The 66788-nt window shown below is 34.9% G+C and overlaps 1 protein-coding gene across 1 annotated transcript; it reads left to right on the top strand.

Annotated features, from left to right (window-relative positions):
- The first annotated feature begins 6058 nt into the window (after positions 1–6058).
- LOC127855853 (E3 ubiquitin-protein ligase SH3RF3-like) lies at positions 6059–33959 on the top strand. Its single transcript, XM_052391736.1, has 15 exons — positions 6059–6121; positions 13064–13251; positions 14698–14951; positions 15597–15711; positions 17386–17478; positions 18676–18771; positions 19222–19268; positions 19654–20036; positions 20413–20569; positions 22486–22653; positions 23355–23575; positions 24880–25130; positions 26262–26386; positions 28107–28244; positions 30319–33959. Exons 2-15 carry the CDS (start codon positions 13087–13089, stop codon positions 30485–30487), a joined length of 2382 nt encoding a protein of 793 aa, XP_052247696.1. The 5' UTR covers positions 6059–6121; positions 13064–13086; the 3' UTR covers positions 30488–33959.
- The last annotated feature ends 32829 nt before the right edge of the window (positions 33960–66788 follow it).

Here is a 66788-nt window from a genome sequence, read left to right as displayed (position 1 = left end):
AAACATGTCCGCGTCTTTGTAACACTGTTTTACTGCGTGTTCAGCATGAAACATTTTTATCTCTAATGAAAAGGCTTAATAGATAGAACAGTTTTACACTCAATCTCGACATCAATACAGTTTGTGCGTGCACCTTTTATTTTCAGAGGCAACAGCGTTTATACTTAAAGGCTATGTTCTCATATTTAGTACTGACTTCCATATTCCTGTCAACATCTTAACATGTAAAAGTATAAAGAACAGTGGAAGCGTGGCCTCACTTTAATTCATTGCATCTCAACCCGCGAGGTATCACGGGTCAGTTTGCGGTTAGTGTGCGGTTTATTTACAGGTCATAGCTGCGTCTTCGAATACGCTTATGTGCTGACCTGAAATCTTCACGGAGTAAAGGGCAACTTCCTTACTAAGTTCATGTAGCTCGAGACCATAATTCAATAAAACGTATGAAAAACATTATTACCGTTCTTGTCGTTACATTATGCATGAAGACTAACTGTCCAGCGCCGTTTGAAACCTTTGTTTACATACATTTCAACTAACTGACATTTTAAACATACGAGTAATTTCATTGGTCCAATGCGGAGGTGTGTCTTTACAAATGGAGATTTCATTCATAAAAACTGCATAATCATTGTCAACTGGGTCGTGCGAGTTGTGTATCGTGTTATTTCTAAAAAGTTGGCCCAGCACTTGTAAAAATATTGCAAGAAATATACATTTCCAGAAAGGAAATTCATTTCTGCGTTGAATAAGACCAAGATCGTGAAAATCGCTGCACCATTAATGAAGATATGGCTGTTCAAAGCGATGCACCCCGTTTTGGGGTGATTTTGAGTTGCATACCTTGTTATATATATATTTGATAGTGATTTTTTTTCAGAAAAAGTAATTTTTCGTTATAATATGATTATTTATCATTCAAAATGATGTTTTCACTAATTAATATCATAGCCACACGCTAACCACATGTGGTATGAAACTTCTCTGATTGAACGAAAGTCCGAATGTATGTTGAGAAAGTAACTAATTATTGATGTTATATTAAATTTGTTTAAGTGATTGTGGCAAACTACCGATTGAAAAGGCATTTTTTATTTCAACAAATGAAACTGTTTAAGCAGACGCCATGCTGATTTAATGTAAACATAATACTCCAGAATTTGATTTGTTAGCGTGGTCAGCTGATAGATAGTAGACTTCCGAGTTTCTGCGAATATTGCCGATCTCCTGGTGAAATGGGCTATGCAGGTTACAATATTCTAAATATTTTTGGAGTGCAATGCTATACTCTCTAAAAACATGAACATCATTTATAAGAAGACACAATTCTCTGTAGGGGCACTTGCCATGACTTTATTTTAGAATGTTTCTTTGTGCATGTGGCAGGAAAAACATTGATGTTTAACAGAAATTCACTCTTTTGCTTGAAGGTTGGAGACTACATGAGACTTTGACAGATGGCGGGAAACCCTCATCCACTGGTACGAAGCCGGTAAACAGATGGCTGTAAAACAGTGACCGCTGATTCGTGTCGAGTTCTTTCTTGCAAAACGCATGACCTATCTTTTTTATTGTTTAAATCAACTCGGCTTGGAGTGCTCTTTAAGAAAAGGTGTGGGTATGAGGGTGTCTATGCGCAAAAGTTTGACTTTATTATGTGTTAAAGTTATTGCTTTCACATTGAATTTGTGTAGTAAATCTTTTGGTATATTGTGACCTACAGGCGCTCATTTTTTCCTTCCGTCACCACTCGGTCAGCAGCTGGAGCGTGCGCGTCGCGACCGAGGCGAGAGTCGCCCGCAGAAGATTTTCTCGCCTGTATTTCCTTATAGAGGGGAACTTCTGCGGGTGGCTCTGCTAATCCAGCTGAGTCCGTCACTCTCGAGCCGGACGTCTTCTACACTGCTGGTTTTGCTGTCTTCTCCAAGATGCAGCGGACTTGTCACCCGCTGTTTATCGTCGAGAGTTCGCCGGCCCGGACCTGCCAGAGGTCCCGTCTGAAGAGGGCCGGGGACGGCGGGACAGCGAGACCACCAGTTTGGGGGCCATACGGGACGGACCTGGGTCTGTGCACTGCGCGGGAGGAAACCCAAGAACATCGAGGGGGTGGCTTTAGAGAGGGACCCCGAGACAGCGGTACTCAGTAAGCTCAACGCACTGGGAAAACTGTCTCGGGGATGAAGACGACGGCCGGTGACCACAAGTGAGCCATAATGGCGGAGCTGTGTGCTGCAGCGGTGCTGCGTTCAGACATGAATTTATCTTGAGATTGTCTATCTACCAGTGCACATTAAGGTCTCATTGGCCACCGTGCACTGGTCTTTTTGGATCTAAATTATATCTTTGGCGAATACACGGGAAGCCGGGGTAAATTTGACCTGCTTTGGCAATAAATTAAACTTTCTCCCGTCACTCTCGAGCCGGACGTCTTCTACACTGCTGGTTTTGCTGTCTTCTCCAAGATGCAGCGGACTTGTCACCCGCTGTTTATCGTCGAGAGTTCGCCGGCCCGGACCTGCCAGAGGTCCCGTCTGAAGAGGGCCGGGGACGGCGGGACAGCGAGACCACCAGTTTGGGGGACATACGGGACGGACCTGGGTCTGTGCACTGCGCGGGAGGAAACCCAAGAACATCGAGGGGGTGGCTTTAGAGAGGGACCCCGAGACAGCGGTACTCAGTAAGCTCAACGCACTGGGAAAACTGTCTCGGGGATGAAGACGACGGCCGGTGACCACAAGTGAGCCATAATGGCGGAGCTGTGTGCTGCAGCGGTGCTGCGTTCAGACATGAATTTATCTTGAGATTGTCTATCTACCAGTGCACATTAAGGTCTCATTGGCCACCGTGCACTGGTCTTTTTGGATCTAAATTATATCTTTGGCGAATACACGGGAAGCCGGGGTAAATTTGACCTGCTTTGGCAATAAATTAAACTTTCTCCCCTGATAGGTCACAGGGGCAGGTCGGGTTACAAAGACCTCGTGAAGAGGCCAGTAGGACCTGTAAATAAACGATGATACACACACACACCTTCCATCACCAGACTGCGGAATCAACTCCAAGCACAGCCGACACAAAGTGACTTCGCTGAGGGTTTTAATGTGACCTCATCACATTGTGTACACAGAGCAACGCGTTTTAACCGGTTGAAAGACGACCCGAACCTCACGCTTAGCTTTTAGATTATAACATATACTAATGTAATGCACGTCTTAAATTATTAGGGTACATATTTTTCGACTTGCCACTCAATTTTGTTATATATGCCGATAGAAAAAATGTACTCACATAACTTGATATGTAGAGGAAATATTTAAAATATGCAATTCAAGCTTTCGAAGTTGATACAAATCAAGAAAATGGCTATTGTTATTTTCCGGTCGGTTCTGTTAAAGAAATTATAAATATTCAATTAATAACACACTATAAATCGCATTTCTAACGAAACACTTATACATTTCGTCGTTGCTCAATTATATTTCAAGAAATTTCGTCAAAGCCTGGAATGTGAACGTAATCAAGCTTTATAATATTCTAAGTATTAAATTCGAACACGATTCGTAGGAATAATTCGTTGGTTAATGAGAACTATCAATCTAAAATAACTCGAAATGTATCTGTTCGACACGATGGCCCCACATGTTATGCTTTTGTCTCAAATCTTCACTAAGGTCGAAAATTTCCGGACAAACATATGCAGCTTGGTGCTTAAGTTCACATAACCGTTAATTTAATAAAGTTCCATACCTCAATAAGCAATACTTGCAGAGTTACGCACGACACATGTTAACAAGGTATGTGAAAAGGGTCTTGAACGCCAGTTATTTCGATAACATCCGGACCAAAATACAAATCTGTGCATGTGCATATGCTGGTATTTTTTTCTATTGGGTCATAACTTTGTATATGTCGAAAAGATCTGACAACCAAAATACAGAGGTGCACTAGTACACGCTGGTCACTATGTTTGTGAAGTGTCAGCCCTGTAGCAGAAATACTTTTTGATCAATTCTCGACACAATTTAAAACGTGTCTTTTTGTATAAAGACAAGGGCATTTCACTATGCCCGATCCCACTGAAATTGGGGCCATACAATTAAAAAATGACGCAATTTCAAAATATTTACTTTCAGTGGAAATCATTAAGTGCATCTCATCATGATGACTTGTGCAAGTAAACGCATCAATGATCCATAAAGCGTGATGAATGCCTCTTGAATGTTTATCCTTGCCCGTATCCCATTACAGGTCGTGTTCTAAATGCATATTTAATTCTTCATATAAGTGTTAACTTATACTTGGATCATGATCGGTTGATAATGATGACAGAGCAAACGTTTGCTATAAGTCGGGGAGGGAGAGATTTATCAAACGGAATATTTGGGGATTCTCTAAAGCTGTAAATGTTGTCACTATTTTTAAAATTTATCAATAACATTGCAAATAAATGTGTGTTTTTTTTCGATTGGTTCACCGAAATGGGTTGGTTAAGAAAGATGACATTGATTGTATAACGACACCCAAAAATATTGTGTACAAACAATACATATATAATTGACTTTGATGGAGATCTGCGTGCAAGGGTTTGCCAATTACAATTTCACAACACGTATTTGTTTGTAGGCAATGTTTTAGTTCACATGAGAACAAAGTAATTCTAAATATTTTGTAATTCTATGTCCGACGACCGTCGTCATGTGTCGTGCGTCGTATATATATGATGTAAACGTTTTGCTATTTACTACTCTTGAGACCACATTTTTATTCGATCTTGTTGAAAATTGGCCAAAATTTTCATCTTAACAATATCTTGATCGACTTCGAATCTGGATCATGAGCCTTCTTAAACTAGGTGCCCAGGTCAAATCTTAAAAAAACACACACACTCTTATAGCCACTTTATGTCTCAATCATGAAGAATCTTGGGCATCATTTTATATTGACAATATCAATGCTATTTTTGACTATGGGTCAGGTCGATTAAAGGTGGTAAAAAGCTTGATTGATAAGTCAGGTAGTAGACAAAAGGTGTACCTTGAAGTCGGAGGAGCGCATAAGGTTGCCATCGTGATCCTTTTTCTCTGTGTTCACCACCTGTCTGCATAATCTCTTTGCTTTTGCTCAGTATACAAGTTGTAAAGTTATGAAAGTATCGCTTTGGGAAATAGTTGAAAATGTTAACACATAATTCCGTCATGGTATCCAACTTTATTCCAATAAACCTAAATCAATATTTCGCCGTTCTTGGTTTGCTTTTTAAAAAATCCGTAGAAATGACGGAGCATGTACCATACTGGCTTCAGCAATACTTGGCAGTGTCTCAATCATACACGCATCGTTAAAACCCTCGAAACGGCGACGTGACACTTGAACACGACCGTCAGTTTGCGGCATTTTTTTGCGCAATTCTTCGGATTATTCGGATCTATTGAACATATTGCTAAATGATGGGTTCGGATTAAGCATTTTGTAAATAAGGATATTGGCGATGTCCATAAATATGAAGGGTTCGTTATACTGAGATACAATTCAAATACACACTCTTCAACATCACATTAGATCTATTACAGTTTTTCAGTTATGCATCTTTTAAATGTTTTATGCTATTTGTAAAACAAAATAACACGTTTAAGTTGTTAAATTTTGGTGAATTAAAGCAATGCGTATGCGATAAGCCAAAGACCTATAAAATACTATTTTATAGGTCGTTGGATAAGCGTTTTGATTTTCTTTTACAAAGGACTTGCCCTTATAAAGAGTTTGTCTAAAATGAAGGTAAGTTAATTTTTGTCAATTTCTAGAACAGCACCCTTGCTTAAACAACAAAGCCGTTCATTTTCTGTAATCGTTGCACAGTGAAAATAATAACGAGATGAAGTAACTTGTGTAAAATACATTACTTTTGAATAAGAAAGGCTCAACTTGAATTGTAGTGAATAATACCTGTATTTACAGATTTTTTTTTATTGTGGACATTAGAGAGGTCAATATACACTCCATGGTTTTTGTCGGTGTGTTGAGATTTCAAGTAGTTTATACCGATCTCTTTGTGCCATTTGGTGTGTACATTTTACTAGATGGACGAATGAAAACAGGAAGTGATGATTTTCTCAAAACGGAGGTCTACCTTTTAAAATGTTAACCGTTTTCTTAGCAGTCACAATAATAAAAAATCGTTGTAATTTTTTCAATCTCATTTGATGAAGGTTTATTGCAAAATGCTTTAATGTGCGTGTCCGTTCGAATGTTGTACATTTCGGACAGTTTCATTTTCGGATATTGTTGTTAAAGTTGGTTTTTAGGGTTTGGATTGTAGATTAAGTTCATGATTATCATTAAAATGTGCGATGTCGGTCAGAGAAGTTTGCAGTCTATTTGTATATAAGGATATTCAATGTTTTGGAAGCAGATCTTGAAAGGCAGTTCTTGGCAAATATTGACCATACAAGTGAATTGATAATTAATTTAAATTGTAATTTTAAGATCATCTTTGAAATATGTATACTGACAATCATTATTTTCCTATAGTAAACAATTTCATTACATATCAATGTATCTATTAGCTCATTTGAGCACAAACTCACAAATAGCTTAACCAATTAATGAATGTATAGACCAATTCATTGTTATTGTTTTGATTCCGAATTTTCGCGCATGCGCGATGCGCTGGTAGGCAAAAGCACTGGGTACAGTTACGATAAACATTATGTCGTATAGATAATGGCACGTGTTTAGTCAATATATCGAAAACATTAACAACAACATCATAACACCTAAATACTATTAAAGATATTGCATTTTTAATGTCAATATTGTTTAATTAATACATGTATTCTTATCTATAAAAAAATATATACTCGTTAGTCATTAGCATCAAGGTAAATGTGGTCTGAAGACTAAACACCGACAATATCACAAAACAAAGCTATGCATTAGCCGTGTTATTTCTTGCAGAAGGATTTCAAAAATTACAAAAAATAATAATGCACCCCATTATATTATTATAATTATCAATTATATGAGTATGAAAGTGTGATAAAAAAATATGAGTGAAAGAACAGGGGTGCATTAAAATCTGACACTGTACAACAAAACCCTATTAAAAGCGAAGTGCATGACAGTATTTAAATGTTCATTTTCTTTTAAATTGGATGATTTGTTTTTCGGGTGAATAACACTATAGATGAATCGTAACATACAACTGAAAAACACAACTTCACATGATGCAAATTAACATGTATATTGAAATTTCTTAACTAGTGTATATGAGTGACAAATATCTTACATTTTATAATATATATCTATATTGCTTTTTATTTTTCGTAAATATTATTTACCCCGGTAGTCATACGTAATTTTGTTTTCATGATGTCGTTTGTGCATGGCCGTAACATTCAATCTTCAAACGGAATGACGTAGTGTTAATGAATCGGTACCCGCTAAATACGTTTAATGATTATATGTACATTTACCAATTATTAAATACGGTTTTTTTAAATTACCGGTAAACAGGCTAGTATCTTCACAGCGTACATTTTCTAATTATATATACTGGACAAATTACTTTAAATTTTTTTACGATATGTAGCATATCTAATTGAACAGTTGAACTTTAGCGGTATATTACTCAACCCCAAACAACTGCTCAATACTACTAGAAAGAGAAGACATGGTGGTACCATCAATTGTGATTAATAACCAAACTTTCATATACCACCTGTGGTCAGGGACCTATTGTTTGTATAGGTCCCTGCTGTAGTTTATGACACTTTGCTGTTAGTTAAGTAGGGACAATATCTGATCAAAACGAGATAATCGGCTTGTGCCGAACAAAGGGGGCAATTAAACACCGGAATACAAAGGCTAACACGATTTTAAGATTGATGCAAACAATCAAATCAAACCAATTAAATTAAATTAATTTATTTAATGTGTCAAAGTGTTTGTTTTCCTAGACAGACAGACAAGACTTTTTTTAGTAATTTCCTTTTTTATTTCTATCGTCAACATAATATATTTTGTAAGTAGTATATATATTGTCTTTTTTCCCGATATAAGTTATGGTACATAGCATCTATAAAGACTATGGATGGTGTGAAAAATATGTTATAAACAGTTTCAATTTCGATATATATTTTATTATATTATATTTTATATATATACAAGGGAAAAAGTGTATACATGTTGCTTTAAGCTAGGTGAAACTATGTCACAAAGTATATTTACTTATTTTTATGGTAGGTGTACCCATTGAGCATAAAAAGCGCACAACGAATATACAATATATGTAATTTATTTTGTGTAGTCGCGATTTATTCTCTTGTTAAATTATATTATTAAAAGGACACAAGAAAATCAATTTATGGTGTTGTTTTTTTCCTGTTTGCATTTAAAAATAAAATATTTTGCCAATAATACTACCGAGTTTATAATGTGTGCATTGATGTAATCAGCTATAGTCAGATTACAGTATGATATAATTGCAAAATTTAGTTCAATGTTTTGGAAGACTTTTTTTAGTTGACTTGCACAATGTACCTCGTCAACATCACAGTCATGTGGTTGATATTGATACGCGCCAGAAAACACATTTTAACAAACACGAGTATGAATAAATCAAATGTATATTGGGGTACATAAGATGTACAACTGGTAAATTACGTTATACGATTTAACAAATTTGATCTGATACTCAAAGATTCCTTAACACATAAACAAAGTGTTATTAGTTCAGACCCTGTTCTTTAGTTGCAGCAATTGTTCATACTTAATAACAGATGGATTATGGATTATCATAGTGGTAAGTTAATATATGCTGTGTGCATGGAATCGATCTATTTGTTGTTTGTTTTCATTCTTATTTGTTTTAGTACAGTACAACAACTTTTGGGATGTTTAAATCTAAACTCTAAAAATGATCGTATACATATCAAAATATATTAAATAATGTATTTAATATAGATATAGAGCGTGACAATAAATATCATGCTCGATATCTCCCCTTTGATCGTGTCTTTCTTTTGCCTACCAGAGTGGCGCGGATAAAAACATGCAGGTGCGCGTGACGTCACGCGTGAATTGGTCTATTAGTTCACCTGAGCACAAATCTAGAAAGTGCATTAAAAAGATGAATGTTTTTATTACTAAGATTGAGCACAAACTGAAAAATTGTTTAAGATAAGCTAAAATCATGTCATATGGTATTTGTAATGCAAATTCACTTGTTGTATGATTCACACTCTAGAGGCCATATTTTTCAATCAATCGTAATAGACATAGACATGTTTATTGGGTACAGTACAGTCCAAGCGTTTTCCCCAAAAAACGCACTCCCTCCACGGGGCATTTGTCTGCTAGAGAGTGATTCCGCAGCGGGGAATGCGAGGTGTACTCGCTGAAACGCTCGGCGTTCCGCCAAAGTAGCTAATACCAGCGGCGTTTATTACTTAAGCATATTTGGTAAATGCAGACAATTTCCGTTCTTATCAGGACACTGCCGCGCGACAACGCGGTAGCACTTTGCTACTGAGCATGCCAAAAAATAAAAACATTGTAATTAAAAATTGTTTAAATACTGTGGCTAATAAAAATAAAGATATTGTATAAAAAATTAATATATGTTTTTATTCACAGGTATGTCTACAATATGAATGAATATACGACACCTAAAGCGTTTTGACGAATTAATATTTAATAAATAACACATATAACACAAAAATAAATGTTCCGTTAAATTTCCAAATGAGAATAATAGTTTTTAATCCGAAACACGCTTCCGATTTTTAATGTTAACACGACGTTTACAAATGCTTCCAATATGCATTCATCATGTATATTTCCCATCAAAAGCGTGCGAAAATTATGCTGCAATGTACAAGTTCAAGGTTTATGCGTGGAAAGCGTGCTTATATTGCTTTTTGATACAAACTTTGTAGCGCAGAGAACACTGAATTCTGTTGATTTGGGTTAAAAGTTTCTTTGGTATTTTTTAACACAATTATATCGCGAATAATTTGAGATTTCCTCCAAATTAATTTCATTTCAAACACGCCGTATCTTTATTGTTATGGTGTTTTAGTAGAGTAATTATTGAAACAGTTATTGTACTGTATACTGATTAAAGGGAACATCTGGACGGAACTGGATTAAGTGTTTTGCGTTATGAAAACACGCAAAGCTTGTCTACTTACCTATTTTGTAGACTGCTGGCTGAGGTGTTTTGACCAAAGGGATTAACATGTGTGAATGTCACTCTGCTGATTTGGTCCATAATTGACCACTCGTCAGCTGTCAATCAAACTCACGAAATAATCAATAAGATTTTGTTTATTCCGGCCACATGGTCCGACAAACAAAGACTGTCGGAGTAATGGATAAAGCGTTTTATGAAAACACAACTTAGTGGGCAGAGCGATCTCGTATTTGGCGACTGGTCAATGATAATTACCGTTAATTCATTGTTTGGAATGTCATTATTTTATATACATTTTGTACTTGTAATGAATGTATTTGAAAATCAGGAAGTCAAACAAAGTTAAATTGATCGTTATCTCGTTAAACACGGAGTTTTCTCCGCGTTGCCCAACGCAGAGGGCTGCCACTTCGGCTTATTAATTTGCCGATCCAGGTTTTTTTTCCCACTTTTTGGGAAGATAGCACATGGCTTTGGAATTGGGAATTTTATATCGTCATTTTCATGAAATTGGGAAAATAAATTCATTAACCTTTTTATTCCAAACGAAGTCCACTGATTAGGGAAATACTAAATTTGATATAACTTTTTATAATCATTCAAATTAAAAGAACAAAATCATATAATACTTTGTTAGATGTAATTGAATTAAAATTGAGATAAAATACGCATTAGACTCTTCTTTCTAAAAAAAAAAAAAAATTTTTTTTTGTGGAAATTGGGAAGTTTTGCCACATTTTGGGAAAAAAGTATAATTTTTGGGATTGAAAACAGCCGAATTTTGGCTATAAAATCGGGCCAAAAAAAACCCTGCAATCGTTGACCTCTGCTGCACCAATAGTGCAAACTCTGTGTATCGCGGGACGTTCTTAATCTCCCTCCGCAGGCGTGTCCGCGGAGTAGTGAGGGAAATTGGGGAAAATGCATGGACTGTACTGTAATATAGGCCACTGGCCCAAAATACAGCATTTACATGAAAAATATGTCAAACAGAATGGAACTTAGTGACCTGGTCAGATTTCAAACATTTATCTAGGCAAAATTGATGCTAAGTTCTAATATGGGTGATGTGCATCCAAAAATTGGTTTCCATGTTGAAGCTTAAGCTTGTTATCATTGAGTTTTAGCTTTCCATCTAGAGGCATGTATCCAAAATGAAAATTTAATAATTGAAATAATCAATGTATTCTAAACTTAAAATAATTTCAATAATTGTCCAATAAATATAACATCCGTCTATAAATATATGGGCATCCTATTTACCCCAAAGTTATGCTGGTCGGCTGCAAAAACTAAATTAGCCGCTCAGGGGCGAAAAGCATTATTTGCCATTAAAGAATACCAAATTCCGTTCAGATATTTCTGATGTACAGAGTTCTATAAATTATTTGATGCCATGGTAACACCCATACTCACATTCGGATCAGAAATCTGGGGATTCACATATAGTGATTCAATAGAGCGTGCACAGCTTGAAGCTTGCAAGTACTTTCTGAGCATAAAAACTATGGTCAATAACTGTGTAGCTTAAGGAGAATGTGGTCGTTTACCAATGTACGTCATTTATCACTCAAAATGTATAAAATACTGGTGTAAACTTCTCCAGATGCCTGATAGAAGATATCCAAAAAACTGTTATAAAATGTTAAAGTCATTAGATGATATCGGAAGGCGAAATTGGGCTATGGATTTAAAGGAGCTTCTTTTCAAATATGGGTTCGACTTTATTTGGCTCTCACAGGATGTTGGTGATATTGATTTATTCATGCTCCGTTTTAAACAACGCCTTACTGATTGTGCAACTCAAACCTGGCATGAAAATATAAATGACGCTTCAAGATGCGATACTTACAGAAAATTTAAAAGTTTATTAAACACAGAACGATATTTAGATATAACAATGCCATTTCATTGAAGACAAGCATTAGCGAGATTTCGTTGTTGAAGCCATAGGTTTCAAATAGAGTTAGGTAGAAAATTAGGAATACCAAGAAATCTTAGAATATGTGCACATTGTCAATTAGAAAATGAATCTGTAAAAACAGAGGATGAATATCATGTATTTTTTGAATGCTCTAACTATGCTGACATTAGGCAAATCTATTTGTATAATTGGTATCATGGCAGGCAAACTGTTTCAAATTTCTTTGATCTGTTAAGAAATGAAAATGAGTTTGTTATTAAAGAAATAGCCTTGTTTACCATTTAATACGTTCTTCATATGGAACGTAATACTTGTAGTTGAACTATGTTTGTTCGTATTTTTTGTTTTGTTTTCTCCATTCAATGATATTGTATATATATATATATTATATATATATATATATATATATATATAGGTAGGGACAACTCTCTGTATTATCTGTATTTATATATTTTGCAAACATGATGTATTATGGGCCGGAGGCCTTTGTTTACTATAAACTTACTTACTTACTTACTTACTTACTTAATCATTGAACACAATATTGAAGTGCTTTGCATTGTTAATATCTGCTTATTTTAAGTACATTAGAATTTTATTGACATGTCACTTGTAAAGTGGAAACAGGATGAGGTTTTACAAGAAATGTGAAGTACATAGTGTGCTGTACTCCAGTTTTATAGTATCTAGATTTATCCAAATTGCAAACAAAACACGCAATGGACGTGTGCAAAGATACATCAATGGACATCTTTGGTATATAGACTACAAAGCATATTTATGTTAGTCTTTAAACGTTTGGAATAATTGTTAGGATCATAAATACGTGGATTGGTGGACAAATGAATTGAACGAAAATAATTGTCACCAAAATAATCATGATTTATTTTGCAGTATTGCAGACAGCGCTTTGGCAGTAAGCTTGATGTAGATGTGTGTTATTGCAGATTGTGTGTAGGCAGTTAGCTCAATGGATCAGCAGCAGCTGAGCGAGCTGCTAGAGTGCTCCGTGTGTCTGGAACAGCTTGACGACACCAGTAAGGTGTTACCATGCCAACACACCTTCTGCAAGCGCTGCCTGGAGAATATCTTCAACACAAAACATGAGCTAAGATGTCCAGAATGCAGGTTTCTGGTACGTTTTAATGTCCTATTTTTGCCTACACTGTAATTGACATTAGAAGTTTGACCAGTTTGAAGATTCAATATACAGTGTTTTTGTTAAATAAAATTTTGGGCATTGTGCTGGGTCCCTTTGGATAGGGAAAATTCGTAGCATTTTAGCTAAGAGTGGGAAATGTTTGTTGTTGTTGTTTTGCTTAAAATGTTTCAACATTGACAATAAAAGTGTTTTTATGCCCCCGGATCGAATGATCAGGGGTATATTGTTTTGGCCTGTCTGTCTGTCATTGTATGTGTCATTCATTGTATGTGTCTGTCATTGTACGTGTCACAAAACTTTAACCTTGGTCATAACTTTTGCCATATTGATGATAGCAACTTGATATTTGGTAGGCATGTGTATCTCATGGAGGCTCCATGCTACACATTGAAAGGTCAAGATCAAGGTCATCTTTTAAGGTCAAAGGTAAAAAAAGAAATCAAAGCGGAGCATTAGGGGGCATTGTGTTTCTGACAAACCCATCTCTTGTTATTATTATATTTACTAAGGTTGAACTTGTATAGCTGGATGGGAGATGAACAAAATATTCTGTTGAATTAAAAATTAATTACAGGGCTCAACAGTAACCGAAAAACTTACTTGCCCTGAACATTAAGCTACTTGCCCAAACATGAAATATCACATCAACTGTAAACCTCATATTTTTTAATAAACCAAAATGATACACTACAAAACCTTTTTTATTTTTGAACATTTAACAAAATGATTAGAGCAATTAAAGTCTAAATTAAATGCTCTCTGTTCTTTTTTGCACTTTTCCGGGCGGACAACTAGGTTATAAAATAACTTGCCCAGACCCAACTTTAACTTGCCAGGTGCAATAGGACAACTGTTAATGTTGAGCCCTGAATTATAAAAAAATTACACTGTACAAATATAAGATGGGATGAATGTCTGCAATTGAACGTGAGCTTAATGTGAACCCCTCAAATTTAAGTGATTCCCAATAGTGGAACATTTGTATAATTGAACACATACTAGGCCATCAATTGATGATTGGCACTTTTTTGTAAAATTTATTGAAGTTTGTTTTGTTTACAAAAAAGAGGTTATCTGTATGTATATCTTGAGCCCCAGCTTCAATTTGAGCCGTGCTGTGGGAAAACTGGGCTTAATGCATGTATGATAAGTGTTGTCCCAGATGAGAATGTGCAGTTCGTATTGGCTAATCATGGACGATACTTTCCCCTTAGACTGGATTGTCATTTAGAGGAGACTAACTTGAAGCAAAAAATTCCATAATGTCAGAAAGTGTTGTCCTTGATAAGCCTATGCAAACTGTACAGGCTTTTCTGGCACGACACTTTACATTGATGAGACACTTAACATTTATGCATTAAGCCCCATTTTGCCAGAGTTTGGCTGATTTTAATTAAGTGTAGATTAATTAATAATCAGGTGGAGATGAGAGTTGAGGACTTGCCGTGCAATATCCTCCTAATACGACTGCTGGAAGGCTTGAAGACCCAGGCCAGGGGGACCAGTAGCCTAGTCCAGGAGCGGCGTAGAGACCCAGTAGGCTCGCCGGCCAAGGCCGATAACTCTGTCGAAGCTGTAACTGCCTTTGCACGGCAACAACAGCAAAGGCAGGCGGTAGCTGGCACTCGACCCTGTGCAAAAGCCTTGTATAACTATGATGCAAAAGAAGCGAGGTTAGTTTTTGTTTAGTTTTTACTCTTGGACACGTGTCTGAACGATGTTTGATTGACATGAATATTTTATGAGAATTTGTTATGGCTTTTTAGATTCTCATCAAATAAATTGTATTCCTGGAACATTTTGTTATGTCTTAACCTGCCGGAAATGAGTCTTAATTCTAGCATCTTACTTTCTTGCATATATAGTTTGGACTGGTTGAGTCAATACAGTTTCATCTTCAAGATTCAAATGTTGAGTGCCCAACTGTTTTATCTGCATAACGTTTCAATATCAAGTTGCATCGCTGATACTTCGATGTGCACTATGATCTAACATCTGTGGAGCCTCGCTCTGGGACAACTGGGCTTAATGCATAGTCATAAAGTGTCATCCCCAATTAGCATGTGCAGTCAGCATAGGCATATCAGGGACAACACTTTCGGCTTTTATACAATTTTCCATTTAAAGAAGTCTCTTATATAAAAAATCCAGTATATATGGAAAGTGTTGTCCCTGATTAGCCTGTGTTCACTGCATAGGCTAAACTGGACATTTTCCAAGAACAAGACTCATAATGATAGAAAGAGATGCAGAAGATGTATTCAAAGGCCTTTTATTGCTTAACCTTGACTTTTATTCGCTTAAATCTTAATTTGTAGTGATCTGACGTTCATGAAGGGCGATATTGTATACTTGCGTAAGCAAGTGGATGAGAATTGGTACCACGGGGAATTCAACAGTCAGCATGGATATTTCCCTGTTAGCTATGTCCAGGTACACATATATGTTGCATTCTGGGAAAACTGGGCTTAATGCATGTGCGTCAAGTGTGTCCCAAGTTGGCCTGTGCAGTTCGCAAAGGCTAATCAGGGATGACACTTTCTGCTTTTTATTTTTTTAAAGTTTGATTGAGCCTCTAGAGACATAACTATTTGTTTTTCTAAACCTAAGCTTGAAACCATCTGTTGGGTTTAATAAGTCCGTCATTGTGTTTAAATGAGGCTTGCTGTTGGATAACAAGGCTTAATGCATGTGAGTAAAGTGACGTCCCAGATGAGCCTGTCCACAGCCACAGTTTGCTTAGGCTAATCAAGGACAACACTTTCTGCCTTTAAATGTATTTTTGTGCAAAGGGTGTTTGTTCCAGTTTAGGCAGAATGTGTTGTCCCTTATAAACTCGTGCAGACTGCACAAGCTACCGGTAAACTGAGACGACACTTTACCCACATGCATTAAGACACTGCACAAGCTACCGGTAAACTGAGACGACACTTTACCCACATGCATTAAGACACTGCACAAGCTACCGGTAAACTGAGACGACACTTTACCCACATGCATTAAGACACTGCACAAGCTACCGGTAAACTGAGACGACACTTTACCCACATGCATTAAGACCTGTTTTCCAAGAAAGAGGCTTAAAATGTTTCATTAAGAGTTTGTTAAGGTAATTTGCATCTTTTGAGAATGATTTGATTTCCTTTCTTTACTTTTCTACAAATTTCTGTCTTTATTCAATTACAAAATATTATGAGTTAGTAATTTAAAATGATGAAACAAAGGCAATATCATTTCTATTTTACACAAAGTTCGTAGATAAGTTTTAAAAAAGCAAAATTTTAGAGGCAGTAATGCAGTTGTTGGTTGATTTTGAGTGCTAAATATTCACTTTTTAAATCCACTTGTCAAACAAAAATTAATTTATCCTGACCTTAAAATGTAAACAACTATTCTATATAAGTTTTCAGTTATTTACAACATATAGAGTGATATTGTTGCAGAAGTTTTATTTCACAAATTTCAACTGCTGGACTAAAAGTGTGCAATTATGTTGTCACTCAATCTTTCTATATAGGAACTAACCCCGAGAGTGTTGTGAAATGAACTTAATTATTTATCTTCCTTTTTTAACAGTGCACAATAACAACATGATAATTTTGAAGGAAATTCAATTTTTAACTAACTTTTGGGAATGTGAATTACAATTACAGGTAAACAGGAGAAGACCTTATCTTTTTTCACTACATGTAGTCCTGTTGGACTAGCGGAATATTTGTTCAGTTGATGAGACCTATGATTTGGTGATCCTTGACTACTGTTATTGTTGCTTTAGGGTTGCTTAATTGTTTAAAAAGGGAGACTACCTGTTTTCTGTTTTTATCAATATTTGTTAACCCTTACCCAAAAAGCAAAGTGAAAATGGCTATGTGCAAACAGCATAAAACCAGAACAGCCTATGAGTACATGTAACTCGCAGTCTGTTAAGGTTTTATGCTGTTTGCTGCTAATCAGTATCTAAGAGTTGGAAATGAAGCCTTTACAACCTGAATTTAGTAAGAAAGGTATTTAATTAAATTTAACTTTCTATGGGACTACAAATGCGTCAAAATACGTATGTAAGTGGTAAAAGGTTAAGAGAGTTCATGTGAGTTTGTCTTCTTCCAGGTGATCACTCCACTACCCAGCACCATACCACAGTGTAAAGGACTGTTTGACTTCAACTCGGACAAGGATGACGACTGCCTCTCATTTAAGAAGGTCTGCAGACATTAGACGAGTGTCATATCATACTTCTTTGATTGTAATGTGTTTGCTTTCCAGTGTATCAATAACTTGTTTTGTAATTATCATCAAATACTTTGTTTCATTTAGTGCTTGTCTAAGGTATATAGGTAAATATCAGTGATTATAAAATTATAATTCACTGTTTAAAGCAGTGAAATATAACTGTGAAATAACACTGTTTTACTGCAAAATGACGTTGTTTCTAATGTCATGACATCATTATTCTAACATAATTCTTTCGTTCAATTTTTTCAAATAGACAATACATGGAGGAAAATCATTAGTTAAAACGAAAGACTTGTTGGTTTTCCGTTGATTATCAATTTTTTAGCTCGGCTGTTTTCGGAGAGAACCCAAGGTATTGTCATAGTCAGCTCGTCCGCCGTGCTAAAACCTTAACATGGGCTCTAAAATCAAAGTGCTTCCACCTACAACTTCGAAACTTAATATGTAGATGCACCTTGATGAGTTCTACATGCCACACCTATTTTTGGACCACTAGGTCAAAGGTCAAGGTCACTGTGACCTCTAAAAAAAATATTCTGACAAGCTTTTATTTATTCAAAACTGCACCTGCAGCCGAGCATTGACACCCGTTATGCGGTGCTCTTGTTTTCACTACTGATATTAACAAATAATTCTTTAGTTATTTTTTTTTAAATAGACTACATGGAGGAAAAATCATAAGTTAAAACGAACTACTGATATTAACAAATAAATATTCTTACTTGTGGCTTTGCGGGTAGTGAGAATACTAATTTCTTTGATCACTCAAGAATTAAAAGTGAACATCTACTGAAACAAACAAATATCCTCTATTATACCTATTGAGTTTTGTAAAACTTTTTTAAAATGTATTATTATTAATTTAATTTATATTAATTAATAATATAGTTAATAAATATTATTATTAAGTATTGATTTTCATTTATTTCAATTCTGTTAATACAAATTTAGTGCTGTGTAAGAGAATTTTTAGATATCGATGCTTTTATGGTATTTGTCCTTTAAAAGAAGTCTCTTCTTAGCAACAATCCAGTTTTGGGGAGAAGTCACGTGTTGTCCCTGATAGGCCTGTGCTGACTGAACAGGCTAATCTGGGATGACACTTAAAGCAAATGCATTAAGCCCAGTTTTCCCAGAGCGAGGCTCAATCAAGGCTTATTCCAGGATGAGATCGTGACAGTCTTAAGGAAAGTGGATGAGAACTGGTTGGAGGGAAAGAAAGGAGACAAGATTGGAATCTTCCCAGTTTCCTTTGTGGAGGTAAGAAATAATGGATGATGCAGGCACTCTTTAGAGGTTACACAACTTGTGATTTGAATTGGGGTTTCATTGCTTTTAATACTCACCACTGTTTTAATTCTTTATTTGCTAGGTAATTATAGCATTGTTGGTAATATCCAGCTTTCTATACATTCTGAGTACTGTTATATTGAAATATTTACTTGAAGTTTTATGTATGTAATGTTGAAGTTGGCATTGATATCAATCAGTACTTCAAACTTATTTGAGATGCACTCTTGGAAAATGGAGATTAATGTATTTGCGTAAAGTGTCAACCCAGATAAGCATGTGCAGTCAGTTATTTGAAGACTAGCAGCAAGTATGACCTCACATGTTCAGCTTTATCATTATTGCAATCATGGATGCATGTTTTGTCATAACTAAAGTAATACCTCAACAGTCTTCTGTAGTAACAATGCTTTTTTTCAGTTGAATGATCCTGCTAAAGTGCTCTTGCGACTGACTGATAAAAATGGGTGAGAATGTGATAACACAAATTATTTTCTTACTAATTTCTGTTAATATTCAAAACCAAATGTTTTAACTTTAAAATGGTTGTTAATATCAATAAGATGCAAGCTGTAGGAAGTAAACACATTTTCCAATTCAGCTGCGTTTTGAAAAATGGGCTTAATGTATGTGCGTAAAGTGTTATCCTAGACTAGCCTGTGCAGTTCACACAGGCTAATCAGGGAAAACACTATTCACTTTTACTTTTTTTTATTTTAAGAAAGTCTTCTAAGCAAAAATCAAGTCTCAGAGCGACATTGTTTTCGCTGATTAGCATGTGCGGACATCACGCACATGCATTAAGCCCAATTTACTCAGATTAAAGCTATATGTTTTCCACATCCTATTTAGTACGGATCCCACCAGCAGTAGCAGTGTTCCACCAATTACCCCTGTGCACCCTAGCCCCACCGCCCGCGCCCTCCAGTCAGCCGCTGTGCGACCTTCCTCGCGCCCGGGCTCCAAGGAGGGCTCGCCCGTCCATGTCATGTCAGTGTCGGCACTCAAGCGCCACTCTCTCACCAACATGTCCCAGAACTCTCCACCGCTGCATTCCCAGGCCTTGCAGCGTCGTTCTTTAGATGGCAGCACCACAGACGGTGACCTTGTTGCTGTGGGAGGTCAGGCTGTTGATGTGGTTACGAGATCATCCCTGGTGACCTCCATCCCTCCTTTACTTTCCTCATCTCCATTTTCTTCCATGAATGCTCAGGACACCAGGAAGCTTACCAGTGGTGAGTGTTTTCAGGACACCAGGAAACTTACCAGTGGTGAGTGTTTTGTATTACTGAATATGATCTGTGTTCTGGGAAAACAGGGCTTAATGCATTTGCTTAAAGCTAATCAGAGACAACACTTTCTGTGTTTATGATACTTGTTATTTTAGGATGTCTTTTTTGAAAATTTCTATTTAAGACTAAAGTGTTGTCCCTGATTAGCCTGTGTAGACTGAACAGTCTTATCAAAGACAACACTTATTCCACATGCATTAAGCCCAATTTTCCCAGAGCAAGGCTCAAATTAAGCAGGTTAAAAATGTTTATCCAGTATTTTCTGTGCTTTGTTAAGTTTTGCTCTAGAACATGCAGTTCCCTGGTTCCCTGTTTTCAGAAGGCAGCCAGCAGGGAGACAATGGATCCCCACAGGAGACATCCTTCCCTGTCCCCACCACTGCCAGACCGGTCCCCGAGCCTGCTGTACCGACGCCATATGGGCCCAAACAGGTTCCAGAGGATCCATTAGGTGTTGGGGTTTCCACTGTACAAATGTAGGCATCATTTAAAGTACTTTCATCAAAGGCTCCTGAATAAGATTTTCAGATCCTTATCAAATACACCTTGCTTTTATCTTCCTATTTTTTTAATAATCACTATAGGACCGGTATTCCTTAAGCATTGTTTGCAGTTATGCAACTTTGGTCATGAAAAATTGTTTGGTGCAGCTGTATTTGCAATACATGTTTACAGACTAAGTTCAGTGTATGTAGACAACTTTGGTTTACAGTTCTTAGTTCATGTAGGTTGCTTTTGGGTAAAATTGCTTGGTTCATTTTAGCATCTAGTGTTTTCAGTACTCAGTTCTTGAATGCTACTTTTGTTTACAGTAGTATGTTCATCTTACATCTATAAAGCTCTGTTCACATGCTATATGTGACGGCTATGAATCTCTGTTAACATTCCACATATGACAGCTGTAAAACTTTGTTCAACGACTAAATGTGTCAACTATAAATCTCATTTTACGTCGTATGTGTTACTGCTATAAAGCTCTGTTCACATACTACATATTACACCTCTGAAGCTCTGTTCACATACTACATGTTAAAACTATAAAGCTCTGTTCACATCCTACATTTAACAGTTATAAAGCTCTGTTCACATACTACATTTTCAAACTATAAAGCTCTGTTCACATCCTACATTTAACAGTTATAAAGCTCTGTTCACATACTACATGTTAAAACTATAAAGCTCTGTTCACATCCTACATTTAACAGCTATAAAGCTCTGTTCACATACTACATGTTCAAACTATAAAGCTCTGTTCACATCCTACATTTAACAGTTATAAAGCTCTGTTCACATACTACATGTTAAAACTATAAAGCTCTGTTCACATCCTACTTTTAACAGTTATAAAGCTCTGTTCACCTACTCAATGTTAAAACTAGTAAGCTCTGTTCACATACTACATTTAACAGTTATAAAGCTCTGTTCACATACTACATGTTAAAACTATAAAGCTCTGTTCACATCCTACATTTAACAGTTATAAAGCTCTGTTCACATACTACATGTTAAAACTATAAAGCTCTGTTCACATCCTACATTTAACAGTTATAAAGCTCTGTTCACATACTACATATTAAAACTATAAAGCTCTGTTCACATCCTACATTTAACAGCTATAAAGGTCTGTTCACATACTAAATGTTAAAACTATAAAGCTCTGTTAACATACTACATTTAACAGTTATAAAGCTCTGTTCACATACTACATGTAAAAACTATAAAGCTCTGTTCACATCCTAAATTTAACAGTTATAAAGCTCTGTTCACATACTACATGTTAAAACTATAAAGCTCTGTTCACATCCTACATTTAACAGTTATAAAGCTCTGTTCACATACTACATGTTAAAACTATAAAGCTCTGTTCACATACTACATTTAACAGTTATAAAGCTCTGTTCACACACTACATGTTACAACTATACAGCTCTGTTTGCATAATACATGTTACAGCTATAAAGGTCTGTTCACACCCTATGTGTTACAGATATAAAGCTCTGTCCATATCCTACTTTTTTCAGCTATAAAGCCCAGTTAGCATTCTACTCGTTACAGCTATAAAGCTCTGTGCACATCCTACATGTGACAGTTTTTCTATGTTCACATGCTACATGTTGCAGTTATAAAGCTCTGTTAACATCATACTGGTGAAAGCTATAAAGCTATCTTCACATCATACTGGTGACAGCTATAAAGCTCTGTTCACATCATACTGGTGACAGCTATAAAGCTATGTTCACATCCTACATGTAACAGTAATAAAGCTATGTTCACATCCAACATGTTACAGCTATAAAGTTATTTTCACATGCTACATGTTACAGTTATAAAGCTATGTTCACATGCAGCATGTTTCAGTTATTAAGCTCTATTCACATCCTACATGTTCCAGCTATAAAGCTCTGTTCAACTACAAACCAGAGAAGGTTGATGAGCTAGAGCTTATAAAGGGAGACTACTACTCCGTGTCGGACAAATGTCTCGACGGCTGGTTCAAGGGAGTGGCAATAAAGACCTCCATCGCAGGAGTCTTCCCAGGAAACTATGTGCAGGCAGTCAAGTGAGTGACATAATCTGATGTTATTTGAGCAACGTTATGGGAAAACTGGGCTTAATGCATGCGCTTAATGTGTCATCCCAGTTTAGCCTTTGCAGTCTGCACTTTCCGCGTTGATGAAATTTCTTTATACAGGTGTCTTCTCAACAAAAATCCTATGTACCGGTAGTCGGAAAGTGCCATACCTGAATAGCCTGTGCTCACTGCACAGGCTCATCAGAGACAAAACTTTATGCACATGCATAAAGCACCATTTTCCCAGAGTAAGGATCATTTAATAAACAAATAAGTTATTTAGAAGCCTGCAGATATCTTGTATCCACAAACAGCTGATGTTTCAGTGATTTTGTTCATTCTTTATAAAATATCTGTAATAGGTACTTTCCAAATTGTGGTAAACACTACAAAATTCCCAATCGCCATCTGAAAAATTCCCAGAAAAGGGGATGTAGTTGCGGAAAATTGCCATGAAATATATTGTCACACAAAAAATACGAACAAACATTTTGTACCTTGTTAAATCTATGTTCGCATACCACATCTAGCCATGACATTTTGGCTGTTGCTTTAAGGAACACTGATTTGTTATGGGTTAACTTTATTTTATGAAATATTTTACGAAATATTCGTTGATTTTTAGTGTTAATGTGGCTTTAATTTTCTAATAACACTCAATGCACTTCTGTCCCTCTGTCCCTGCCCAGGACCCATGTGTTGCCAGGGAAGCCCCAGCCCCAGGGGGCCAGTGCCCCTCTAAATCCCACGATCAGTCCGCCCCGTCCCGAGACCAGCAGCTCAGAGGCCATTGGTCGATCTCGGGCGCGGTTGGAGGTGGGTGAGCGGAGGTCAAGCAGCGCTGACCGCGGTGACCGACATGCCAACCCTCCGCCTGTGGTACCAAGGATTGCCCTGCCAACAGCTATAAGTAAGTGGATCAATATACAGGGGTGTGATTTTTCCGCGGATCCACGGATTTCCGCGGATCGGGTTTTCCGGGGTCATTTACGCGATTCGTGTAAATTTGAAAAAAAATAGGTGAAAATACGACCGAATCCAAGGGTGTATTTCATAAGCAGCCTAGGAAACCTATCTGCATATTACACTGGTATTCTGTCTTAGCATTTTTTATAACAAGCGATGTTATTGGCTGTCATATCCCAATCTTCCAATTAAAATCGGTCTTTTAAAATGTGTTTCATTTTCTTTTCGATTGCAAATGGCGCCTTTGTGAAGCGTTAATGAAAACGAATGAATGAATCTCACAAAATCTCGGAGATTTAACAATTATTGAAAAACAAATTTAAATGGGAAAGGGAAGAAACAACAGTGGATATAAATCATAAAGCGATACCACTTTCTGAATGGGTACGGAAGATCGACTGTCTTGATAAGGCTGAAGTCATATTCTATTAATGTGAAAAAATCTTGAACTACGTAAACTGTGGTAAATTGTCATTAGTTGTACACTGTTACATTGTTGACCTTATGTAGAATTAAAAGGCATTGAGCTTAAACGAAAGATTGCCATCATCGTTCACAGGTATTGGAACACTCATTGATTTTGATCACAATTAATACTGGTGACTTTGCATAACATGTTAAGTGATTTTAAAAAGATTTTCATAAACAAGTCTTATTGATAAGTTTAAGATGGTGTTTATTTAAATGTCTGTTTTAAGGTTTTGTCATTGCGTTATGCACGCGATTCGGGTAGTCAAAATTAGTCTACAGAATTTTCCTCCCCTCAGACTTTACCTCAATCACACCCCTGATATAGGAATGATCAAACTCCAGAAACATTATATAGGAATAATGAAGCTTCAGAAAAATTATAATAGAACAATTCTTCTTGTCATTTGCTTGATTTTTTTTCAAGCTAGTGACCAATTGCCTATTCTATGACTTGGCCTGATTCCTGAAAACTTTAATCACTATATAAGGTAACAGTATTAACTTCACACTCAAATAACAAATAATTTTTAAAGTCAAATATTAGTATGAAATATTGTCAAATTATTTAAGCAAACAAACAATTAACAGATATATTTAAGAGTTAACAATAAAGCCACATAGATAACTCGATCCAAAAAAAAAGCGCTGTTGGCTTAACTGGAGTTTTAAGTTTTTAACAACCAGGCCCAGTATTATGATACTCATAAAACTATTTTCCAGTAATGGTATATCACCAATCATTTTAATTAAACACCAACAAACCTCTGTTATTTTCAGGCAAACCGTCATCCAATTCGAGCCCCAGCAGTCCTGTGCTGGCCACAGGACCCAAGACCACGCGCTACGTGCGTGCCTCCAAACCAACAAGTCCCAACGTGGCCGGCGCCAAGACAGAACCCTCCACCCCCAACCCTGCCAGCAGCCCCGTGTGGAAACACGCCATGTCAGCCTGTGCCACCATCACGCCGCCCAATGTTGTTGTAGGCGCCACTGGTGGGTCTGGGCCGGGTGTGAAGGAGAAAGAGAAGGTTAGTTGTTCTCATATTTGTAAGGTTTTGATAATTTTGTTGATTTAGTTGTAGTAATGAAGAATGTCTGTTAAATGACTTAGTTGTAGTAATGAAGAATGTCTGTTAAATGACTTAGTTGTAGTAATCAAGAATGTCTGTTAATGACTTAGTTGTAGTAATCAAGAATGTCTGTTAAATGACTTAGTTGTAGTAATCAAGAATGTCTGTTAAATGACTTAGTTGTAGTAATCAAGAATGTCTGTTAAATGACTTAGTTGTAGTAATCAAGAATGTCTGTTAAATGACTTAGTTGTAGTAATCAAGAATGTCTGTTAAATGAATTAGTTGTAGTAATCAAGAATGTCTGTTAAATGACTTAGTTGTAGTAATCAAGAATGTCTGTTAAATGACTTAGTTGTAGTAATCAAGAATGTCTGTTAAATGACTTAGTTGTAGTAATCAAGAATGTCTGTTAAATGACTTAGTTGTAGTAATCAAGAATGTCTGTTAAATGACTTAGTTGTAGTAATCAAGAATGTCTGTCTGTTAAATGACTTAGTTGTAGTAATCAAGAATGTCTGTTAAATGACTTAGTTGTAGTAATCAAGAATGTCTGTTAAATGACTTAGTTGTAGTAATCAAGAATGTCTGTTAAATCAATTAAGGATCAATATTAGCAGTGTTATTGGCAAATGGGGCTTAATATATGTACGTAAAGTATCGTCCCAGATAAGCCTGTGAAGACTGCACAGGCTAATATGGGATGACATTTTTTCTCACAACGCAGCTGATATTTATTTATGATGACAATATCTATATGCATTTCTAATAAAGTGGACATTATTCCCCTCACTTTATTATTAAAAAAATAGAATATATTTTCCAAATTAATATTTAATGTAAGAATCGAGCTCTGGGAAGACATGACTCAAAGCATGTGTTTAATGTCAGCACAGGGTAAACAGGGATGACAAAAGGAAGCATCTTCAAATTGATTTTAACATCAAGGCGGAGAGTGCCATCCCTGATTAGCCTGTGGGGACTGCATAGGCTAATCTGGGACAACACTTATCACATGCATTGAGCCCCATTTTCCCAGAGCCATTTTGTTTTCATCTTAATATTCAATATTTGTGATCGCTTACCCAGAAGAAGGATAAGGAGAAGATGGGCCTGATCAAGCGGCTGGCGTCTGGGGGCAAGGCCAAGAAACCCAAGTCTGTGGACCTGGGCAGCTCACATCCCCTGGGGGACACCTCCATCAACCACAGCAGGTGGGTGAGGTCAAGGTTGTGCAAGGAGCATTGTCCAGACACTGCCAAAGTCCTAAAACCATTTGGAAATTATTTTTGGACCTTGTTCAGTTTTACTGGCTTTGTTCAAGGGTTTGCTGATTTTTGCCAAGATTTCATTTCACCTAGGAAATCATTATCAAAGCAGTTGTGTGTTATTTTATATGAAGTCCTTAACAATTTATTTTCATTAAAGAAAATATTTTAAGTAGTAACATCGGAAAAGTAAAACCTTTAATATATATTAGATGGTTATTTAACATTTGGTAGTGCAGCTTCATTACATGAAAAGTGTACAATTTACTTATGAATGTGTAAAAGTTTGGTATATCATCTTGCACAATTCACTTATAAGAAATGAATTTATAACACATATAATATTGGTGATTTCATATTTTTATTTGACATTGTTAATCCACATCTTATATGCATGAAAATTCAGGGTCTGGGAAAATGGACCTTAATGCATTTGCGTAAAGACCCTTTGCAAAGACTTTTTTGTAAACAAGAGACTTCCGAATGAAAAACTCCAGAAAAGCAGAACATGTAATTCCTGATTAGCCTATGCAGATTGCAAAGGCTTATCTTATCAGACACTTTTTGCTTTGAGCCTGAGCAGTTGGCACAGGCTTATCAGGGAGACATTAAACACTATTATCGAAAATTATATTTCAAGGTCTTTCAAGGTCTTCCTAAACAAAAATCCTGTGTAGGCAGAAAGTGTGTTCCCCTGAATAGCCTGTGTTGAACGAGCAGGCTAATCTGGGACAACACATTTTGTACATGAATTAAGCCCAGTTTTCCCAAGAAACCAGCTCATATTTAGATGCTTTTTCAACTGACAGCAGTTGCAGGCTTGGAATGTTTCACTGCATGTTTCACACTACCATGCTCACACTGGTTGCTTACTTCCGAGGTCAGGGTCATTCCCTTAGCGACCTCACGTCTGTTGCCCCTGTCAATGCACACAGAAAGAAATTGTTATTCTTAATCTTATGAACAGGGTTTTTTTTGGCCCGATTTTATAGCCGAAATTGGGCTATGTTCCCAATCCCAAAAAGTATACTTTTTTGCCAAAATGTGGCAAAAAATTCCCAATTCCCCCCAAAAAAAATTTTTTTTTTTTTTTTTTTTAGAAAGAAGTGTCTTATGCGTATTTTATCTCAATTTTAATTCAATTACATTTAACAAAGTATTTTATGATTTTGTTCTTTTAATTTTAATGATTTTAAAGTGTTATATCAAATTTAGTATTTCCCTAATTAGTGGACTTTTTGTGTGGAAAAAAAAGGCTAATGAATGAATTTTCCCAATTTCATGAAAATGCCGATAAAATTCCCAATTCCAAAGCCATGGGCTATCTTCCCAAAAAGTGGGAAAAAAACCCTGTATGAAAATAAAGATGAGCCTCAGTATGGGAAACAGGGGCTTAATGCATATGCTCAAAGTGTTATCCCTAATTAGTCTGTGCACTCTGCACAAGAAAATCAGGGATTACACTTTCTACTTTTATGGTAATTTTCGTTTAAATGAAGTCTTCTTTTGAGTTGAAAACCTGTTAATGCTGAAAGTTTTCTCCCTGATTTGCTTGTGCAGACTTCACTGGGCATCACTTTTCGCACATTCAATAAGCCCCGCTTTTCCAGTGTTCAGCTCAGATGCTTGTTTCACATCATGTTCACACTGGTTTTCTCCTCCCCAGGTCAGGGTCTTTTCCCAGTGACCTGACCGTGTCTGTTGCTCCTGACAATGCCCACAGAAAGACGGGCTCCTTTGATGCCTTGTCCTCCCCTAACCTGCAGCAGAAACCAGCCCGACCCAAACCACCTGTGCAAGAGAAGTAAGCCTTGTTCATTATGCAGTCCATTTGATGATGTTGCAAACTGTAGAATCATTATTATTCCTCAGGATGAAATTTTGTAATTTTAAATAAAGTTTCTTTTTCTTAGACTACTTATAATCTAAAATCTTTAATGTATGTCTGCATTAGGTTTCGTGTTAAAAAAAAAGACTTTTTTGTGGACACATCAATTTATGGAATTCTGATTTTGGTATAAAAACAAATTGAACAGTTTCAATTAGTCATTTCCTATGCGTTTGTGTTGAAATATTGATTGGTTCACCCACCAAATCAAAGAAAATTAATGCCCCACAAGCACTAATGATTCTACAGTACTGGAATGCTTATGAAGGGATCCTTCTACTCATCTTCTTAACCAAATGCGGCATAAAATTAAATGACTCAAACCACTTGTTTGGAGTTATGTGCCCTTCAACTTTGGCAAATTTTGAAAAATGACATTATTGTACATGTTTATTTTTATCCCCCGCCATAGGGGGAGGGATATTGATTTGGCGTTGTCCGTCCATCCGTCTTTTCGTCCTTCCGTGTTTCCATCCGTCCGCCACTTTTGTGTCCGGAGCCATATCTTGAAAGTGCTGCGGCAGATTTCATTTAAACTTGGTATGAGTATATATATGGATAAGAGGATGATGCACACCAAATGGCATTGTACACCATTGGATAATAACAGAGTTATGGCCCTTTGTATCTTAAAAAAATGCTTTTTGTGTGATTCCGGAGCCATATCTTGGAAGTGCTTTGACGGATTTCATTGAAACTTGGTATGAGTATATATATGGATAAGAGGATGATGCACGTTGGCGTTGTCCATCAGTCCAAAAAACTTTTGTGTTCAGAAGTATATTGGCGGGGGATATCAATTCAACGAATTTACTTGTTTGTCATGAATTTATCTCGCATTTTTCTGTGTATCAACATGACACGTAATATATATGTTGTTTGTACTATGTAAAAGTGCAAAACATTTAGTTTTGTGAATGGTGCAATAGTCTTTGCAGAGTTAGGTTCCTTGAAGTAAGACAAATTGTGATACTTTATTGTATATGTGTACTTTGTATTTCAAAGTAGTCTATAATTTTTCTGTGTATCACAACAACCTTTATCTTGTTTATTCTATTTAGAATTGCAATATATTATTTTTTTCTGTATGTCAGCTTCAATAAGTGTTGTAGTGATATTAGAACTTAGAACATTAAACATTTATTATCTTAGTTCATTAATGAGATAAAATTGTATACGAGCCTCCATCTTGGATAACGAGGTTTAAAACAAGAGAATAAAAGTCGTCCCAGATAAGCCTGTGCAGTCTGCACAGGCTAATCAGGGACGACACTTTCCACCTAGACTAGAGTTTTGTTTTGATAAAAGTGATAAAAGGAAAAATTCCATAAAAGCGGAAAGAATCGTCCATGATTAGCCTGTATATACTTCACAGGCTAACCAGGGACGACACTTTTTGAACATGCATTAAACATGTTTTCACAGAGCAATGCTCATATTAATTGACATACAATAAGTATTAATAGGCTACATCAATGTTGTAGGTACATAGGCATCAAGATTTCCCGGTTTAATGAAGTTTAATGCATGTGCGTTAAGTCTTCCCAGATAAGCCTGTGCAGACCACACAGGATAAGCTAGGATGACACTTTTTGCATTGACAGGATTTTTGATTAGATAAAAGAGATTTAAGGAAACACTCCATAAAAGCGGAAAGTAATGTCCCTTATAAGCATGCGCGGACTGCACAGGCTTATCTGGGAAATACTTTACTCACATGCATTAAACCCTGTTTTCTGAAACATCAATTGTGTAGGTACAGATGCTCTGAAACATCAATTGTGTAGGTACAGATGCTCTGAAACATCAATTGTGTACGTAAAGATGCTCTGAAACATCAATTGTGTAGGTACAGATGCTCTGAAACTTACCAGGTTTAATGAGGTTTATTGCATGTGCGTCAAGTGTTGTCCCTGATTAGCTTGTGCATACCCCACAGGCTAATCAAGAACGACACTTTCCGCCTAAGCTGGTTTTTGCGTTTTTGTAGGTACAGATGCACGGAGACCTATCCGGCCCAGACTGAGCTCGAACTCGACCTCAAGGTGGGTGACATCATCTTCGTGAGTAAGAAACGTGATGATGGATGGTACAAGGGCACTTTGCAGCGCACAGGAAAGACGGGCCTCTTCCCAGGCAGCTTTGTTGTTAAACATTGATAGGTTATAGAGGGCTGACAAGGGATACTAGGACATTCATAACCAGGATTGACCTCTTTCCAGAGAGCTTTGTTGTCAAAAATGGATACGTTTGGTAGAGACAGAGAAGGGAATGTGAACGGCCATTGTGTTCTGTGTGTTAAGACTTTGTGCATTGTAGTGGTTAGTTTTGACTTTATAATAGTAACCCAACGTGATTGTTAAAGATATTACTTCTGTAGATATTTTTAAGCATCAAGCTTTTATTTTAGAAAGAGAGCTTTTTACACTTAAGTTTCATGTATACATGTTAACAGGCCTCTTTCCAATAACCTTTGTGGTCAATCATGGATACGTTGTAGGGGGCTGACAATGGACGATGGATAGTATGACATTCATAGCCGTGTTAACATATGACCCACGCTCCGGGAAAACGGGACTTAATGTATGTGCGTTAAGTGTCGTCCAAGATTAAGCTTGTGTGTTACTATTTTTGTAGACTATTTTAAGCATCATGTTTTGAGTCCAGAAAAAGTAATGTTTCAGAGAAAATTAACAGAAAACGTGAGGCTATAAATCCATGAAATTAATAAGGTCTTTATCTCATGGGTTAATAGCCTGTTGTTTTCTGTTAATGGTTTGCCTTTCAAGATGACCTTATAAAATCCCTGCATACATAATACGTGCCTCTTTATGGGAAAACTGGGCTTAATGCATGTGCAAAAAATGCAGTCCACATAGGCTTATCAGGGACATCAGTTTCTGCTTTTATGGATTTTTTTGTTTAATTAAAGTCTTCATGACAAAAATCCAGCTTTGGCGGAAAGTTTTGTCTCAAATTATTCTGTGCGGACTGCACATGCTATTCTTGGACAAAACTTGGCGCACAATTTAGCCCAATTTCCTCAGAACCAGGTTCGTATTGTGTGCCTTGAGAGCCAGAAGACATTATAAGCCTTCTTTTCACTGATACTGATAGGGCCTTCTGGCTTTAAGGGGTTAAGATTTGTCCTTAATCAGTACAGTGTCTTAGAGCACACACAAATTATGTTTACTGCGGCATAATACTTATGTTCTGTATGCTTGTATTTAGTCCCTATTGAATGTAGATTTTTTTTGGCGTGTTTATAGTTTTGTCCCATTTTCAAATGCAATTGTTCAAATTATATCATATTTTTAACAAATATAGAGCCTTGTTTTGGGAAAACGGGGCTTAATGCATTTGTGTAAAGTGTCATCCCAGATGAGCTTGTGCAGACTTTACGCACATGCCTCATGCCCAGTTTTTCCTAATATGCAACTCAACATACTTTTGTTTGTGAGAAACATTATTTGCTTAGTGTGGAACTGTGGTAACTGCTTTACATTTAAATACATGTATTTCAAACTCTACTTTGAACAAAATTACAATAACTGGGTTATGTTTGCATACATATTTCAGTGAAATGTCCCAATACAAAAATCTTTTAATAATGGTCACCTCTAAAAAAGGTGAAGAACAGGTGTATGTTTGGCAGTGTTAGGGCCAGCGGCATTGTGCACTACATCTGATCTTGTTTGAGCAGAATTGCTTTTATCTCACTTGAGATATGCCCATCCAGACACATATGACTTCAGGAGTTTTAAATAAACCATTTGTTTATGTTGAAAAAGAATGCAATAGTTCTTAGTTAAAACAGAAATCTCATTCTGAATAGTATAGTATGTAAGTTAAAGCTGCCTGTAAATGTATCAAGTCTTGCTTTGTCATTCATAACCATACCAATTTGTTTCGACAGTTTTTTGTAGAGTGGGCCAATGCAAAAATACCTCAGATCATTCATGAATGTTGTTTTGTATATAAAGTTGCATTCAGGACCACAAGTTGCTATTGTGTTGCCAAAATGTCCAGTCTTACCCAGCAAAACCATGTTCAATTCTTCCAATATCACATGACATACTGAGGCAGCTTGCTCTGTGAAAACAGCTAAATACATGTGCACAGGCTAATCAAAGATGACACTATGCACATATATTAAGTCTGGTTTTCCCAGTGCGAGGGTCATTGGTATGGGAAACATTTTCTTATTCACTTAAGCTCCCCCCCCTGATTTGGCTCTGTGTGATCATTTAAATGAAACATAAAATTTCAACAACACAGTAAAGGATTTACAATTTTAATTTATGAGATTTCTAAAAATCAGTATCACAAAAATTAACTGTGGCTACAAATACTACTATTATTATTTTGTTTAATTATAATCAATTTTGATAGAAATTAACTGTGGCTACAAATACTACCACTATTATGTTAGTTATATTATATTAAATTTTGATAGAAATTAACTATGGCCACAAATACAACTAGTATTATGGTTTTTTAGGATAATTTAATTTTGATAACTGAATAAATGTTTTGTATGTATTTAAAAATTAAATAATTTCAGACGTATCATTCTTTTATTATCAAAGAAACAACAATTTGGAGTTCTAATGAATAGGAATTAAACCACCAATGTTTTAGCCTGAGTTGATTTTGCAGCAAACCACTTAAATTACGTGTGAGTTGTGTATTGGGGGATTGATGATGATAATGAGAGATTAATTTAGATTTTAATACAATCTGTCAAATGTTGTTGCAATTGAATGACAACTTTACATGTGTTATACTGTGCAGCGCTAAGGACCATGGTCCTTATTCAAAAAGCTCCTTAGAGCAAATCTTGAGATTCTAAGTTTGTACAATGTTGGAGTCTCTCGCTCTTTTGTGTGGAGGACTTGTCATATTTGCATAATTTAAATAGGTTAATATTGCTCAATTGATTAATATTATATTCTATTGTAAGCAGAAAACATTGCATCTCTTACATCAAATTTATTCTGACATTTTCATGTTAGTGTGACTTAGGTTCAGATTTCTCTAAGAAAAACTTTGTGAATGCAGGCCAAAGACTTGTGTTTGTGTTGTTTATTGGTTATTTTAAAACCAGAATTATGTTCTATTAAATGATGTGTGTTATGCGAAAATAGGTCTTAAGCTATATTTTGATAGTGTAGCCCCAGACCAGCCCCATAACCTGGTAAGGATCGAGCTATTCTCTCCAAAAACTAGACTACGAAATATTGAGTGACTATAGCGAACAGGGCTCCCCAGGCTGCTTACTGCATAAGACCGATTTTTGCATGACACGGCTAAATTCAGTGAGTATCTTGTAAGAATGACACGTACTTAATGTTTGAAATACACTTTAGTCACATTGTACAACCATAGTGTTTTCTTAGCCAATTACACGCATCTTTGTTATTTTATTTTTTGTTCATTATTTGCTCATGATGTGTTCACATTTTTGTACTGTAAGTTTTGTTTCTTGATAAAATTTGATGAACATATACATTTTTAACCATGTGATAACGCTTGATTTGTTGTTACAGGAGAATATGAGAGAGAACTATACCTTTATATATTACATGTTTTGAATACAGAAAATGGTGGAATAAATTAGATAGATATAAATGTGTTTCGTTTCGTATGTACCGGTGATAAAAAGGATAGTGGAACTCCAGAAAAAAATCAGTAGAGAAATTCTAGAGTATGTATCTTTTGTTTCATGAGTCTAGCATACATTTAATTTAAGGCGCCAAATGTTACAATTCTACTTCTTTGGTGTTTCATTACAATTCAATATAAAATTGTAATTAAATTAAAGTATTTTTCTCTTTTATTGCTTTTGAATTCGAAAAAAATGTAATTGGGTTAACGTTTATTTACTTGTTTATTTACTTGTGCGTGTTTTGTGAGTAATTCTGGCTCTATGTGAATCCTCGAATACACTGGTATATTAAGCATTATAGAATCACACAAGGACTGTCCAATTGCCGTTCAATTCTTTCGTAATCTCATCACATCTGGAATGTTGAACAGACCATGTCTCCAATGTCCAACATACTTGACCGATTATAGGGGGCGTAACACAATGACAGTGATGACGCACATAATCAATTAATTGATTACTTGTGTTACCTGTTTATATTACTTAAATCAAGTTTATTGGCGTATTGACGGCTGATTGTGATTTTAATTATCCGCTGAACATGATGAGATTTAGAACAATCCTGCTGCTGATGGTGACGAATTTGATTCTAATGATGCTGGTAGTGGTGTCGCCACTGATCATTATGTACCCGAGTGGTTTTTAACCCTATTTTACTTATGTGTAACCTATTTCTTGTGGTCAGTTCTCTTACTATTGGGAATGGTTTTGTCTGTCTTTGGAGGGAAACTGTCGGACAAAGAAAGAGGTTTTCTTCGTGTAATATTTTGAGTAATACATGGTTAATCAGGGCTTCTACTGGTTAGTATGTTGTATTTGGTTGTATTGAACTGCATTCAATCCATTGTTACTGTTTCAATTGTATTTAAAGAAGCATTTGACATGTTGGTAATGTTGAGTCATATATTTTCGCGGTTGTTGAAATGGTTGCACAATGGATACAATTCTTTCTTTTGATATTTAAATATCTTGAATTGTTTTAACTCATTACTAATAAATGCACTTAATAATGTTTGTGCATGATTAACTTGCAGCAGTCACAGAAAGCGTGGGAAGAAGGAGCAAGGGAGTGAAATCCATTCAGTTCCACAAAATTGTAATTAAACTGTGTGTTGTGTACTATGCAATGTTCTTGTCATGTGATATGTTTGTTGCTTTGTTGCAAAATAATGTTTAAGGTTCAGGTGTCAATGGCCACTAGAACAATACATTTCTTATTTATAGTATAAATAAGTATGATATATATTAAAAATGATATTACCAGTATTATAATGCATCGTACTTAATATGTAATTGTTTATTTTACAGGATGAGACGTTTCGTAGATTAACTACATCCTGATCAACTATTTGTGACTCACGTAATATGTATTTCTAAGAATACATTGAACCTAGAAAAACTGAATAGTATTGAGTTATATTGTCCTGTGTGAGTTAATAACCCCAAAGAAACCCAGAGTTTGACATGTTGATAAGTGTTGTTTCAAAACAATTTTATAACACACATTTATCTTCAGTCACAGTACAACCGTTGACAAATATAATAAACATTGAATGTGCTGATGGAAATAGTTTACCTTATGAAGGGTATATTGAATGTGAAATTCAAATTAAAAATGGCTTACCTAAAGCTGAGAATAGAAATTGTCTGTTACTTGTTGTGCCTGACACCAAGTACTCTAAGAAAACACCAGTTATTCTAGGAACTAATGTTTTACAGGAAATGTTGTCAGATTGCCAGGATAAATATGGCGATCAATTTTTACAGAAAACAAAAATGTACACTCCATGGTACTTAAGTTTAAGAACAATGGTACTGCGAGAAAGAGAATTGAAAAGAAATCCAAGAATTGCTATTGTCAGAAGTGCTTTACCGCACAAAATACTTTTAAAACCAAATCAGTGTATCAACATTAAGGGATATATAGACAAACAAGTTTACCATCCAGATACAACACCCATTGTACAGGAATCAACCCTGAGTAATTTGCCATCATACATAGATGTTACACCAGCCGCTGTGCAATTTAAAAAGAATGGCTATTCAGAAGTGAATATTACTCTTTCAAATTTAACATCTAATACCGTCACTATATCTCCAAGAGCTGTTCTATGTAAACTTCAACCCGTCACTATTGCTGAAGAGGTATTTGAAAATATTGAACAATCTGAGAGACAGAAAGTTTTTGATCAGTTGAAAATAGATGAGCATAACATACTTGATTATGATCAAAAGCAGAAATTAAAAGAATTATTAGAATTACATAAAGACATATTTTCTGTATCTGATACTGACATTGGCCAATGTAATTCTATAAAACACAGGATTGACTTAATCAATGAAACACCTTTCAAACAACGTCATAGGAGAATACCACGTGGTATGATAGAGGAGGTTCGTCAACATATCGTACAACTCTTAGCGAGTGGTGTTATTCGACCTTTTAAATCTCCTTAGACTAGTTATGTTGTACTAGTAAAGAAAAAGACTGGTAAACTGAGATTATGTGTTGACTATAGGATGTTAAACCAAAGGACAGTGAAGGATTTATATGCACTACCTAGAACTGAAGAAAATTTTGACTGTTTAAATGGGGCAAAATATTTTTCAACTATAGACTTAAAATCAGGATATCATCAAGTAGAAGTAGAAGAAGTACATAAAGAAAGAACAGGATTTACAGTAGGTTCTATAGGATTCTTTGAGTTTAATAAAATGCCGTTCGGACGCACGAACGCCCCAGCGACATACCAACGCCTAATGGAAGAATGTTTGCAAGGACTCAATATTCGAATATGTGTCGTTTTCCTTGATGATTTGATCATTTTTAGCGACACGTTTGAACAAAATTTAGAACGACTAAATATGGTTTTAAACAGACTGAAATCTTGCAATTTGAAATTGGCTCCGGAAAAATGCTTCTTCTTTCAACCAAAAGTTACTTTTCTTGGACATGTTGTTAGTAGCAATGGGATCGAAACAGATCCAGCTAAAATTGAAAAAGTTAGAAATTGGCCTGTACCTGAGAATTCAGATGAATTGAGATCATTTATAGCCTTTGCAGGATATTATCGACGCTTTGTCAAAGATTTTAGTAAAATATCAAGACCATTGAATGAACTTTTGCCTCCTACAGTTAACACAAATAGACATAAAAATTCTAAAGAATGGAAATGGACTGAAGTTGAACAAGCTACATTTGAAAAATTAAAAGAAATACTTTGCTCACCACCTGTTCTTGCCTATCCAGACTTTGAGAGATCTTTTGAACTACACACAGATGCTTCTAATAAAGCATTAGGCGCTGTGTTGTATCAGCAGCAAGGCGATCAAAAGCGAGTCATAGCTTACGCCAGTCGTGCTCTTACTAAGTCGGAGCGTAACTATAGCGCATTCAAATTAGAATTTCTAGTGCTGAAGTGGGCTGTACCTGAGAAGTTCTCAGATTATTTAGCCATAAAAACATTTTCTGTTGTTACAGAAAACAATCCTCTGACTTATATATTAACTTCAGCCAAGTTAGATGCAACAGGACAAAGATGGGTTGCAGCATTAGGGTAATACAACTTCAGTATAACATACATACCAGGAACCAATAATGCTGATGCAGATGGGATGAGACGTTACCCATACGAGAAACTACATCAACAAATTGTCATTCAAATAGATGACCAAACAGTCAAAGCTATTTGTAATAGCGACTCAGATACTGTGAGGTCAATAATAGAAACTCTGCCAATGGCTAGTATCCACATTGTTGAGGCAAAAGAAGAATTGGGTCAAGGATTGGCACAAAAGGAGTTGAGAGAAATCCGACAGCAACAAAGGCATGATCCTTTAATTGATAGATGGAGAAAAGCTGTCATTGACCAGAAAATACCAACAAAGTTTAATTCTAAACAAGACTCTATTATGAGGAAACAATTTAAACATTTTAAAATAAAGACAGGCATTCTTTTTAGAAACATTAAAGAAGAAGATAGATTAATTGAACAGCTAGTCATACCTGACTGTTACAAAGAAGAAATATTAAATGGATTGCACAACAATGTAGGTCATCCTGGAAAGGAGAGAACAACCAAATTAATGAAAGAGAGATTTTATTGGCCAGGTGTAGCAGCCGATATAGAACAGTTAATTAATAGTTGCGAACGGTGTTTGAGAAGAAAGAACAATACTAATGAGAGAGCTCCACTAGTTAGCATTAATACCACATATCCACTCGAGTTAGTGTGTTTTGATTATTTGACACTTGAACCAGCTAAAGGAGGCATTGACAATGTACTTGTCATAACAGACCATTACACCAAATATGCTTTAGCCATACCAACTAGAAATCAGACAGCCAAAACAACAGCTGAGGCATTCTGAAACAATTTCATAATACATTATGGGATACCGACACGCCTACATTCAGATCAAGGTGCCAATTTTGAAAGCGAAATCATTAAAGAACTATGTAATTTGACCAATATAAAAAAGAGCCATACAACTCCATACCATCCCCAAGGAAATGCCGGACCAGAGAGATTTAATAGGACACTTTTAGATATGTTAGGAACACTTGAAAAAGAACAGAAAACAGATTGGAAACACTATATTAACTCATTAGTTTATGCATATAATTGCATTCCTCATGACTCAACTGGATTTTCACCACATGAATTGATATTTGGTAGGAAACCAAAACTGCCCATTGATGCTGTGTTTGAGAAGTCAAGAGAGGAATTTGGCAACAAATCTGCATATGAATACATGGAAGATTTAAGATCTAGGATGATAACAACAAAACAAATTGTGGAAAAATATGCAACACAGGCAAAAGATAAACAAAAGAAACAACATGATAAAAAAGCAAAAGCTGTTAGGATGTCAGTTGGTGATCATGTTCTTGTAAGAAAAGTGTCATTTGATGGGAAGCATAAAATTGCTGATAGATTTGAAGAACAAGAATATGTTGTGGTTGAGCAACCACAAACAGATATTCCAGTGTACCGAGTCAAACACTGGGTTCAGGTAGAGAAAAAGTTCTCCACATAAATTTATTGATTCTGAATAAAAGTCAGAATTAAGTTTTTGATAGTGGGGGAACAGAGAATATTGGACTTAAGAAAAGTAGAAATGGGTCAGAAGTGAGTTCTGATAAAGAAGCCAACGATGAGACAGTTGTATGTGACGTCACGGAGGAAGAAGATGAAGATGGACTAGATTTTGTAGCTACTACAAAACAGATTGGGAACGCCCAAAATCCAAGCATAGAACTGAATATAGCAGATGTAGATCTACATACAGAAGAGAGTCAAACCGAAGCACTTGAAGAGAATCCGATAGATTCAGTAGGAATTATTTCTGCTGAGCGGACAGAAGAAACATTTGACGAACCTGAAGATAGAACAAATGATGAAGCAGGTGAAGAAGCAGCTGATATGACTGGTCAAGGAGCCGAGGTACTCCATGACTACAGTATAGAAGCCGCAGAAGAACCCATAGACCATGCCACTGTACGAGACATTCAGCTTACAGACACAGATCAGGATGTTAGAAAAGAAGATGGTACAGAGAAGACACAGAGAAGCCATTCTGTTGCAACTGAAACAACTAGAGAACCTCCAGTCCCAGTACCGAGAAGGTCTACCAGAGACAGACATCCACCAAATAGACTTAGAGATTTGTATCTTAATTGCATGGTTGAAACTTCTCATGATTGTAAAATTGAAGCATTATCTGTATTGTTTAATGCCGGTATTTTAGATCAAATTGATACCAATATAGCTCACCAGATAATTGGAGCTGTTATGAAATGAATTTTATGTATTTTCATAAATAAATAATAAAATATTAAATGTTTTAATAAGTGTTTTATCATTATTGTTTTACATAAGAAGAAAAGTAAAGTAAAACATTTGGAATTGTGCGGTCACAATTTCTGTTGTGGGGGAAGTTAGCAAAGTGAATAACTATATACTTTGTATGAAGTACACAGTATACTACATAGCTGTGTGATGAAGTTTGATAGCATGATATGAATAGTACTACGTAGTTGTAAATAGATGGTAGTGTATATGGTGGATAACATTTTAGTGTAATATTGCATGGACAAACACAGACGTATACTTTATGACGGGACGTTATTTAGGAAAGCGGGGGAGTATGAACCCGAGTGATTTTTAACCCTATTTTACCTATGTGTAACCTATTTCTTGTGGTCAGTTCTCTTACTATTGGAAATGGTTTTGTCAGTCTTTGGAGGGAAACTGTTGGACAAAGAAAGAGGTTTTCTTCGTGTAATATTTTGAGTAATACATGGTTAATCAGGACTTCTACTGGTTAGTATGTTGTATTTGGTTGTATTTAACTGCATTCAATCCATTGTTACTGTTTCAATTGTATTTAAAGAAGGATTTGACATGTTGGTAATGTTGAGTCATATATTTTCGCGGTTGTTGAAATGGTTGCACAATGGATACAATTCTTTATTTTGATATTTTAATATCTTGAATTGTTTTAACTCATTACTAATAAATGCACTTAATAATGTTTGTGCATGATTAACTTGCAGCGGTCACAGAAAGCGTGGGAAGAAGGAGCAAGGGAGTGAAATCCATTCAGTTCCACAAATTGGTAATTAAACTGTGTGTTGTGTACTATGCAATGTTCTTGTCATGTGATATGTTTGTTGCTTTGTTGCAAAATAATGTTTAAGGTTCAGGTGCAATTGTAAAGCCACTAGAACAAGACATATTATAAATGTTATTATTAATTCTAGGATATTTATATTAATAATAATATTATAGAAATTATTATTAATCATATGTCTTAATATGTGTATTTGTATATTTTACAGATTGGAGCCTTGACGTTTGATGCTCTTGAGTTATCTGTGAATCAAATATTCTAATTATATTGAAACGTAAAACTAGACAGTCTTGAGTTATCTTCCTCCTGTGTGTTAGGTAGCGAAATAACCACAAAGTTATAATAATAAAAATGTGTCTATTTGCATTTCATAACACTTTTTCTCCTATGCGTGTTCGTTAACTGTCTCAAGATTAAAAAAAACCCACCTCAACATCTGTTTTACAACGGTTATTAATTGCAAATATTTAGATGCTATGCATCTCATGTCATCCTAAATACACGTTCATACGTATTGTTGAATAGTTGCCCTATATGTTTGACGATCCAATAAAACACTGTCTACACTAGACGGTGTACATCAGAGCTGAATATACTTCTATACGTACATACTTGGAATGTTAGATACCGTATCGTATCAAATACTATTTTAGGCAATTAAAGGTAAGCTGATCTTCCTTTCCTGTTGTCGTATCCTCCACAATTACTCGCAGCTCTGTGTACCCAAACATGAACGTCCCATTGTACTTTTGGTCATCCAGCGGTACGTCTTGCGGTATGCGTATGAAAAGTGTTCCCAGGGGTGGTATTTCAGAAACATCTTAAGTAATTTCTTAAATAATTTCACTTAAGTTCAAAATTACAATGTTTTGTATTTCTTTACTAAATAAAAAAACTCGTGTGTTTTTTTGTATTCCTAAAATAACATTGGAAAAATGATGTTATTTAAATGTATATCTTGATGCCAATCTATTGAAATATGAAATGAAACACTAAATGTATATCTTGATGCCAATCTATTGAAATATGAAATGAAACACTTAAGAAAATCTCCCTATTTAAGGATAAGAATAAAATTTAACTTATGATGCTTCTGGAATACGACTCCAGAAGTTCACATTCTTTGTTTGTAACAAACTTTGGGTCCAGCAACACTGTTCTGTATATAATTAATTATCTGTTCCTTTCCGTAGGGGTAACTAAAAAAATGGGTCACACGATGATTTACATTTATATTTTTATTGACTTGAACAAATTCTTTAAAACAATTGCCCACATACCATCTACCACCTTTATTAATTTTCGTTCGTCCAAAATGTTTCTTTGGGTCAAATAACTCTAGGCACTCAACAATCTCTTGCACGACGGTTACATTACATTCACCTCTGTGTTGGGCTCAGGTAGCAGTACACGGTAGGAAGCAGAAATATGCGAATTGGCCCCGGTCAAAAAGTGAAATATTGGGAAAGGGTAGGTTTCCATGTCAAATTTGAGGGTGATAGGTCTTATTGTATCCCCAAATTGCATTAAATCCTGAGAATATGACCATTTTCAAATGCGAAACCGTGGGGTCATGACCTCTTGTTGTTGTTGTGTTCTTTGTTACTCAGGAAGGAAGCTGCGGTAGGCATATTGTATTTTGGGTTCTTTTTAAGCTGGAATCGCTAGTAGGGTCACGCTGTGAATTATTGCGCGAAAACCACCTGGATACCTGGTATTTATTCATGGTTTGATGGGTTGTGCTATGTTTTGCGTGTAAAAATATCATTCCAAAAGCAGGCTATCATTACGTTTCATTCGTCCCCAGCCACTTTCGTACATGGTAAAAAGTTGATTTTGAAGCCCCTTTTTGCGGCCTTGTCATTCTTTCACTTTTGTCAATAGTATCACCTGTACAGGTTCCATATGCTCTTTTTTTATCTTAAATGTAAGTTTCAGACTACTTGTGTGCAGTGAATGTGTTTTTATGATTGCAGGTTCATTGTTTTCTGAATTGAGCGTGGTGGAGATCAAGAAGGCGTCCGCGGCTCCGAGAGAGTGCGTGTCTACCGTGGTCTGCTACCTCAGAACGGACTATTGTTATGAAAGCGTCTCATTTATGTCATGATCATACCAAGCGTTCATCATTGAGGTTACAGTATACTAAACAATCTCTTGCACGACGGTTACATTGCATTCACGTCGAAGCAATTCCTAACGTCACTCAATAAACATTATGTTCAATTGTTGACATTTGTAAAGTGCGTGAAATGATTCCATCTGCGTAAATGGGCAAAAAATAGTTCCAAAGAGTTGCATTAAAACTCGCAAGGTTTTGCACGATTTATCGTACATTTAAAAGTCATATTTCTTAATTTAATGCATGCGATCTTAAATATCCAATCAAATATACATTGAATGTGTTTGTTCGGTTTTACCTATTTTATAGACAAAATGGCGTGCTGAGCCTTTCGCAGAGTTGTATGTGAGAGCAAGGAACGACAACTCTGCGTGGAGATTGGGCACTCAATGTCATATGTGTAGGGCAGTATACGTGATGCGACTAACGAAGGATTGTGTCCATATATCACAGCTCCTTTTAGAACTGTCAGACCAGCGTCCCCCGGAACAACTAAACGCATTTCAGGAAGTTCACGTCTGATTTTTTCGGGAACGTCTCTTCCATTGTCTGAAACGTCTCTTTTCCATTGTCTGCAAAAAGGCAGTGAAACACCAAATTACGCAACAATTTTTATTTTATTTAGCAAAACAGTTCAACGCTAAATAGTTTGTGCATGATGTTCAAAGGATTTTAGTTAAATTTTAAAGCAAATACGTTTGTTCGTAATATGTCCGGTACTGACGGACTAATACATTTAAAAAAGTATATTTTTTAGTTCTTTTCTTCTAGATGTCTAGCCACGGCGTGAGAAAGTATTTTTTCAAATTGCATTCGTTAGCACACCTCATCCTTTACCACTGAATATTATTATAAAATCGAATTATTGTTCTTGACTATAAATAGTCTATAGTCTTTACTTAAAGTCGAATATGGCCACAGTAAATAACACTGAAAATCGCACCATCGTTCATTACTAAAAGCTGACTATGGCCACAGTATATGACTCCTAAAATAACACCATCGTTCATTACTGAAAGTCAACTATAGCCACAGTAAATGAATCTTAAACAGACAACATATCTCATTACTGCAAGTCGACTATGGCCACAGTAAATGACTCTTAAAATGACACCATCGTTCATTACTGCAATTCGACTATGGCCACAGTAAATGACTCTTAAAATAACACCATCGTTCATTACTAAAAGTCGATTATGGCCACTGTAAATGACTCTCAAAATGACACCATCGTTCATTACTGAAAGTCGACTATGGCCACAGTAAATGAAAAGTCGACTATGGCCACAGTAAATGACTCTTAAAATGACACTCATCGTTCATTACTACTACAAGTCGACTATGGCCACAGTAAATGACTCTTAAACTGACACCATCGTTAATTACTGAAAGTCGACTATGGACACAGTAAATGACTCTTAAAATGACACCATCGTTCATTACTGGAAGTCGACTATGGCCACAGTAAATGACTCTTAAAATGACACCATCGTTCATTACTGCAATTCGACTATGGCCACAGTAAATGACTCTTAAAACGACACCATCGTTCATTACTGCAATTCGACTATGGCCACAGTAAATGACTCTTAAAATGACACTACCGTTCATTACTGGTAGTCGACTATGGCCACAGTAAATGACTCTTAAAATGTCACCACTGCTCATTACTGCAAGTCGAATATGGCCACAGTAAATAACTCTTTAAATAACACCATCGTTCATTACTGCAATTCGACTATGGCCACAGTAAATGACTCTTAAAATGTCACCACTGTTCATTACTGCGAGTCGACTATGGCGACAGTAAATGACTCTTTAAAATGACACCATCGTTCTTTACTGCAATTCGACTATGGCCACAGAAAATGACTCTTAAAATGGCACCATCGTTCATTACTAAAAGTCGACTATGGCCACAGTAAATGACTCTTAAAATGACACCATCGTTCATTACTGCAATTCGACTATGGCCACAGTGAATGACTCTTAACAATCTCATATCAACTGATCCCTTCATAAACTTGATATTGACCTTTTATGGCCTAAAATTGTTTTGGGGTACCATAAATTTTGTAACACCAGGATTGACAATGGCACGAATGTTTTCTGTGATTTCAACATATCAACATCACTACAAAAACGATTAAACAGACAATACAATTATAAATAGTCTCTAACTGAACAAGAGTTTGAACGTCAATTTAATGCAGTTATTTGTCAATATGCTTCAGCATAAGATGAAGAGAAGCGGAATGGTTAGAACGTGGGTATCCGATGATGATTGTAAATATGGTGTCCTCAGTTCATTTTTGTTTAATACTTCATAAATATAGCTTAAATATCGATGTAAAAGTAGGTAACGGCATCATTATTAAAAGTGACATAGGAATAGTGCATTTTGTGAAATAAATATTTATGTTTCATTATATTGTATTTATATATTTTTAGGAAATGAGATTACGGGGACTATGTTCCAAGGTATAGTTATACAGTTATCTTATTTAATATCAGTTTTTTTAAAAAGAATAGTTAAAACATTTACTTTTTTTTACTAATTAAGCATTGTTCATTAAGCTGATACAGCATACAGCTAGTTATACAACTAGTTAAGTTATAAAATTAAAGATAAATAATAACATACTTTTCGCCTTTAACAAATTTCATGTATATTTTATTCAGAAGAAGAGATCGTCTTGGGAGTACCAGGAGCTAACTAGGCCCATGAAGAGAAATCAGACATTCTGTTTCTGTGACAGGCCTGATGATGGCAGGTATGGATTTTACTTGAACTGCCTTGTGCCATGTCTATAGCTGTCGTATATATGAACCACTCACAAAGATCATGCTTTTGATTTCTTCGGAATTACGATCAGAATAATATTTTGGAATATGTTCATGAAAGGGAGGCAATGGCAAAGCAGTTCACTTGTTGATGTGCACTGAACGCAAACCCATTGTATTATTGAATTCTCTCATTATATAGGTTGTATTGGATGTGTGACAATTGCAAGGACTGTGTGCATCCAGAATGCATCAAACGAGACCATGCAGACTGTCCCCAGCCTTTTTTGTGCCCATCATATTTGGTAAGTAATATTATAATACGACACGCGGCTTGTTTTCTATAGACAAAGAAGGAAGTCAAGTGTGGGTTATTCTTCAATAATTATGGGCGGAGCTTAATGTTTTGAAAATAGTTCCCGACATTTCACGGAAATTTTGCAATAAAATGCATGTGTTAAAACACGCTCTAAATAAAATGCTATAAACTTAACATGTGGATTAATTTAATGAGTCAAAAACTAGTATATGTGATGATAATGGTTTAATTGCATCTTCACAGAACGTTATCAGTGTCGGAAAATTAATATTATTGCATGTTATAGCATGTTAGCTTTTTACTAGCACAAATGAGCGTGACGTCATATTGGTTGTTTTCTTTTTGTTATCAATGACTTCGAGTCATTTGCAAAATATTTACGAATGAAATCGACGTAATATGTATGTTATGATTAAATGACGTCGATAAATAGCGTGTAAATGTACTCTGTAATAAGATGGGCGGAGTATTCGTAATTTGATTCCATCTATACTCCTTGCTGTGGGTTATTCGACAACAAACCATGATAGAAAAATAGTATTTCGTAAATAGAAAACTGCGATACTATATATTGTTTTTTCTTTATCATTAATGATGACAAGTATAACGATTCATTATTTTGCAATTTACAGGACGTCCACATACTCATATGGTTATGGCCGTATTTATTTTCAAGCGTAGTAATGTAATTAAAAACAAAATACTCGAACCGCATGCGTGTAACGTCATCGCGAGAACCGCGTTCTTAACGTAAACAAAGTGATCAAAATCAGGAGACGCTCTATATAAGGGAGTCGTACAATACCATACTATTGAAGAATGTACTATTAAAGTATAGTCAAGTTATTACAAACGACTTTAAACCACCGGAAATCCATTTATGATAGAAAGCAAGTGATACTTATCTCCGGAAATTTAAATGGTCCGGATACGCAGTTATCACGCACTTTTGTATCCACAACAAAAGTTAGTTTTATTTAAAATACGGAACAATAAACACAGATGCTTCTTCGGCGTCGTTTGGTATCCTAGTATCTTAGAAAGTTTATGATATCCATGAGAATACTCAATAACTTAAAATATTTTGAACTGGGTCATGCTGAACTTTTTGTCAAATATAAAAAGATGACCATGGGCCCTTTGGCGCTCACCTGAGATTCTAATACACAAAATTATTCTCACATGGCGGAGTTAAGAAAAATATATATATAAATTATAGGAACATTCAAGTTTCGAAAGATTTCACTTAAAATGTTATTTTAGTATTGTTAACAAGCTATTTCTTCAATTCACCCAAATGACCTAGATTTTTATCTAGCATAACCCAGTTTCAAAATAGGCGGGGATATCATTAAGAAACATGTTTTGACCGGGTTTCATAAAAAATTGTCATGACGATTGGACTATAAGTGTTTCATTATTGCTTTTTAAGAAAAAAACCTGTGTTAGCCTTATTTCGTAACAAACCACAACCATTTTCGAACTAAGAGGAGGTATCATCAGAACAAATATAAACCAAGTTTGATTAAGATGTGACTTAAAATTTGACCTATAAACCTTATGTTAACAAGGTTTGATTGTAGACATATAACAAAAGTAACCCGCCCCCCTAGCGACCATGCTTTAAAAAACAGAACCATTTTGAAACCCAATTTACACATAATTCATTCTGCCGAGGTTTCATGAAGATTCGACTTTAAAGTAACTTTCAGAGTGTTAACACGCTTTTTATTTAATTTGACCAAGTAACTCGCGTTTAGAAACAACTTCGAATTCAGCCAACATGTCAATTGGACAATTTGTTGAACAGTTTCATGAAGAAAAGTGAGACATCTACAGTGTTTGCAAGGTAACTATTGATAACGCACGAAGACCAACGGACAAAAGGCGATAACAAAAGTGCATCATGATCACGTTGTACTCAGATGAGTTAAAAAAAAGACTTACTCAAGGCTCGAACTCAGCCCAAATCTCAACTGAAATACTTAGGGTTAAGAAAGCCGAATTCGATTCAACATTTGGTGTCTAAAACCATTGTAAAATAACGCAGTTTATCATGGAATGAACTATGTAATTTAAATCTTAATATTCTCAAAGAAACAAGGCGAAGAAATATTTTATTACAGCATGTGCATTTAAAATGTTTCAACGCGTAAGCATATCAAGATATTTGATTAAATTTTGTCCCTATAATGATTTTCGATTTGATAACTTTGCCATAGGGTTTATTGGAACAAACAGACACAATATTTACCTTTTATTGATTAAACCTTTTAGCGATAAGCGCTTCTTGATGCACTATTGATTTTTTCAAAGGTCTTTATCTCTGATAAACGATATTTAACATCCATGTTTAATGTTTGTATTTCTTCCATGTTTGAATCATGCTTCTATTCAGGACCAGAAAAGCAATGCAAACTGTTAAATAATGTTTTGAATGTAGCTATCAGCTATAACGCGGCGACTTGATACGCGGTTAGCTGAATCATTTGTTTTTCTTTTTGGGGTTACACAATGGCTTTTGCTGCAAGTGATGAAGATGCCAAGGATACAGCTTCTGAATCATGCGAGCCGTGTATGTCTTACTGTAAGGAAATAACTGCCACGGTGTATTGTCTCGATTGTGATGAGAAATTTTGTGAGGCTTGCGGTAATTGTCACAAGAAATCCAAGTTGAGCAAGGATCACAAACTGTCGAAAATTGAAGAAGCTCCTCCATCGCATGTGGTTCATCTGATGAAGGAACTGACCACATGTCCGAACCATCAAGCAGAAGAGGTGGTTTACGTATGTGTTGACGAAGACAAACTGTGTTGCAACCAGTGTGCTAATACCCAACACAGACAGTGTAAACGTTTAGACACTATTGAACAGTATATGACAAATCCAACTGTGACAAATCCAACTGAGCGAATTGAAAAAAAAAAACATCTACGACTCGCACAAATTGGAATCAACAATCTAAATTACAAGATACAAACATGTGTGAGGAATATGTTAAGAAAACTGTTGACTCGAACGAAAGCATTATGGCTAAGCTTAATGAGTTTCAATCTCAATTACAAGGCATTATAGCGCATGAAATTAGTCAAAGAGCTTTTGTAGAAGAAAACTCTAAGTGCGTAAGTAACTATTTAGAAATAGTCCATGCAAAATTTGAGTCGGCATTCAATACGCTCCAGAATGAGCTTATTGTCCAGTCGGAACAGCAAACAAAAGATCTTCTACGCAAAATAAGCAATCAACAAACGTCGGCCGCCGACCTATGCGACCAGACCAGGTCAAAAGAGATCAAGAAAATATGAATGCAATAAAACAACATGGCCAAGAAAAACGCATTTTCCTGCTGTCCCGAAAGATGTCCGGAACATTGAAGGATATTGAAACAAAGACTCAGAAACTAGAGCGGGAAAAGACGGAGCAGAAAATTAAAGTTGTCGAGAGATCTTCAATAGATGGCATTGTGAGGTCCATAAGTACTGCTTTAGAGGTGAAGCAGAAAAAGTAGTTATGGTTCATTTCTTTGATAGTGAACGTAATATGTAGTTTTATCTATATTGACACATAGGAATATACAAATGTTAAACAGATAGAAGTAGACATCTGTAAATGCATTCTTCATTTTAAGTTAAAGCAAAACATAATGTACATAAAAATAAAATATTATGCTTACTACATCTATTATTTCATCACCATTGTTATTATAAAGCTTCTTCATAACGATACTTGTTTCTGATTTATTCCTGTGTACGTGTGGGGTTAGATTAGCGAAGGAACCGGTTAAAACATTAAATGCTCTGCATTGATCGTTTGAATAGAGTGATAACAGCTTAAGTAATTGTGTATGTACTGTATCCATAAAACCAGCGGATTGTTGCAAGAATTACTTTCCTTACACTGTGTCTGGAGTTTTATTTGTAATGCATTATTTTCTTTCTGGAACCAGAGATGTTGGTGACGTTTAAACAGTTTTATATGTTTTCAACCATTGTTTTCACTGTGTATTTGAATAAACATACATGCGTTCAATGGTAGTTGTCTTAAGCAACTATTAAATATTGATGTGTATGTCATTGTATTGTGTTCACATATGAACAATACGCAAATAAGATGGGTAGATGTAAAAAGGAGACACTTTCAATTTTTTCACTTTTTGTGATGTTTCCTCATATAGCGAAAAGTTTTATTACGCTTATGCTGTCAATTCATGTTAGCCTTCAGGTAACAAACAAACACAAAGGATTCATAGAAATTGTTTTTTTTTATTGAAACTGTATCAACAATTACTCTAAAAGCAATGATACAGTGTCAGTGTAGTAACTCCAATTAAAAGTTGTCGAAAGTCCATGCTTTTTGTAATATGTACGCAGAACTGTGTCTGAATTAGTTTCTAGTCTTCAGGATGCCATTGAAGAGATGAGTTACTCTGAGATAGTTTCAAACTTTGACTGCCATTTAAAGAGAAGTAGAAGTTGGTCTATGCGACCGCTCCGCTAAAAATATTACACACTTTTTACGAGTCAAACTAAAGCGTGGATTTCGTTATAAATACTAATGAATTTTTTTCAGTGGTTTTGTCCCAAAGTGTTTAAGTGGGAGACAAGGCTAGCATGGGATGGTGTCATTATTTCCTATAAGGATATGTTTTGTTGATAGATGTGTGTCAACACATATGTAACATACTTTAACAAGAGTTAAAATTTGCTAGGCCAAATGCAACACAAATTATATACAAGTGTACAGTAAATAACTTAAAAAAATTCATGCACTGAAACTGTCTTGGATATGATATTTGGTGTACGACATGCTGGTCCTCCGCAATGCTTGTTCAAATCATATCCAATAATGTCAAAATTTGTCCAATCTTAACTTGATGTTTTAATTAATCACTACAATGCTTTGTAAATAATAATTCATATTTATAAGATAACTATAACTGTTATAAAATACAACACAAATTAACACCACCAACAGCTCCAAAGCAGTATCCAAATATTAGAATATGCTAAATGAAAAATGTGGTACCAGTTACTAGCTATTATATTATATACAATCAGTGGTTTTGTGTCAGTTACTTCGTTTTTTACTCGACAAAATACTATCCGCTATGAAGTATGATTGTGAACTGGTATTTTAATTTAACCAGTGTGTTTCAAGACATATATTTATTGTAATGACTAATAATTATGTATAATGAACGCTAGTTTAAGCCAAAATAAGTAAACCTTAATATTGGCAACATCAAGTCAATCATTTGGGTTTGGTTTTGTAAGCACATTTTTATTATCGAAATATGTGTGCATATCATGTTTGTCTTGATCCTTTTTGTAGTCACATTGTCTGTGAATATTTTTAATACATAAACTTATTAAATGCCACGAAAATCAGGAACTTAGATCTGTAGTACATGCATGGTTAAAATCAGTATTTTGAATATATATATTAATAGGGAACCTCAAAACCAATATCAGGAGAACTTATTAACCTCTGCTAGTATTTTATTTAAAACAAGCAACGACGCGCGCATGCGAATCAGGACAATAATACAACACGACATAAACAGTACACTGATTAAAGCATGGATCACACCATTAGATGGTCATGACAAATCATATAGTAGTTTTGGCCGGTTTAATGGCGCGCAAAACCTCACACGTAAATTCACACGTATACCAGTCATTTTCTCTTCAGGAACACTACGCAATATACAACATAACAAGGGCCAAACAAACACATATACCATAAATGATGTATTATAGTGTCATATTATTTTAACCGTCAAAGCAAAAACAAATTCGGGGGCTTAAACCGGTTTGATGGTGCGCCGAACCTCTCTGACCCAGATGTTTGAATTAACCGTAAGGTCATATAAGAAAGCAATACAGTAGAATTTAAATCGGTTTTATTGCATTTTAATTAATCACCGGTTTAGTATGCACACGAACAAAATAATAACCACTTTCTGGGAAATGTCACAATACAGTAAGTACAAAAATGAACTACATGCATTCTTGTTGAAAAAACGTGAGAAAGAAGCATCATAATGTAACAACGTTCATACAATCTTAACGCATCTACGGACGAAATTGTAATGCCAGTTTGCCAAATGACCCAACCAACTAGCTTCAAATATATCAAAATGAAAACAAAGATAATGCCATAACCTTTTGAACAAAAAACACTAAGAAAAATATAGTGTTGTAACTCAAAACACTACTCTTAGAAATGTCAGACTTGCATTCAGTGGAATCACGGCGGACAGTTTCTCACAGGAAAGAAAACATCTTAAGGATCAGAGGCTACATCGAAGAAGAAATGGATTGTTTCTTTATTTATAACATTCATACCGACACGTACGTCTCACAAATGCCATTTAAATTGTGGATTACAATAAAATGAGAGTTATACTACTCGCCCCGGTGTCGGCGTCGCCGTTGGTTAAGGTTTTTTATTAAGTCAAATAACTTTAACACTATCAAAGATGATTAACTCAAACTCTGCATACTTCTTTAAGGCAACAATACAAGGTCAAATGTCAAAACAATTAAAAGCGGCGCATTAGGGGGCTTTGTGTTTCTGACAATCAAATCTCTTGTGTTTTTTTTAACAAAGTAAAAAAACTTAAATAATTATTTTTATTATTTTATTTTTGAAAAAAACTTCCAATCATCCCACCCAAGCTATTGCTATCAAACTTGAAATATAATCTTTTTAGTTTGTTTTATGTCTTTACAAATGTTCATAGATTGTGGAAAATATACCTGAACTCATAATCGCCTATAATGTACCACTTCTTTAAAACATAAGCGATCAATATGTTTCAAGTATGGTCATCTTCCATATAGAATATGGCTATATTACACTGTACCTTGACCATATTGAATATTAACAATATCCCCATGATGGCTTACGTTATACTGTCAAGCGCTCGAAAAGTCGAGCGCGCTGTCTTCTGACAGCTCTTGTTGTATATACAATCTTACCCAAGCAATTTTCATAATCAATGTGGCCGATAAACCAAAACGTCCTTGTGGATGTCCTGGCAATTAACCTTTGTATGCACTTCACGTGATTTTACAAGATGCTATCATGTATGTCATGAAGTGATGTGAAGATAAGATAATTGTAATAGTATCTGTAATGCAGCTGTTGGTTATCCATTTATAGTACATTGGGTGATTAGATCAAATTGCCCTTTCCCAACATGTAATATTCAGACAAAGGGCAGGCTGCACAATATTTTTTACAGTCAGCATTTTGTATATGTATGCATGTATATTGAACATTTTGTTTGATTTGCATTATACACTTGACACAGTGACTCCAAGAATAGTACCACCTAGACTTGTATTGAAATGAACGTTAAATGACGACTCATTCCCACGAGATCCGTAGTTCACAATGTTGTTACAAGTAACTTGTCTGCCAGGACATATAACTTCATCAACCATTCGCAAAATGGCATTGCTTTCTGATAAATTTTCACGGTTTTTTCAAATTAAATTGTATTTCAAGCTGTTTTACTCTGAATTGGCAATCACCCAATTTTTGTGAAAGTCGTTCGCTCTTTTGACAATCTTTAAAATTATGCCATTTCCAAACGAATCAGAAACAAATGACACATGTATCAATACCGATTTTGATTGGAAGACGATTTTGTTCGTGAATGATTATTTTCGCACGCTTTAAATCAGGACAAACGATATAAACAACAAATTATATATTTGTTGATATAATAAGTTTACATCACGTGACCAATGCAACTCTGAAATGCGTTCCAAATAACACATGATATTATAGGAATTAGAATATACTTAAAGTAATAACGTCTTACTTGGTAGAACAATATTTAACATATGTATATAACGCCTAGTGTTAGATGCAACCACACAAAGTATGTGAAAACGTGTTTTTACATTAACTGTGCTTATGAATATATATTTACATGAAATACCTGACAATATTTAGTGCGATCCTTGGATCCCAAAAAACGCGATCATAAGTGTATTTACATATAAATACATTAGTAGTAACAATATAATAAAAGAACGTGATTTTTGGTTAAGGCTTGTTTTCATGTTTACTCGTCCCCTGGAATCCAAGCTGCCCTTTTATCAGTAAAACAAACCAGGTGCACTGTTTTTCGGCACAAATAAACACAAAATATTCTAAATAAATATAGCCGTATTGCGTAAAATAAAACGACTTATGCGATATTATATGTATTCAAGTTTTAAACACGTCAACTGATCTTGAAAATGTGTACGTTTTTGCGATGGACAACGCCGATATAGTCCGAATTTTAAATTTGTTAGTTTATATAACTCAACGAAAAACTTCAACCACTCTTGCGCGCGGTGTCTATTGGTACAATATGTTCTAATAAACCTGTTGCAAGGATACTACTATCATAGAATGTTTCCTTATCGAAACCACACGTTATTAACTATAAACTTTTGACTCCCGGACGATCAGACGCTATGGTTATTATCAGTTACAAAATCGTCTAGAGATCTTTCAATCAATGAGCATGACAGCAATTACAACTCATTTTTATTAAAAAAAGAATGCACATCAGATGACTTTTTAATATTCAGTTTTAATATACTTAACTGGTAAATATTTTGAAATTATTCTTATTGTCTAGTACATGCTATATATTATATTCCTGGTTACAGTAACAGAAGAATCCACCAGCAATTAGGCGGTCCAAGGGTAGCCCCTGAATTGACCATAATTACTTCAATTATTGTCCATTCCAATTCAACACATTTCACAAAGAGCAGGGTAACTGCTGAACACAACTCTCAAATGTCAAAGTAAAATGTTCATCAAATTTATCCGAAACAATTTGGATAGTCATATATACAATACGTGATGTAGAAATCAAATACCACTTCATTCTATTGTGCTTCGTTTCTAGAGATTATGCAATCCAACTGGTCTAACGTTACTTAATTTAATATATTTTAGATTAAATAAAAATAAATAATGAAAAATGTCGTCTGTTTGATTGTTGATGCTTTGAAATTCCGAGGAGTTATGAAACTCAAGAATCAGCATGTTCCGAACTGTCGCGATTCATGTCGTTTTTATGATTTGCGTAATCGATGTCGAACATACTGAAACAAAGTGAAAATATTGTTCAAATTCATACTAAACCGTCTATAACAGTCTGGGAGATGACGAAGGTTCCAAAGTGTACTTTCCAGGTCGGATCGGTTGAATTGCAGGTTGACTTCATTTCTGTATAGTATCCTGAACACCAAACAATTTCTGAAATAAATGTGAAGCATTTACAGAAAAATCAGTTTATTACTATTTACGTGTGCATTTGTTATCCGTATCATCAATATCAAATCTATCTTATTCTTTTGCTAAAATTGTTCCATTTTTAATTTTCTGATAGATAAATGCTTTCTTTGATCAGATATATTTAAAATCTGTAAAACAAACGTTTAAGCTTACCCAAAACAAGTAGCACAAACTCTGTCAGCGTAAATACATAGACATATATTTCGAAACAAGGGTTGATACTGGCACGTTCAACCATGTCAAAAAATCGGAAGATCACCAACGGTGCCCAAAGCATTATCAATTCTATAAAACCCTTCGTGACCAAAAGTATTGAGGCGTATTTTTCGAGGATGCATAATGTCGTGTTGACCTCCACCAAAGCTTAAAAGAAATGCCTCGTTACTTTCGACTAAAGTGTTACATTTTATACACTATACAATATATTCGATTTTATAAAGAACACATCATTTTACGGAACATAACTTCGAAAGGTTTCTTTCGCTATTTTTTAATTAAAAAAAAAATTGTAAAATAAATAAAACGTAGTCTTCAAAACATCAAAGAAATTTGATGCTAGGAGAATCCACGCAAAAAATTCATATTTCTGAATATTAAAGGATTAATGATCATGTACATATAACATACATGGTCGAGTAATTGCAAATACAACACCGAAAGCTATAATCAGCTTATCTGGAAACAGAAAAGCATTACTTTTTCTTAAATAAAGTCTTAAACGTTGTTCACATTTATCTGGTTTGCTTATTTGTTAAATTATTTGTAACACCTGAATCAATACAAACTTAAAATTGCGACATCACGCAAAATTTTGAAATGTTTTGTTTTGTAATTAAGAAAGTGCGCAAATGAGTGTGAAATATGACGGACAGATCGGCGAACGAGTGATCATGGTTGATAATAGATGCAACTATTGTCATAATTGTCGATTAGAACGAACGTGCAGAAGCAAGCATTTTAATTGTTTACGATACGTTTTGAACAAGTGCTACATACGAGAAAAGAAGTCCTCTAAGAAAGAGTGGTACACGTTTCTGGGAGAATTGATCGACGGGCATCTCGAAACGTTGAAATATTATCAACCAGAAACATAAATGTCTACATTAAAATGCCAGTTATTAACGACATCGTGTAAAGAAAAACAATTACTTGATGGAATTTTTCACAAAAGGAACGCTTTTTACCGTGAAATCAATGTACATATGCTCAAATACCTCTCTTTGCTATTCCTTATTTAAACTCCCTCAAATTCAGAATTGGGAGTTATTAAAAAACAGTAATAATAAACACAATTATTTGTTAAATGCTGTGCTTAAACGTTAAAAACAATTTAAACATATAACATCATTCAAAGTGGAATTCCGTGTTTGGTACATATCTACAACTCAACACAAAAATATGTTATGTTATGCACAAAGTTGAATTTGATCATCAATCAGAGTTGGCAAAATATGTTTTGAAATACACACCCTGCCATGTTGTAGTACTTTTTCAAGTTTAAGCAATTATATTGTTCTGAAATAAGACACCAAACAATATGTTTTTACATCGAACTTCACATTCTTTGCATGTGAAGGTTTCTTTTGATGGACTTGTTCATATATATTTATGCATATCTTGAAGATTACCACTAAAATGAAATTAAATGATGTATCAAACTATTCAAAAATAAATTATAAAAAGCCAAATGTTAATAACAACAGCATATTATTGATATTACAAAACAACGGAAGATACTTGTCATATTAAGATAAAATAATAAGTTGAAGAAGAATTATTATTATTAAATTAAATTAAATATTAATAATAATAATAATAATAATAATAATAATAATAATAATAATAATAATAATAATAATAATAATTATTATTATTATTATTATTATCATTATTAATTTATAGTAATATTATCATTATTATTATTATTATTATTATTATTATTATTATTATTATTATTATTATAATTATTATTATTATTATTATATTCATATCACAAAGAGCGTTATACTCAAAAATTGAAATAAAACAACATAAAATAAGTGAAATACATACAAACTCATCTAACTGACTCCCATGTACTGAGCATCGTAAATCTAAACACTGCAACTATCCGTGGTTAGACTTGATTGTGGTAACCCAAAATCTTATCATAGCAGCTGCATACTTCATAAAATTTATATTAAAGGGACCTTTTCACAGATTTTGGCATGTATTTAAGTTTGTCATTAAATGCTTTTTATTGATAAATGTTTACATTGAATCAAAAAAGATCTATTACAAACAAGAATGAAATAAAAGAAAGAAAACCTAAACTAGATTCGAACCACTGACCCCTGGAGTAAAAGACTATCGCCTAGACCACTCAACCATCCGTGCTCATACTATGTTGTATTTTTTACTTTATATAAGCAATCCTATATTCAGGTTTTTAAATCGTCAAAAGATGCATATAATGGATATTTTAGAGCATGGTAAATGTTCAGTAGTACTGGTTCTTCACAAACATCATAACTACAATGAACATTTGCGAATCTGAAACAATTTTTTTAACTTTGTCAATTTACCAAAACGTGAAAATGTTCCTTTAAAGGAGCACAAATTTTACCGCAGTAGCCGGTACATTATAACATGAACCCTGATATAACAAAAAGCTGCATAATCCATATAAACTAGTAACAAGAGGATATTTTATTAAACCGTCCTCGCCCATGTCATCTAACCAAATCTAGCCAGATCCGATTAAAAGAAGAAATATAAAATAGTTTTACCTTTACATTAAACTGTCACTCTGTGTCGATGTTGGTTTAAATAATCGTAATGATACATGCCGCATCTGACGATGTCTAGACAGTTAAACTGTTATTTTCTTCCGCCTTGTACTTGCGATTTCTGAAAATCTACGTACAGTTATAGGAAACGGATAAGATTTAAAAGTGAAGTGACATGTATTCTAGATGGATGGGATATACTCGTATATATTAACATATATATTAACGGATAAGATTTAAAAGTGGAGTGACTTGTATTCTAGATGGGTGGGACATATTCGTATATATTGAAATCGAAAGGTTCGCGTTGTGGTTAAAACAGTTTTTATCAATAACGCGGCGACTTGATACGCGGTTAGCTGAATCATTTGTTTTTCTTTTTGGGGTTACACAATGGCTTTTGCTGCAAGTGATGAAGATGCCAAGGATACAGCTTCTGAATCATGCGAGCCGTGTATGTCTTACTGTAAGGAAATAACTGCCACGGTGTATTGTCTCGATTGTGATGAGAAATTTTGTGAGGCTTGCGGTAATTGTCACAAGAAATCCAAGTTGAGCAAGGATCACAAACTGTCGAAAATTGAAGAAGCTCCTCCATCGCATGTGGTTCATCTGATGAAGGAACTGACCACATGTCCGAACCATCAAGCAGAAGAGGTGGTTTACGTATGTGTTGACGAAGACAAACTGTGTTGCAACCAGTGTGCTAATACCCAACACAGACAGTGTAAACGTTTAGACACTATTGAACAGTATATGACAAATCCAACTGTGACAAATCCAACTGAGCGAATTGAAAAGAAAAAAACATCTACGACTCGCACAAATTGGAATCAACAGTCTAAATTACAAGATACAAACATGTGTGAGGAATATGTTAAGAAAACTGTTGACTCGAACGAAAGCATTATGGCTAAGCTTAATGAGTTTCAATCTCAATTACAAGGCATTATAGCGCATGAAATTAGTCAAAGAGCTTTTGTAGAAGAAAACTCTAAGTGCGTAAGTAACTATTTAGAAATAGTCCATGCAAAATTTGAGTCGGCATTCAATACGCTCCAGAATGAGCTTATTGTCCAGTCGGAACAGCAAACAAAAGATCTTCTACGCAAAATAAGCAATCAAGAAACGTCGGCCGCCGACCTATGCGACCAGGTCAAAAGAGATCAAGAAAATATGAATGCAATAAAACAACATGGCCAAGAAAAACACATTTTCCTGCTGTCCCGAAAGATGTCCGGAACATTGAAGGATATTGAAACAAAGACTCAGAAACTAGAGCGGCAAAAGACGGAGCAGAAAATTAAAGTTGTCGAGAGATCTTCAATAGATGGCATTGTGAGGTCCATAAGTACTGCTTTAGAGGTGAAGCAGAAAAAGTAGTTATGGTTCATTTCTTTGATAGTGAACGTAATATGTAGTTTTATCTATATTGACACATAGGAATATACAAATGTTAAACAGATAGAAGTAGACATCTGTAAATGCATTCTTCATTTTAAGTTAAAGCAAAACATAATGTACATAAAAATAAAATATTATGCTTACTACATCTATTATTTCATCACCATTGTTATTGTAAAGCTTCTTCATAACGATACTTGTTTCTGATTTATTCCTGTGTACGTGTGGGGTTAGATTAGCGAAGGAACCGGTTAAAACATTAAATGCTCTGCATTGATCGTTTGAATAGAGTGATAACAGCTTAAGTAATTGTGTATGTACTGTATCCATAAAACCAGCGGATTGTTGCAAGAATTACTTTCCTTACACTGTGTCTGGAGTTTTATTTGTAATGCATTATTTTCTTTCTGGAACCAGAGATGTTGGTGACGTTTTAAACAGTTTTATATGTTTTCAACCATTGTTTTCACTGTGTATTTGAATAAACATACATGCGTTCAATGGTAGTTGTCTTAAGCAACTATTAAATATTGATGTGTATGTCATTGTATTGTGTTCACATATGAACAATACGCAAATAAGATGGGTAGATGTAAAAAGGAGACACTTTCAATTTTTTCACTTTTTGTGATGTTTCCTCATATAGCGAAAAGTTTTATTACGCTTATGCTGTCAATTCATGTTAGCCTTCAGGTAACAAACAAACACAAATCAAAGGATTCATAGAAATTGTTTTTTTTTTATTGAAACTGTATCAACAATTACTCTAAAAGCAATGATACAGTGTCAGTGTAGTAACTCCAATTAAAAGTTGTCGAAAGTCCATGCTTTTTGTAATATGTACGCAGAACTGTGTCTGAATTAGTTTCTAGTCTTCAGGATGCCATTGAAGAGATGAGTTACTCTGAGATAGTTTCAAACTTTGACTGCCATTTAAAGAGAAGTAGAAGTTGGTCTATGCGACCGCTCCGCTAAAAATATTACACACTTTTTACGAGTCAAACTAAAGCGTGGATTTCGTTATAAATACTAATGAATTTTTTTCAGTGGTTTTGTCCCAAAGTGTTTAAGTGGGAGACAAGGCTAGCATGGGATGGTGTCATTATTTCCTATAAGGATATGTTTTGTTGATAGATGTGTGTCAACACATATGTAACATACTTTAACAAGAGTTAAAATTTGCTAGGCCAAATGCAACACAAATTATATACAAGTGTACAGTAAATAACTTAAAAAAAATTCATGCACTGAAACTGTCTTGGATATGATATTTGGTGTACGACATGCTGGTCCTCCGCAATGCTTGTTCAAATCATATCCAATAATGTCAAAATTTGTCCAATCTTAACTTGATGTTTTAATTAATCACTACAATGCTTTGTAAATAATAATTCATATTTATAAGATAACTATAACTGTTATAAAATACAACACAAATTAACACCACCAACAGCTCCAAAGCAGTATCCAAATATTAGAATATGCTTAATGAAAAATGTGGTACCAGTTACTACCTATTATATTATATACAATCAGTGGTTTTGTGTCAGTAACTTCGTTTTTTACTCGACAAAATACTATCCGCTATGAAGTATGATTGTGAACTGGTATTTTAATTTAACCAGTGTGTTTCAAGACATATATTTATTGTAATGACTAATAATTCTGTATAATGAACGCTAGTTTAAGCCAAAATAAGTAAACCTTAATATTGGCAACATCAAGTCAATCATTTGGGTTTGGTTTTGTAAGCACATTTTTATTATCGAAATATGTGTGCATATCATGTTTGTCTTGATCCTTTTTGTAGTCACATTGTCTGTGAATATTTTTAATACATAAACTTATTAAATGCCACGAAAATCAGGAACTTAGATCTGTAGTACATGCATGGTTAAAATCAGTATTTTGAATATATATATTAATAGGGAACCTCAAAACCAATATCAGGAGAACTTATTAACCTCTGCTAGTATTTTATTTAAAACAAGCAACGACGCGCGCATGCGAATCAGGACAATAATACAACACGACATAAACAGTACACTGATTAAAGCATGGATCACACCATTAGATGGTCATGACAAATCATATAGTAGTTTTGGCCGGTTTAATGGCGCGCAAAACCTCACACGTAAATTCACACGTATACCAGTCATTTTCTCTTCAGGAACACTACGCAATATACAACATAACAAGGGCCAAACAAACACATATACCATAAATGATGTATTATAGTGTCATATTATTTTAACCGTCAAAGCAAAAACAAATTCGGGGGCTTAAACCGGTTTATTGGTGCGCCGAACCTCTCTGACCCAGATGTTTGAATTAACCGTAAGGTCATATAAGAAAGCAATACAGTAGAATTTAAATCGGTTTTATTGCATTTTAATTAATCACCGGTTTAGTATGCACACGAACAAAATAATAACCACTTTCTGGGAAATGGCACAATACAGTAAGTACAAAAATGAACTACATGCATTCTTGTTGAAAAAACGTGAGAAAGAAGCATCATAATGTAACAACGTTCATACAATCTTAACGCATCTACGGACGAAATTGTAATGCCAGTTTGCCAAATGACCCAACCAACTAGCTTCAAATATATCAAAATGAAAACAAAGATAATGCCATAACCTTTTGAACAAAAAACACTAAGAAAAATATAGTGTTGTAACTCAAAACACTACTCTTAGAAATTTCAGACTTGCATTCAGTGGAATCACGGCGGACAGTTTCTCACAGGAAAGAAAACATCTAAAGGATCAGAGGCTACATCGAAGAAGAAATGGATTGTTTCTTTATTTATAACATTCATACCGACACGTACGTCTCACAAATGCCATTTAAATTGTGGATTACAATAAAATGAGAGTTATACTACTCGCCCCGGTGTCGGCGTCGCCGTTGGTTAAGGTTTGTATTAAGTCAAATAACTTTAACACTATCAAAGATGATTAACTCAAACTCTGCATACTTCTTTAAGGCAACAATACAAGGTCAAATGTCAAAACAATTAAAAGCGGCGCATTAGGGGGCTTTGTGTTTCTGACAATCAAATCTCTTGTGTTTTTTTTTAACAAAGTAAAAAAACTTAAATAATTATTTTTATTATTTTATTTTTGAAAAAAACTTCCAATCATCCCACCCAAGCTATTGCTATCAAACTTGAAATATAATCTTTTTAGTTTGTTTTATGTCTTTACAAATGTTCATAGATTGTGGAAAATATACCTGAACTCATAATCGCCTATAATGTACCACTTCTTTAAAACATAAGCGATCACTATGTTTCAAGTATGGTCATCTTCCATATAGAATATGGCTATATTACACTGTACCTTGACCATATTGAATATTAACAATATCCCCATGATGGCTTACGTTATACTGTCAAGCGCTCGAAAAGTCGAGCGCGCTGTCTTCTGACAGCTCTTGTTGTATATACAATCTTACCCAAGCAATTTTCATAATCAATGTGGCCGATAAACCAAAACGTCCTTGTGGATGTCCTGGCAATTAACCTTTGTATGCACTTCACGTGATTTTACAAGATGCTATCATGTATGTCATGAAGTGATGTGAAGATAAGATAATTGTAATAGTATCTGTAATGCAGCTGTTGGTTATCCATTTATAGTACATTGGGTGATTAGATCAAATTGCCCTTTCCCAACATGTAATATTCAGACAAAGGGCAGGCTGCACAATATTTTTTACAGTCAGCATTTTGTATATGTATGCATGTATATTGAACATTTTGTTTGATTTGCATTATACACTTGACACAGTGACTCCAAGAATAGTACCACCTAGACTTGTATTGAAATGAACGTTAAATGACGACTTATTCCCACGAGATCCGTAGTTCACAATGTTGTTACAAGTAACTTGTCTGCCAGGACATTTAACTTCATCAACCATTCGCAAAATGGCATTGCTTTCTGATAAATTTTCACGGTTTTTTCAAATTAAATTGTATGTCAAGCTGTTTACCCTGAATTGTCAATCACCCAATTTTTGTGAAAGTCGTTCGCTCTTTTGACAATCTTTAAAATTATGCCATTTCCAAACGAATCAGAAACAAATGACACATGTATCAATACAGATTTTGATTGGAAGACGATTTTGTTCGTGAATGATTATTTTCGCACGCTTTAAATCAGGACAAACGATATAAACAACAAATTATATATTTGTTGATATAATAAGTTTACATCACGTGACCAATGCAACTCTGAAATGCGTTCCAAATAACACATGATATTATAGGAATTAGAATATACTTAAAGTAATAACGTCTTACTTGGTAGAACAATATTTAACATATGTATATAACGCCTAGTGTTAGATGCAACCACACAAAGTATGTGAAAACGTGTTTTTACATTAACTGTGCTTATGAATATATATTTACATGAAATACCTGACAATATTTAGTGCGATCCTTGGATCCCAAAAAACGCGATCATAAGTGTATTTACATATAAATACATTAGTAGTAACAATATAATAAAAGAACGTGATTTTTGGTTAAGGCTTGTTTTCATGTTTACTCGTCCCCTGGAATCCAAGCTGCCCTTTTATCAGTAAAACAAACCAGGTGCACTGTTTTTCGGCACAAATAAACACAAAATATTCTAAATAAATATAGCCGTATTGCGTAAAATAAAACGACTTATGCGATATTGTATGTATTCAAGTTTTAAACACGTCAACTGATCTTGAAAATGTGTACGTTTTTGCGATGGACAACGCCGATATAGTCCGAATTTTAAATTTGTTAGTTTATATAACTCAACGAAAAACTTCAACCACTCTTGCGCGCGGTGTCTATTGGTACAATATGTTCTAATAAACCTGTTGCAAGGATACTACTTTCATAGAATGTTTCCTTATTGAAACCACACGTTATTAACTATAAACTTTTGACTCCCGGACGATCAGACGCTATGGTTATTATCAGTTACAAAATCGTCTAGAGATCTTTCAATCAATGAGCATGACAGCAATTACAACTCATTTTTATTAAAAAAAGAATGCACATCAGATGACTTTTTAATTTTCAGTTTTAATATACTTAACTGGTAAATATTTTGAAATTATTCTTATTGTCTAGTACATGCTATATATTATATTCCTGGTTACAGTAACAGAAGAATCCACCAGCAATTAGGCGGTCCAAGGGTAGCCCCTGAATTGACCATAATTACTTCAATTATTGTCCATTCCAATTCAACACATTTCACAAAGAGCAGGGTAACTGCTGAACACAACTCTCAAATGTCAAAGTAAAATGTTCATCAAATTTATCCGAAACAATTTGGATAGTCATATATACAATACGTGATGTAGAAATCAAATACCACTTCATTCTATTGTGCTTCGTTTCTAGAGATTATGCAATCCAACTGGTCTAACGTTACTTAATTTAACATATTTTAGATTAAATAAAAATAAATAATGAAAAATGTCGTCTGTTTGATTGTTGATGCTTTGAAATTCCGAGAGGAGTTATGAAACTCAAGAATCAGCATGTTCCGAACTGTCGCGATTCATGTCGTTTTTATGATTTGCGTAATCGATGTCGAACATACGGAAACAAAGTGAAAATATTGTTCAAATTCATACTAAACCGTCTATAACAGTCTGTGAGATGACGAAGGTTCCAAAGTGTACTTTCCAGGTCGGATCGGTTGAATTGCAGGTTGACTTCATTTCTGTATAGTATCCTGAACACCAAACAATTTCTGAAATAAATGTGAAGCATTTACAGGAAAATCAGTTTATTACTATTTACGTGTGCATTTGTTATCCGTATCATCAATATCAAATCTATCTTATTCTTTTGCTAAAATTGTTCCATTTTTTAATTTTCTGATAGATAAATGCTTTCTTTGATCAGATATATTTAAAATCTGTAAAACAAACGTTTAAGCTTACCCAAAACAAGTAGCACAAACACTGTCAGCGTAAATACATAGACATATATTTCGAAACAAGGGTTGATACTGGCACGTTCAACCATGTCAAAAAATCGGAAGATCACCAACGGTGCCCAAAGCATTATCAATTCTATAAAACCCTTCGTGACCAAAAGTATTGAGGCGTATTTTTCGAGGATGCATAATGTCGTGTTGACCTCCACCAAAGCTTAAAAGAAATGCCTCGTTACTTTCGACTAAAGTGTTACATTTTATACACTATACAATATATTCGATTTTATAAAGAACACATCATTTTACGGAACTTCGAAAGGTTTCTTTCGCTATTTTTTAATTAAAAAAAAAATTGTAAAATAAATAAAACGTAGTCTTCAAAACATCAAAGAAATTTGATGTTAGGAGAACCCACGCAAAAAATTCATATTTCTGAATATTAAAGTATTAATGATCATGTACATATAACATACATGGTCGAGTAATTGCAAATACAACACCGAAAGCTATAATCAGCTTATCTGGAAACAGAAAAGCATTACTTTTTCTTAAATAAAGTCTTAAACGTTGTTCACATTTATCTGGTTTGCTTATTTGTTAAATTATTTGTAACACCTGAATCAATACAAACTTAAAATTGCGACATCACGCAAAATTTTGAAATGTTTTGTTTTGTAATTAAGAAAGTGCGCAAATGAGTGTGAAATATGACGGACAGATCGGCGAACGAGTGATCATGGTTGATAATAGATGCAACTATTGTCATAATTGTCGATTAGAACGAACGTGCAGAAGCAAGCATTTTAATTGTTTACGATACGTTTTGAACAAGTGCTACATACGAGAAAAGAAGTCCTCTAAGAAAGAGTGGTACACGTTTCTGGGAGAATTAATCGACGGGCATCTCGAAACGTTGAAATATTATCAACCAGAAACATAAATGTCTACATTAAAATGCCAGTTATTAACGACATCGTGTAAAGAAAAACAATTACTTGATGGAATTTTTCACAAAAGGAACGCTTTTTACCGTGAAATCAATGTACATATGCTCAAATACCTCTCTTTGCTATTCCTTATTTAAACTCCCTCAAATTCAGAATTGTGAGTTATTAAAAAACAGTAATAATAAACACAATTATTTGTTAAATGCTGTGCTTAAACGTTAAAAACAATTTAAACATATAACATCATTCAAAACGGAATTCCGTGTTTGGTACATATCTACAACTCAACATAAAAATATGTTATGTTATGCACAAAGTTGAATTTGATCATCAATCAGAGTTGGCAAAATATGTTTTGAAATACACACCCTGCCATGTTGTAGTACTTTTTCAAGTTTAAGCAATTATATTGTTCTGAAATAAGACACCAAACAATATGTTTTTACATCGAACTTCACATTCTTTGCATGTGAAGGTTTCTTTTGATGGACTTGTTCATATATATTTATGCATATCTTGAAGATTACCACTACAATGAAATTAAATGATGTATCA

The sequence above is a fragment of the Dreissena polymorpha genome, chromosome 13, assembly GCF_020536995.1.
Source record: "Dreissena polymorpha isolate Duluth1 chromosome 13, UMN_Dpol_1.0, whole genome shotgun sequence".
Taxonomy (NCBI): Eukaryota; Metazoa; Mollusca; class Bivalvia; order Myida; family Dreissenidae; genus Dreissena; species Dreissena polymorpha.
Note: the sequence above shows the minus strand (reverse complement) of the source record. Positions and strands in the feature narration are given on the sequence as shown.

What these genes read in the sequence shown, in the direction of transcription:
- LOC127855853 (XM_052391736.1), top strand. Translation starts at nt 13,087, where the DNA reads ATGGATCAGCAGCAGCTGAGCGAGCTGCTAGAGTGCTCCGTGTGTCTG. An exon ending in TCCCTGTTAGCTATGTCCAG is followed by an intron (nt 15,712 to 17,385) that starts GTACACATATAT and finishes GTCTTCTTCCAG; the next exon opens with GTGATCACTCCACTACCCAG. An exon ending in CGACTGACTGATAAAAATGG is followed by an intron (nt 19,269 to 19,653) that starts GTGAGAATGTGA and finishes CATCCTATTTAG; the next exon opens with TACGGATCCCACCAGCAGTA.